The sequence below is a fragment of the Lontra canadensis genome, unplaced genomic scaffold (assembly GCF_010015895.1).
Source record: "Lontra canadensis isolate GAN:19392208 unplaced genomic scaffold, GSC_riverotter_1.0 scaffold2, whole genome shotgun sequence".
Taxonomy (NCBI): Eukaryota; Metazoa; Chordata; class Mammalia; order Carnivora; family Mustelidae; genus Lontra; species Lontra canadensis.
In genome coordinates, this window is record NW_022630996.1 from 9,725,468 (window position 1) to 9,797,556 (window position 72,089).

Below are 72,089 nucleotides of genomic sequence, written 5' to 3' on the forward strand. Positions count from 1 at the left end.
ATGAACTCAGTGGGTTTCTGAACTGGAATGACAACTCCCTCTGTTCCTTTGCTCCTTCCAACCTTGCTCTATCCCGGTTCCCATTCCAGGTCACTGTTCAGCGTACTAATGCTAAGCTTGCTTTTACCCAAAGTGCCTGTTTCGTATGCTGTCATATATATACTGCCGGTTGGATCTCAGCCAGTGGAATTAAATGAAATGGTTTTCTGTCAGACTGAATACTAATTATGTCTTCATGCCAAAGCTAGGTCTGCATAATGACATCATTTGCAAGTAGGCTGGAGGCCGAAGCTCAGATAAAGTTTGCTCTGATATTTATGGATACAAGCAAGGTGGTGTGAGGCTGTTTAGTCTACCAGTTTTGTGTTGGTTTCTTTGATAGATTTGGCTTTGAAAAATCCAAGGTCTTCTCTGGGCAACACTGCAGATTAAGTAAATGCTTCACTGCCTAAATCAGCTGTCCTCCCATTTCATGGCTTCAAACCCACAACTCAATTTCCCAGGGAAGCCTTTGGGATACTAATTTTTTTGCCTTGCCAAGGGTCTTACATCCCCTTCACGTCACTCATACATACATATCAGGATAAAATATCTGATTTTCTAAGGCCGTATGGTTTATAACAATCGGTAATTTTGAAATTTTCCCACTTTGTGCACTGTCTGAACCTTGACCTCATCAGCCTATCAGAAAAAATATCTTTCACCTTTCAAAAGAGGTACACATATCTTTTCAGCATTCATTGTGTCCAATTAGCTAAATTACTAATAATTCCATGCTCTAATAACAATGGGAAGAACCCTTCCAAAGACCTCATTTTTCTTTCAATTGACATTTTAATACTTTTTCTGTAAGAGTAACCATACTCAGGGAGTAGAAGGACAAGGAATAGCCTCATGTTAAGGGATGCCCACTGGGAAATTTAGGTTAGGGGAAAACATTTGTTATCTCTTCCATTCAGCACACCCATAACACCGTCTTTGAGTTGTATCTTGCTAGGTATATAAAGCACAGACTAACATATATGAATCCTGCTCCAACATCTCATAATTATATGGAATTGTGGAAAGAGAAACAGGCAGGTTATTTAAAGTTGTCACTTTTAGGTCAATCTATATGAACTAAAGAGGTGTAGAGCTTGGAAAACCATTTAATTCTTCTGGCCATAGAATGATGAGAATAAATGATCACAGATTTATATGGGATCTCAAATTATCTTCTCCTCTAAGGCTTTAATATCTTTATATTGAAATAATTCTTTTAAAGTCTAAAAAATTTACTGCTATACAAATATAATTGCATTCTATTGCTGTCAGAGAGCAGCCATTATCTCTGAACATTATGACAAGTTCCACTGATTTTTAGAGTGCCAGTAACAAGTTAGAAACTCAAGACACTGGTAATTTTTTAACCTAAATATTTGGCCTACAATTAGAAAATTCTTTTTTCCAAATGAGTGACTTGTACTACTTATCCTCCCACAAATGTCCCTTATATAGTTTATATCTATATTTAACTGAAAAGGCACTTATGTTCCTTTTTACTTTATCATGTAGAAGCAGGCAAGAAGCATGGTAAACAAGCAAATGTCAACAAGGTTCAAGGCAGTGAAATATAAAAAGTCTGAAAAGACTGAGGTCAAATCTACAGACCAGGGTCCAGGGCAACTCAGTGGCAATCCACCACTGACTCTTTTGTCAAAAATTTCTTTCTTTTATTTGCTTTCTTTTATTACCACTATAGCTACAAGGTGTGACTCCTGGTGACTGTCCTGGAGTTGAAAAGCCTCGAACCTTTAAAATTCATGTTCTGATCCATTTGGAGAAAAAGATCATCTTCATCTGTCCAAGACCTTTGCAGCTGTGTTGGATAATAATCCATCATGAAAGTAATCAGAAGATTTTTTTTATTATACCTCAGTATGTAACATACACTTGATTTGCTATAACTGATTTTTTTCTTATACTTCAGAGTTTTAACCCCTTAATTTACTAGGTTTTTTGAAAGAGGAGCCAAGATGCTAATCAGAGCTAAAAACTCCTTAAAGTTTCTGTGAAGATGGTATACAGACTTATGTTTGTTTTGGTGCCCATACCATAAAAGGAATTTTTTAAAAACTAAAATATCTTCAAGAAAGGGTTGGCCAACTAATAGTAAGTGAGACGAGATGAGCAATAGCTCATCATCAAAGACAACCTGAAAACATGACCACCATCTTCATACACTTAAAGATCCAACGAATAGAAATAAAAATATCAATATAAGAAAAATCCTCCTGATCCTTTGTGCTGTCTTCTGATGGCATGAACTTCTTGGGGAAACATGTTTCCCTGCCTCATTGCTCCAAAAAAGAATTTACGGTGGGAATCAAGGATAAATAAAATATTGGAAATTTTTATGAATTAACGGCAGACAAGAATACATAGAAGATAATAAGACTCCTACTGGCTTTATGATTACATGTCAGGGTGTTACAGAAGGGACTTCCATGTAGAAGGCTGAACAAAATAATTCAGAAGAGTCACTGAATCGGAGTTAAAACTGAGTTAACATCTGGGGGCGCCTGAATGGCGCAGCTGGTTAAGCATCCAGCTACTGATTTCAGCTCAGGTCATGTTCTCATGGGTCCTGGGAGCAGCCCTATGTGGGGCTCCGTGCTCACCTGGGGGCTCTGCCTGATATTCTCTCTCTCCCTCTGCCCCTACCTGCCTCTCTCTCTCTCTCAAATAAATAAATCCTTTAAAACAAAACTGTGTTAACCTCTTGACACAAATGAAGAAAATCTTTCTCCAATAATTTTGACCCAAGATAATCAAAATTTTATTGTTTGCTGACACCCTTTCCAGTCAGTACCTCCTGGGCCTGTCTATTCTCTTGAGGGATAACTAGTTTTGATAAAGTTCTTGAAACTGAGCCAAAATCTACCACTATTTAATTTCTCTTCACTATTCCAAGCTTTATAGCCTCTGGAATGGCCCAGGTGAAACCTACTCTTTTTGAACATCAGCCCTCTCAGGAACTGGAGACAGCTATTATGCCCTAGTTAATCTTCTCTTGCACAATGGTTAAGAGTTTAGGCTTTGAAGCCAAAGAGTTGGGTCTCAATCCCATACTCACAATAAAATAGCTTTTCCTTCCACGCAAGTTACTTAAACGCTCTGAGTTTCCTCAGTTTTAAATTGAGAAATAACATCTATCTAAACAGTTTATTGTAATGCTCTGAGTTTCCTCAGTTTTAAATGGAGAAATAATATCTACCTAAACAGTTTACTATAACCATTTTTTAAAAATGATGTAAAAAGGACAATAAATAAGCATAATACTTGCTTCATAGCATATGTTCAGTAAAGTTCCTCTCACATCCTCTTTATTCCTAGATATCTGACATTTTCCTTAAATGGCTATATTCTAAATACCTTATTAACGCATCACAACCCATCACTATAATTCTAAATTCTAGAGGACCTTTTTATAGGTGAGATGAAGACATTTATAGCAGTGGTTTTTGAACCTATATGATTCAACACCTCTTTTTATAACAAATATTTTGTAATGTTCTCTTTATAATCCTTGAAATTCATTAGCAGAAAACTAATCTACCTGCAAAAATGATTTCAAATAATTAATATTTGACTGTATCTGGATTCATCCCCCTGAAGCCTTGCCCCCACGACCTGCCCATCATAACTGCTATAGGCACAGCATGGCCTATAGTATGCTTGAGTGTGTGTAAGCCCCTGAGCAGCAGCAAGGTTTGAACTCAGTTGGCCTGGAGCCCCATGCAGCTCTGAGGATGGCCATGGCCACGCCAGAGGTGATGAGCTGCCTGTGCAGATCTGAGCCTGCAGACACTGTCACCTCTGACTCCTTTAGCCCAAAGCACCTCATTTCTGACCCCAGCTCAGGAAAGCAGCATGATCAGGAGGAGCAAAGCGTTTGCTGAAGCAAAAGTGCTGTGAACCTGCAGGCTGACCTCACACTCAACACTCTAATCAAATCTGGCGAGAACCAACCTGATGCCAGCATGATGTTAAATATCTCAGGGCACCATTGCACTCCTTGGCCCCAAAGCTACCATTTCAGCTCCTCTGCAACTATGACTGTGCTAATGTGAGGTAGAGCACTGACACTGCAGTTCCCAGGAGAGTATGGGGAGCCTGGAATAGTGGGGGACACCCACCCACCATCTTCTTTCCCCTGACAAGTCCACCAGCAGCACTGACCAGCTCAGGCACCTCTGCAACAAGCGAGACTTCCCTTTATAGCTCCTTCTCCCAGTTCTATCCAGCATCTTTAAGCATCCAACCCCATCCCCCCACTCCCCCCACCCCGCATCTCTGGCCAGGAGTGTTCAGGCTCCATGGGTATCACTTCTGTTCAAGGCTGCCTCCTAGAGGGGATGCAACACCAGACACTTGCTATGTCAAGAAAGCATGAACCCCTAGGGGGAGTCTCAGCAGACTATGAAGTGAACTCTTCATTCCTGCCTCTCCAAGGTGGGGAGGTCTGAGCATCAGCAAACGGTTGGGCTTAGGATAAATGGCATAATGTTCCTCTGGGCAAGGGAGAGCCACCCCTGTTGTGGAGGCAGCAGTTCCCCAGTTCCTTGGAGACTGCCACTGACGATTTACCTCCTAAAGGGGGCGCATCCCTGTCCCCAGCTCACAGTGTCAGCTTGCAGCCTTTGCAACTCTGAGCTTGACTGGCACCTACCTGGTACGTTCTCTGAAGCCACATTTTGCCCAGGTGCCCCAGCCTTCCATGGGTACTAAGAGCACGCTCTACTTTGCACTGGCCAAAGAAACTGGATATAAACTGGATATAGCCCCTCAGGGAGCTTAGGACAAGATGGCTACTCTTAAAGGGAATGGAAACCAAAATGGATCTAGCAGACCTGGGTTTGACTTCGATGAGCCCCTAGAACATGACTCAATGTCCTCAGTAGAGAAGCCTGAAACCTCAGCCAAATGTACCCCTTACAAGGCCATTTCTCTTCAGTACCTGAAAACTAACAGAATACCTCTCTAAAGAGACATCCCACCCCTCTCCAAGGCAACTCATATCCCAGCGAGAGAAAGAGCAAGGACAGCACAAACTCATATTCTAATTACCACAGCCTCCAACCCCCTCAGGTGGGTGGGTGAAGATGAGAGACCTTCCAGGCATCCAGAGCCTTGGGAGGGCGATTTCCCCAAAGACTGCAGAGGCTAGAGAAAGAAGGCCTAGGCCCAGAACCTGTGAAGCAACTTTGGCAGGACAGATCAAGTCATCCTTTTCCTCTTTCCAGAACATTCCTAGAAGTCGAAGAGGGCAAGGCAGCCCAGAGCCGGGAGGGGGAGCCCAGGAGGGCTACCTGGATGCACGCCCACCCATGCAGTCAACACCCACACAGAGAATTCTGGAAGGAAAGCTGTTCCTGATCACAGGAGCCATGTGGACAGGCCAGTTTCCCATCCAAGATTCGAGGGGAGCACCAGTGCCTTGGTCTCTTCCTACCACTCAGAACCCAGGTATGAGGAGCCACCCTGGCCCGCGGACGGCAGTCTGGGCAGGCGTGGGCTGTGCAAGGCTTTCAGAGCAGGAAGCCCACTGCTTGCGGCTGGAGGTTTCCAAGATGGAGCAGCGGGAGCAAGGGAGCCAGAGGCCTTCAAGTGCGGGCGGCTCCACTCAGGGCCACAACTACAGGCCCAAAAGGCTGGTGTCAACTTTCAACGCCTGGGGAAACGACTGCCAGGAGACAAAAAACCACATCCGGTTCTCTGAACCCACTGAAGCCCTAGACAATGGGGAGCAACACTTCAAAAACGGGAGCCAGGGCCGGAAGAAGTTTCCTGGCAACCATGTGCTCAACAGTGGAGGAGGGGTGCTGGCCATGGGCCTGGTCCCCCACCCCCGCCCCACCCCCATCCTGAGGCCAGACACTCACCGGCTCCACCGTGGGGGCCACCGTCAGCTCCTCAGTGAAGACAGGAGGAGGCCGTGTGACGAGACCACAGGCCCGCGTGCCAAGTCACCCGCACTGACGAGCACTCGGTGGCGCTGAGCAGGACAGCATTCAGGGCGCACAGGCCCAGGCACCCCGGGACCCCAGGACCCGGGGACCACCTTCTCTTCACGTTCTCTTGTCGCACCAGCTCCAGGTGCCCGCCGGCTTCTGCCTCGCAGCACGTCCTGCGTGAGCCGCACCACGTGACCCGGGTGAGGACGACCCCGCCCCCACCGCCCCGAGGGTGGGCGCCGGGTTTGTGCTCTACACCCTTCCCCCACGCCCTGGCCCCACCCAGCAGAAGGCGGCCTCCTGCTCCGAGCCACAGGAGATGTATGAGGTGGGGGTCTCAGCAGAGGCCAAGCCAGGGGGGCCCCCTGGGCTCATAGAGGGAGGGGCTGCGTTTCTAGAAAGTGCGGTGGCCACCTGGGTGAAAGGGAATATGTGAGGTTGGACATCCTGGTCAACTACCTTTAAGAGGACCAATTCCAGGATTACCCGCATTTTGTTAAAATGGAGTGAGCGCTCCTCACTGCGCAGCAAAAGCTGAGCAACAAGATCAAACCCGGAAAAACCAGGAGTAAGTCAGCTGTGTGCTGGAGGTTCTTGCCTCGGATTTCATTCCTAAGGCAGGGGCCCTGGCTCTGCCCCCAAAGCTGGCAAGTGAAATGACTCCTGGTGGGGGATGTACTTTCAGTGGTACTTTACCAACATGAACTTCCTCTGCACTTTAACCTCTTCTGAACTACCCAACCAAAAGATTGCCTTTATGTCAACCCGATTTAATCTAAAAATGTTTGATATAAACCAGCATTTAAACTACATAGGTTATTGGGGGCAGCTCACCCCTGGGTGGCTCAGTCAGTAGAGCGTGGGACTCTTGATTTCAGCTCAAGTCATGATCTCAAGGTGGTGCGATCAAGCTCCGTGCTCATCAGGGAGTCTATTTGGGATTCTCTCTCTCCCTCTCCTTCATCTGCCCCTCCCCGCTTTTGCTCTCTCTAAAATAAATATTTTACATATATATAAATATATATTAGTAATAATAATAAATAATTAAATACACACACACACACATATATATATATATATACACACACACACACTATATCAGTTAATGGGGTTATTCTGGATAAAAGGAAACAATTCTATCCTGGAAGAAACCAGGGTTTTCTTTCTTGCCCTTCATGATAGATCGGTGAGAGCTTGAATGCTACTGGGAACTTAACCCCTTTCTATTATTATTTTGTAGTAGAAAGATACTTAAAGCGTGAGAACTGTTGGAGGACATCTGGTTGTTTAGTTTTTAAAAAGCGGAGGCAACATAGATCAGTGTGTGTCACCCCCAGGAATGTATCCATATTCCTTGCCTGTGGGCAGTGTACCCTGAGGACAAGTAGTGTACTCATTAAAAGCTTTAAAGCCTTAAAAAGTAACATAGAGAAGAAAATTGTAAAGCCTTGAACATTGTTAGTATTTATATTTTTAAAAATGAAAAAGATCATTAAGTTTGTGTGCTAACCACATATTTTATTCTATTTTGGGGTAGACATAGACAATTATGTTTGAGTTACGTATTTTGTGAAAACCTTAATGAAATGAAGAATTCTAAAGATAGTTTAAAAAAAGTTAAAATCCTAAGTGTAATATAAATGAGACTTTTAAAAAAAAAGAGCGGCATATAATGTGTACTTCAATATGCAAAAGATTAAATGAGACATAACAAAGAAAAGAGATGATTGCACCTATACATAAAATCTCCATTAATACACCAACATCAAAAGCCAGCTGATAGAGGGGTGCCTGGGTGGCTCAGTGGGTTAAAGCCTCTGCCTTCAGCTCGGGTCATGATCCCAGGGTCCTGGGATCGAGCCCCGCATCGGGCTCTCTGCTCGGCGGGGAGCCTGCTTCCTCCTCTCTCTCTGCCTGCCTCTCTGCCTGCTTGTGATCTCTGTCTGTCAAATAAATAAATAAATAAAATCTTTAAAAAAAAAAAAGCCAGCTGATAGAGAAGTGAATAGTATGACTACCAGTGACATAATCTTCTGAACTTGTAGATAGCTACCAGTAAAGTTCTGTTCAAAAACCAAAATATATAAAGCCTCTGCCTTCGGCTCAGGTCATGATCCCAGGGTCCTGGGATAGAGCCCCGCATCAGGCTCCCTGCTCAGCAGGAAACCTGCTTTCCCCTCCTTCTCTGTCTGCCTCTCTGCCTACTTGTGATTTCTGTCTGTCAAATAAATAAATAAAATCTTTAAAAAAAAAAAAAAAAAAGGGGGGCGCCTGGGTGGCTCAGTGGGTTAAAAAAAAAACAAAATAAAGCTCCCTTTTTACACATAGTATATATCTGAAAAATTAATACCTTATAATAATACTTTAAGATTTCATATTAACTGTAGTTGGGTTTTAAGTCTAGGTGATTCTAAACAACGTTTGCCCATAATAATATCCTGTGGGACATTTCATGGTAATAAATGACAGAAGACAACTCTTTGAAGTCTTGACCTGGCTCATGTATTATTGGATACATAGCATGTATATATCAAAAGCATGGAATTATTTTAAAAAATTATATATATATTATATATATATATATATACACACACACATACATTATATATACCCACAAATTAAAAACAAAATAAAACTCTACTAAGAATCACTGTTTTAAGGTTCCAGATCTATCTGTACTCCTAATCTTTATCTGAGCGATTTTTTTAGGGGCAACTATAGTATCATTTCGGTGACTTATCGGCAAGTTGTGGATTTTGAATCACTCCTTTGAGGAATGTCCTCAGTTTTACCCTTTACAACAAGCCATATCTGCCATATTGAGGTAAATTACATTAAAACTCAATTCCATAACTTATATTTATTTTTGCTGAATTTCATTTTTTCTGTTTCAGTCCATCTTTTCAGTCTATCATTTTGAATCTTGATTCTGACATATCATTATCTCAGGTTGGTTTTCATCACATTCAAATTAGATAAGCATTTTTCATCTGTCTCTATTCAAGTCGCTACTAAAAATGAAGAAAAGAGAAACAATGACAAAGGTGTTGGAACTTGACTAGAAATTTCCACCAAGATGACATAGCTCCTACCCTTTTATTTGTAAATATACGGCTAAAAGGGATCCATGAGAAATGTGGTCAATCTTGGTAAAACTAAAGCAGACTACATCTATAGTATTTCTCTTATATGTGAAGTTAATGTTACCAGCTGTGTGTTAATTTTAGGGCACAATGCTCAATAAACTTATTTTGGCCTTTAGTGGCAATAATCCCCTTTTTAAATTATTTCACAGGCTTAATTTTAATAACTTTAAGAATTCTGACATAAATACATACAGCCTTAAAATATTACCATATTAATTTAGCTACTATAACAGCTAGGCTCTGAAAACTCAGTGGTATCATGCAATAGAAGTGTATTTCTTTCTCCAAATTCAATCTGCCATGGGGTTAGAGGGTTCTGCTTCACTAAATGATTCAGAAAATGAAAACAAGGTAGGTCATCTGTGAAGCATAGCTCCCAAGCCTATCCTGATTTTTGAGATATATATCCTATAAGTGTATGGGTTAGGTCAGGAAGTGGCATATCTCACTTCTTTACAAACAATTCACTAGCTAGAACTCACAGGGTCACACCTAACACTAAGGAAACCTGGAAAATACAATCTTGCTATCTGCCTAGAAGAAAAGGAAATGGATTTTTGTAAACTAATGGTCTGTGCCAATATCTTTCTTTGACCTGTGCTAGAGGGGCTCCTGCTCTGTGCCCCCATGCTTTGGGCATTCCCGTGTTTTGTAATGCCTTCCCAAAAATGTTCTAGTATACTTCCTATGCCTGGAACTCACCAGGGCCAGCAGTGTTCTCTGGGCAGTGCACCTAGAGCCTATACTTGGTCCCAGGTGAGTGTTATTGGAAGCATCAACCTCAAAACTTTCGAAGTCCCATTCCAGTAGCTCAAATCTGCCAGAGCCAGTACTACTCTCCAGTTGGGGTCCCCTGAGTCAATATCAGGGGCCATGTGGACCACAGTCTCTCCTTCCACCTCAGGTATTTGACCCTCTAATGAGATTATGGGGTTGACTAGATACTCCAGTGGGACTGGGCCACCAGAATAGTGCTGACACACTGGTTTGGGATGACTTTTATCCCATAAGAGAAGGCAGGAGATGCTCAGAGCTCTGGGCTAACAATGGTCCGCTGTCAGCCCTTGGGACCTACCCTGGATAGGTCCCTTTGTGGATTTTTAACTCCTCTGTGTTGGACCATGGTTATGCCTCAAGTCTGTAGCAGCCAAGGGCAGCAGAGATGGCAGGAACCAATATTTATTGTTAGGATCTCCACCATCAGTACCTAGGAGGTCATCCACCTTCTTCACAAGTTCTGCACCATGTTCCAGGCAGTCCCTAAGGAATGGCTGTACCTAATACCGCTGAAGGCAATAGGATGTTTACTCCACAATGCCAAAGGGATTTTCTGATTACTTGATGTGGTGAGGTTGTACCTTCATCAGTCAGGATTATACCATGCTCAATGAAGGATGGATATTCTATGCATGAAGGGATCCATTCTTGCTTTGAACACTGGGTCCTTGCCTCTCTTCTCCATTGGTGGCAGTGTGTGGAAGTCAGGGGTATGGACAACATAAAATGAGATCACATTCTAGGAGTGCAGCCTAAAGAGTTCAAGAGAAGATGCGGTTGGAGAGGTGTCGTTTTATGCTCTCAAATCATTAAGTTAATATGACCAGAAAAATAATTATTATTTATACTTTCCTTTGTACTCTGCATAATATTTACCTTTGTGGTTATCATCAATGAAGCACAGTAACAGCTTTTGAGTCATTGGGAAACAATATTCATGGGCTGCACAGTGAAGATGCTGTCCCATGGTCAATAATGCAACCGGCATTAAATAAATGGTATTAGGGAACTGCAGAAACAAGAAGATCCATTCTGTTTCCATACAAGCAGAATTCTAAGGGCCATGGTCTTGTATTACTACCTTTTTCTCTCTGGGGCATATAAAATACCCAGGAATGATGCTTTTGACAATGACCCATCAATGAATTTAAAGAGTGTTTCATTTGGACTGTTTTAATTCCTCAGGACTATAGGATGTTCTTTTTTTTTTTTTAAAGAGGCAGGGTTGGGTAGAGGGAGAGGAAGAGAATCCCAAGTAGGCTCCACAGCCAGTGCAGAGCTTGACACAGGGCTCAATCTCATAACATTAAGATCATGACCTGACTTAAAAATCAAGAGTCAGATGCTTAACTGACTGAACCACCCAGGTGCCTCTGTTTTTCTTTTTATGTAGATCTTCTATAATTTCTTCCAAAAATGTTTTGTAGTTTTCAGTGCATGCCTTGTGTTTAAGTGGTTTCTGAAGTATTTTGTTTTTTGATGCTCTTTAAAGTAATTCTTTTCCCAATTTCTTTTCCAGATTGTCCATTACTAGTATTCTGAAATACAACTAATACTGGTATATTGATTATGTGTTCTGCACCCTTGCTGAACCTGATTGCTATATGTTTAATATACATTGGGACTTGTTTTCATGCTCCAGGAGGGAGTTTATGACTCTGCATTAACCTTTACTTCTTGTTCCTACAGAGCCTCAAGGTCAACCAAAGATGAGAGCTTGGGGCCCTCTCAGGTCTTTCCTAGGCATGTGTATAGCTTTGCACATGTTCTCGGTTCTGTGTATGTATGTGACCTTCTAGAGTCCCAGGAATAAACTAGAGCTTCTCCAAGCTTCTTAGGGATGGCTTATTCCCCAGGTTTTATTTTCCTTTCAAGGTTTCCCATCAGGCTTTTCATAGCCCCAACTAGTAATGCTTCCTCAAGCAGCTTCAAGTTAAACATTGGCTAATGATTTTTTTGTTTGTTTTTGTAAAATGCCTTGTAGGTAGCTCACTTAGAGAGAGCTCCAAGTCAATAAAATAAAAACATGATCTGAGAATGAAGCTTTTCCAGAAGGGTCAAATGTGGCAAATCTGTGGGAATGAGCTTTGGGGTTGCTCCAGATTTATTCTTCTGTGCCCTGTGGGTGCTAGGCTCTTTGTTTTCACAGCTACTATAGTTGTTTTTTAAGGCTACTATGGAGCTGGGCAGAAGGGATGTAAATAGGACAAGTTAAAAAAGCCACAAGAAAAAAAAAAAAAGGAGAATATAAATTAAAAAAAAAAAAGCTACAAGACTCCCTGTTTACTAAGATTGCACTGTTTATCTTGAGTAAAAACATTACTCAAATTGCTTCACATTGTTCCAAAATTCTGAAACTGCTGATTTTAACAGTTTTTGCCAGTGTTCTTTTTCTTATATGGAGGAGGAGATTTTCAGAAAACCTTACTCCAATGTTCTGGAAATAAGATAAGCCACACATACAATGCTTAGAAAAAAGTGAGATACACACAAATATACATATGATGTGAATTGATGTATACAATATTCAAAATCAGGCATAATTATGATATAATTATGATATTAGATAATTATGATATTAGAAGTCAGAATAATGATAATCCTTTAGGGAGAAGCACAAGGATTAGAAGCCTCCTTGGGGAGGGCTTCTTATGTTCAGTTTGATGATTTAGATGCTGGTTATGTCCACTTATAATATTCAAACCTGCAGATGTATGATTTGGGCATCTTTCTTTATGTATTTTACACTTCAATAATACCATAAACATAACCAAGAAATTAGGGATAGGTTTCTGTATACTAGTTGAACAGGTGAAAGTCCAGTATATAGCTTCAGTGATATTTGAGAATGTTCTAGTACTTAAGTTATTAAGTGGTTCATGCATGTACTTTTAATAATGCATCAAATTATACATACATGTGACAAATATTCTTTCTTGTGCATCCAGTATTGCATAATAAAAGTTATTTAAAATACTATCAGTGTTGGGGTGCCTGGGTGGCTCAGTGGGTTAAGCTGCTGCCTTCGGCTCAGGTCATGATCTCAGGGTCCTGGGATCGAGTCCCGCATCAGGCTCTCTGCTCAGCAGGGAGTCTGCTTCCCTCTCTCTCTATGTCTGCCTCTCTGCCTACTTGTGATCTCTGTCTATCAAATAAATAAATAAAATCTTTGAAAAAAAAAAAAGTACTGTCAGTGTTGTCCAGTATCCGTTAATAGACTTTGAGGTTTGAAACTTAACAGCTGTCCACCTTTATTTGAATTTTTAGAGTATTTCCAATATTTTATTTCATAATGTTGTAATTAGAATGCATATAAATAAATCCTTGAGTATACATCTGATAGTTTCCTTAGGATATATTCCAAAAGTGGAATTCAGGGATCAAAGTATGTGAATATTTTAAATACACTTAGTATATAAAACCAGGTTGTCTATTGGGAACATTTTACAAATTAACTCATCATTCTCCTCAGAAACATGAGAGATTTCATTTTCTGCCCCCTTTCAAACACTAGGATGAATATGTACACAAAAATATATCAATATACTTGGGGCACATGGGTGGCTCAGTCAGTTAAGCATCTGCCTTCGGCTCAGGTCATGATCCCAGGGTGCTGAGATCGAGTCCGATATTGGGCTCTCTGATCAGTGGGGAGTCTGCTTTTCCCCTCTCCCTGCTCATGTTCTTTCTCTCTCTCTTAAGTAAATAAAATCTTCAAAAAAATACATCACTATATTTATATAAAATATTTATGTATTCTATGGAATTTTTTGAAGAGTTTATTAATTTATTGGAGAGCGTGCATACATACACACACATGCACACACACATTAGCCAGGGAGGGACAGAGGGACAAGCAGACTCCTTGCTGAGTATGGAGCCCAATGGGAGGCTCCATCCTAGGACTCTTGACATCAGGACCTGAGTCGAAGTCAGATGCTTAACCAACTGAGCCACCCAAGCGCCCCTATTATATAGATTTTAATTTCAAGTTTTCAATATGTTAAAGGAAGGATGTTATCTCATTTTATCTTGTATTTTTTTTATTAATAGCTGTGTTAAATATTTTTCCTATGCTTTTTTTTAATTGGCTCTTTTGACTTCTGACCCCTATTTATTATCTTACTCTTATTTGAGTGTTTTCTGTTTTTCTTGTTGATTTGTAAAATCATTGAGCATTTTTTTTATTAAGATTTTATTTATTTATTTGAGAGAGAGACAGTGAGAGAGAGCATGAGCGAGAAGGTCAGAGGGAGAAGCAGACTCCCCATGGAGCTGGGAGCCCGATGTAGGACTTGATCCCGGGACCCTGGGATCATGACCTGAGCCGAAGGCAGTCGTCCAACCAACTGAGCCACCCAGGTGTCCCTCATTGAGCATCTTAATTGTTTTCTAAAGTCTATTATCCATATTTGACTAAGCCTAATATTTAATTTTTGTTGATACTTTAATCTCAAACATTGCTTGAGCACATTTAATAAGGTTTCAACTACTTTCATTTCTAAGTATTTTTTCACTGATGTTCAGAATGCTGTATGGAATAGTTTTCTCATTTCCTTTCCCTTCTTAAAATTTTCAGCCTCGATACCATCAAAAGTAATGGAGCTCTCACAGAGCTCTGTATGTTGTCACCCCTTCTGTGTTCTTAAAACTACCTTTGAAGAAGATGCCAAGGAATGAAAACAGGACTTCATGTGCTCCTGCCACTCTCCTATATTCTCTAACAGTTGTATCAACATCTAAATCTGTCTTGGAGACCATCAGCAACAATCCCACCAAGCCCTTTGTCCTTGTTTGTATCAGTTACCACAGAAAATACAGGGCCCCCGGATACCCTCATCTAAAGATTGTTCTGCCTATATGGCTTACCCACTCTCACATCCCACCCGAAACCTCAAACTGAAACACTGGGCCTTTTAGACCAAATGATGAGTCAACAGAAAAATCCACTGTGTCCTCAGCCTCTTCTGTGAACATTCCCAAAACATGACTCCTGGGGCTGCTTCTTCCCATGCCATTCTTTCAAGAGTTGCACATGGATCACTGTTCTTCATTTTTCCCTAAAACCTATGGTTGTAGGGATTAGCTTCATTAATTCATATTTTATTAAAGGGATCCCCATGTGCCCTGTTGATGAGTTATGTTTTCTCCCAGTTTCTTCTCATATGTAGTCAGTGACCAAATGCTATAGACTCAGCCTCTCTTTAAGACTTTGACTTTTCTTTTCTTGATTATCCAGTTCAGTAACGTTCCACTTCTTTCCTGGGACATTGTAATGTATATCACCCTGCTTCCAATTATTTCTTCCCCTATTTTTTTCCACACTTGAAAAATACAATCTCCTCATCTGTTTTTTTTTTTTTGAAAACAGATTTTATCAAGCCACTGACATAAAACTCAAATGTGACAATTTCATCCCTAAGTACTTAATATGCACTCTATGCCATATACTCTAATATATACTCTATGCCAATATTAGATAAACACCTCGCATGCAATACCTAAACTACCCTTTAGTAATCTTTGAGGGACATAGTACTATCATCAAGAGAAAGATTAATGAATTTGCCCCCAATCATAGAGTTAGTGAGTGATGGAAGTGACAAGTGCAATTTAAACTCTGATCTGCATCCATAGACCAGCAAAGACTGCCGAACATACTGAAAAAAAAGAAAACCTTCATTGGCTCTCTATTCAAATCTAAATTCCTAAACTGGGTATTCAATTTCAGTCATCAGATGCATACCACTTATCCCTTTCAAATTAAAGTTTCTCTTTGCAACCTTATTCGTTCTGCGATAAGAGCTCATACAAATGCAATAGGTACATAATATTTCTTTAGGCTTTCATTTCTACATCAATGACAGCTATGCAGAGTAAATAATCTCTGTGAACACATCCAAATCTAACATTATATGATGCTATATTACTTTTCATGCTATAAAAGTCTCAAACTAATGCCTCTGCCTTACTAAAAATATGAAACAACAAACAAGCCTTGACATTCCTTTCTTTGGTTCATATTTTACCCTTTACCCAGAAATTGCATCTCTATAACCCTTCTGGTCCAAATCTTTTGCTAGTCTTCCAGAGTATGCTCACATGTTACTTTCCCCATAAAGCATTGTCTGACACCACAAAAATAATTACAATATACTTCTCTCTCTGTATCCGCTATTTAGCTGTTGCTTGCTCTATAGCTCCAGACGCACCACCTCACATTTTAATTAGCTTTGTACTTTCCTTTCTCAATCACTGGATAAAAAGTTCACCTACTTAAGCAACTATATTTTATCTAGCTTACTATTCAGCCTACTTTGCTATGATTATATCACAAATAATAGTCACTTGGTAAATTTTTGATAAATGAGTTGATTACCAACTCACTAGCTTGATTCACTTTCACATGTGCTTAGCTAAATGGGAAAAGAGTTTAGCATAGTGGTTAAGGGCTCAGAGGGTGTATATTTACATCCTGACTCTACTATCTATTTAAACTCTCTGAGTCTTATTTTCTTTCTCCATAAAATGGTGAAAAGAACTATACATAATTCTTAGGGGTTTTGTGAGAATTATTTGAGGCAATTCATAAGAAGAATTGGAAAGTATCTGTCATGATTTAAGCACTCAGTAAATGTTAACTGTATTACTGCACATTATGAAACAAAAATAAGGATTTCAAAAAGAGAGCTAAAATAATTTTCAACAAATGTACTTTCATAAGCTTTGTACGGGACTTCCTGGCAGGTGAAAAATAACAATAAACTTAATTAAGGGGTGACTTTTCTGGTCAGCATAAAAGACAGAGCAGTTTTAATCCTGGCAAGAAGAAAGGTCTGGAAGCTTTTCATATTCAATCATTTTCTTTAACATGAATAAGTCGAGTGCTCCATTAGTTCTGGAGAGGAGAGCATAATAGAATCAGTTCTATAATGGGGGCATTAAGCCCTCTTACATTATAGGAAATTATTGAAAAAGGCTGCCAGGCTCTGATTTCCTTGAAAAATACGGCTATGGATATTCAACAGTAGCATCAGGCCTAATAAAAACTTTTACTTTAAATAGCTAGAAACCCAAATGGCAGCATAGAATGTGAACGTCAGTCTTGAGCAAGAATAGGACTGAAAGGAAATAGACACAACTCTGTCTTAATGCAGGTGCCTATAAGTAATACCACTTACCACCTTCTTTAGATGCTTTCATTAAGAAGAAATGGTATTTCCATTGTTTGTCTTTTATTTACATAGCAACTATACATAAGAAATGCAATTTAGGGGCACCTGGGTGGCTCAGTGGGTTAAAGCCTCTGCCTTCAGTTCAGGTCATGGTCCCAGGGTCCTGGGATGGAGCCCCGCATGGGGCTCTCTCTCTGCTCAGCGGGGAGCCTGCTTCCTCCTCTCTCTCTGCCTGCCTCTCTGCCTACTTGTGGTCTCTGTCAAATAAATAAATAAAATCTTAAAAAAAAAAAGAAGTGAAATTAAAGTCAACAACATCAGCAGTCTATGTAAAATAGTGACATTTGTATCTTTTGAATGCTGACACGAGAGAGGATCAACTCCATCATAGGAAATTGAGGAAAATTTAGCTCACCATTCTTTTTATTACCTTTCTTGAGAATTAGCTTATTTTCCTCCTAGTACGCTCTTTATTACCACTCCATTTCTTAAAGGCACTAATTTGCCTGTCCATTATACACTGTTTTCCAATTTGAGAGGGATAATTTTGAGTCAATCTAACACCCACTAGGAAAATTTTCATAGTGGCATTACCTGTCTGCCTCAATCCTTTGTTATTAGTGATACTTTGTCCAGGGCTTACACCATAGAGTAAAGAAGAAGGCAGATCACTGTCCAGAGACAGAGAAGCTTCTCTGCAACGGTGTCAGAAATCCACAGGCATGGAGAGTATGTTGAGATGACTTCTTCTAGCTTCAAACCGAGGGACCAAAAACAAACAAACAAAACAACAACAACAAACAAACAAACAAAAAAAACCAAGACAAAACAAGAAACAAAAACAAACCATAAGTCATTGACAGGGTACATGGGCCTTCTTTAATAAAATACAAGTTAGTGAAGCTGATCCCTACAATCATCCTTTCTTTCTTGTCTGATTACTTCTACTGATTACCTGATGATCACAATTCTCACACACACTGTTCATATTCCCATCAACGGAAATGAAATAGAAACACCAGCGTATTTCCAGACAGAGTCATTCCCTAGCTGGATTTCCCAAATAAATTCATATCACCAAAGCCTCCAGATAACTAACATCAACCCTCTCTCCCACATCACCTATGCATGAGCAATTGCCTCTCCCTTCGGCCTCAGTGCAATTTTATCAGTCCAAACATCTCATTATTCACAGATACATTCTAATATTAAATTCAGAAGTAAAAGTAAAATTATGCAACACTACTACAAACGCGTATCTTCCCAAAAGCTTGAATCCAACAGTTTTCTTATTTAACCTTGCATTTCATTTAACAGTCTAAAAAGCTTTTGATAACAGTGTCCCGTGTTCCCTTTGTGTATCTCTTAAGTGAGAACCCTCACTGCCTTTTCAGATTTGTTCTTCACTAAGCATTATCAGATCTTAATAATTCAAAAAGCGGGAACAATAAAAAAAATCAATTAGAGAGGCGCTTAGAGATATGATTAAACTGAGATAAATGTAGAGAAGTTTTAATCCCTGCTTAGTATGAAACATATCTTCCCAAGAAGGAATGTAAGAGGTAATCCTTAACAATGTCAATTCATGCTAAATATGCCCCTTTCTCTGTTTTACAACTTCCTGCCCCTCACTTGTCCACCCCCAAATCACTGGCTCTAAAAAAATCTTTACTTATTAATAAAGGAAATCTGGGGTGCTTGAGTGGTGCAGTCCAATAAGCCTCTGACTCCTGGTTTTGGCTCAGATGGTGATCTGAGACCTGAGATCGAACCCTGTATCAGGCTTCGTGATCAGAGTGGAGTCTGCTTAAGACTTTCTCCTTCTCCCTCTGCTCCCTGGCACCCCCACCAACCCATGTGCTCACACGCGCTCTCTCTCTCTCAAATAAATAAAATCTTTAAATAAATAAATACATAAATAAATAAAACTTAACTTGATACAGTGATTGGGAAGTTAGAACAAGTAAGAAGTAACAATTCAAAGGAGACTGGAGCCCCATGCACACAGATAATATCATGTTTTATGATATACTAAGGTTATGTTTCTATTAAGTGGTGAAATGCAAAAACAGAATGTAGAATTAAAGTATTTTAATTTATTTTATATTTGTTCTTGCATCTGTGTTATTACTCTCTTAAAAGGCAGAGACTGGAGAATGGAGAAACAGTGCTATAGAATACTGTAGAATTAGAGTTAGGGGTTAAGAGTTGCCTTTGGGCAAAAGAAATCATATTTTTATGTAAAAGCTAGATCCACCAAACTTGGAAATACAGTTCCTATCCTTCATGTAGGAAAAGTGACCTAAACTAGTTCAAGCTAGGTCTACAAGACCCTTCCCATAATGACCTCTAGTCCCTGAGACAGGGATGAACAGAAACACAGCAAGAAGGAATCTAAGTCCACACACTGTCTACCTCCTCCTTCCTGCCTGCCCTTCTTCCCTCCTTCCCTTGGTCCTCCCTCCTTCTCTGTCTCTTCTTCCTTTCTTCCCTTTCTGTGTTTCTATTTAGCACCTTTATTCAGCTGGAGTTTTTTCTCTGCCAAAAGGGGTCTACGTAGATATCAGATATAAGAGCTTATATGTATGTATTTCTTGGTTTGCAAACTCGAGAGTTCCCCTGGTGAAATCTGAAACAGGCCCCTCTATACAGGTGACATGGAGAGACAAGAAAGAACAGACCTTCCCCAGATTAGTAGGTGGAAAGGAAACTTACTTACAAGGCTTGTCTTGGATGCTGCAAGAGGATTAGATCTCTGCACCTGTGCTCCAGAAGATTAAAAGTTTATATAGAGGCCTTAATGGGATTGGGTCACATATTCAGTCCAGATGGTCTCAACACCTTGCTCTCTCAATGCTAACTCCTTGAAAATGGCTCCCACTGTAGGACAGTGGGCAGAACATAAATTCTAAGGATAGACAAGGGAATGAGAAGTCTACAATTGCCTGGGTCCAGCTCTTGGGTCAACCAGTGGTCACATTCTCAGGATGACCTCCTCCGACATTACTGGGGGTAGAGGAAATTGACCACCAGATGATCAATACGGTCGGACCAAACACAAATTCACTAAGGCACCGGTCATCATTCCTGGTCCCTGAAGAGCTGACCACACCGGCTACTACAGAAATGCTACTCATTTCTGTTCACATGGCACCTTCGGGTTGATTGTACCATGTCTCTCCCATCTTAGGTATGAAGCAACCATTTTGCTACTTAGACAATGTGCTAGGGATTAGGAGATGTAAGCGTACATGAAACCACCTGCACCCAGACGCATCTGACAGCCATTTCTTCTCCAAGGTCCTGACATCTTCCCTTGGAGCTTTTAGCAGGAAATGACTTCAGTCTTGTTCTCAGATCCCAGAGACCTCATGGGGAATTCTTCCTCATATTAGGCTGTATCCAGAGGGATAGCCAGTCTGGAGAAATTGAGGATTTGCCTCCAATTGATTCTACTTCACTCTCCCAATTCTCTTACCTTTGTTGGATGTGCTTTTAGTTTTCCTCAGCAGCTAGGCTTTTAAAACACAGCTTGGAGAGAAAGTCTTTTGTTATTTGAATTATATTGTTTTGTCTATCCCTGGAGACAAGGAACACAGAGTGACTGAACTATTTTAATGGTGGAAAGGTAATGAGGTAATAAAAAAAGAAAATAAGTACTACAAAAATTATTTATTTATTTATTTATTTATTTACTTACTTACTTATGTTGGAGAGAGTATGCGAACTGGGGGAGGGGCAGAGAGCGAGAAAAAATCCTGAAGCATACTCTCCACTGAGTGCAGAGCCTGAGATCATGACCTCAGCTGAAGTCAAGAGTCAGCCACTCAACCGACTAGGCCACCCAGACACCCCAGAAAATAAGTACTTAAAAATGAGACCAGAGATGGTAAAATTCAGGTAGGTCTGTAAAGCAATTTGAAGTTACGCTATCTTTCCTACAACAAATAGTTTACTCTTGTTTTTCTTACATTTTTTTTTAAGTAGATGCCATACCCAGCACAGAGCCCAACACAGGACTTGAACCCAGAATCCTGAGATCAAGACTTGATCCAAGATCAAGAGTCAGATGCTTAACTGAATGAGCCACCCAGCCGCCTCATGGATGTTTTACTCTCTAGCTAGGGCTCCTGGCCAAGTTCCTTTTACGGCTCCCTATAACAGATGCTTTCTTCAGCACTTACCATCTAAAAGCAACTGCCCCAACTTCTGTGTGCTCTGAACACTAAATATGAGAGCAAGGAACCCAGGGATTAATGAAGGCTTGCCTTGTCAATGTCCCCTACTTGATCCTATGACCTATCTAGAGTGTGCGGAAATACTGAGACATAACTTCCATGAAGTCTGGAACCTTATCTTTTTTTGCTTATTACTGATTGCCTGCATTTAAAACAGAGCCTGGCTCATTGTAGCTGCTCAACAAATATTTATGGGATAAATATTATAAGATCCCTCTTTTGTATGTCTATCCCTAAATATATATTTTAGTAATTGCTGCTAAACATTATTATTTCGAGGCCCTCTGAGGTACCAGGTGAAAAAGATAATAAATGAACAACGTCAAAAAAAAAAAAAAGGTAGAAAATTACTTGAGGAGTATAAGTGGTCCATTGGGATGAGGACAGGGATAAAATTTTTCCTAACAGCCCAGGGAACTGGCTCCCTCCATGACAGCCTAGAGATCTATAGATTCCCCTCAAATATCCAGTGAACTCTGAAGATGCCCTAATCATATAACATGTGTGTTGGAGGGAAAAGCCTTTAATCTATCCAAATAAAAGCAATAGCAGCTACAGCCCCTCCTCTCCCTCCAATATATTCTGAACCATAAAGACAAAAACAGGCTTTCCATGGGGAGGGTTCACTGAAGTGACCATTCACAAATGTCTTCTAAACCTGCTCCATTAGTACCTCTCCATATTATATTCTGGAAAGAGAACACAGGAACAGAGTTGGGATCCAAGTGTGTCCTAGACAAATTCCTTTTCTGAATCTGAGGCCCATGAGTTTTCTTATTCAGCTGATAGATCTTGCATGTGATACTGAAGCTTACCTAGTAGCTGAGTACTTGATCACTAGTTCCTGGTACCAACCCTGGTTTCTCTTCTCCCCTAACTTTTCTCCAAACGTTTACCTGGCATGACTCAATAAAATATCCCTTTTAGTCACAAAATTAAATTCACTTCAGTAAACTTAAATTTTTAATGCCAGAGGAGTGAGTGTTTTTATTTTTCCACTAGAGACTGTAAATGGGATATTTTTATAGAATATATCTCTTGAGCTATTGCTCAATATTACAACTAGAATGCCTTTGCCAGTGGAGAATGAAACATACATCCATTATTAGTTCCGTAATAATGCTAATACCATGAGCCAAACTCAATAAACCTAACCAAATATGGATCTACAGAGTAATCTCCCGGATATGGAGTAAGTGTTACACACAATGATTCATTTTAACATGCAACAATGCAGAACGAGCTCATGCAATGAGGTAGTTATGTTCCAAGATATTGCAGCTTTCATTAAAACGCTTTGTTTAAATGAACACATGCAAAATACAGAGCTATATTTCTCATGACTGGAGAGGACCCAAAGCTATACAGTGCTAGAAAACAAAAGATTTAGCCCATTAGAGATCCCCAAATTAATCAGAGCACTTTGAGAAGCTCGGTTACAGAGTGCACTTCCTGAAAGCAGCCTGCTCTCTTGTCACCTCAAGGCTCTGCCGATTTTACTATTTTTTCCTTGGAACAGCCTTCTGGTCATTCTCCAAATGGATGGCTCCTTCCCTCTGTTAGAACTCAGCTGATATACCAACTCTCACATGATTTATCTAAGCTTCTGTCCCCTGGCCATGCCAGATGCCTCTCCTCTGAGTTCCGAATCACTACTGAGTATACCACTCTTCTAGGATTTACCAGAATATTGTACTGTGTGTTCATTTATTGTGATGCCTCACTATGTCATAAGCTATTTCAAGATAGCAACCATGTCCTTTATTTCTCTGGTCCCTGACCTTGTATGTGGCCTGGTATATAGCCATGGTATACAGCCATATGTTGATACCTCTTTCCTTGGTCACATCTTTCTCATAGCTGAGTTCTCATTTTAAATATGACTTTCACCAAAAGGTTTTCCTTGATTCAGAGTAAAAAGATAAAGAGATCACAACCACTAGGCAGAAAACAACACTCAGAAGAAAAGGCAATGGATCCAATTTATGGATTGTTAAAACACACAGGAAGAAAACATTTTTTTTCCAAGTATAAAGCATGAGAAAAATTTCCTGAAATAAAAGAAGACCTAAAGAGTCAGATTAAAAGTCAATTTGAAAACAATGTGAACTAAACCATATCTCAGTGAATTTACAGAAATCTTAAAACAAAGAATTTCCTAATCACCCAAGCAGCATGTGCATATAATTCAGAAAGAAAACTGAATAAAGCTGACCTCTGACTTTTTTCCAATGTTAGATGCCAGGATATTGATCTACAACGTTTTGGGAACAAAAATATGTAACTCAAAAATTCTACAAATATTTTAGTTTGTATTCCAACTGGAAGATATTTTTCATAAGCTGGAAAACATTTTCCTAACCAAACAAAAAAAAAAATCAGAAACTATAACAGTAATGTTTCCTTATTTCACTCCTATGTGAAGACAGAAAATCCTAGGAATTGAAAGCTGCCTTAGAATACAGAAATTCTAATTGGTTAAGTAGTTAAATTATGGAAAGAAAGGAGCCCCTGGGTGGCATAGTTGGTTGAGCATCCAACTCCTGGTTTCAGCTCAGGTCATGATCTCAGGGTCTTGAGATTAAGCCCCACATCAGGCTCGAAGCTTAGCAAGGAGTCTGCTAAAGTTTCTCTCTTCCTCTTTCCCTCCCCACATACTCTCTCTCTACAATGAATAAATAAATCTTTTTTTAAAATTATAGAAAGAAAGTTCTGGCAGAGAGCATTAAATCTGAATAAATGTGTAAGAAGATCAATAACAATATTCCTAATAAGGACAGATAGATATTTTATAAATCCCAAAAGAAAGCTGTGTATTTAACAGAAATAATGAATTGTTGGTAATGGACTAGCATTAAGATCATAGACATGCCTTTCAGAAGTGGAAAAAGAGACAAATGAGGTTATATCAATGAACTAACTTTATTATGGGTTATGAAAGGAGTCAATATATTTGCTTTTATGTTTGATATTACACATATATATGCATACACATATGTAAGCCCATTTATATTTGACATATAGCTTTAAATGTACCACTTTCTTAAGTTACATAAGCAACTATCACTAGAATTATATAGTTTCCAAGTAAGAAGAGAATATAAGGGGTGCCTGGGTGGCTCAGTGGGTTAAAGCCTCTGCCTTCGGCTCAGGTCATGATCCCAGGGTCCTGGGATTGAACCCCACGTCCAGCTCTCTGCTCAGCAGGGGGCCTGCTTCCTCCTCTCTCTCTGCCTGCCTCTCTGCCTACTTGTGATCTCTGTCAAATAAATAAAATAAAAATCTTTATAATAAAAAATAAAAAATAAAGATCAAGTAGCAAAACACAGAAAACTAAAAGAAGCAGCAAAGAGGAATAAAAATATTATTATTTCAAATTATTAATGCCTACTATTAATTATTATTTTAAATGTATTAATTCGAGCTACTGAATGCCTAGTATGTATCAGACATGGTATAAAAATCTGGGAGTGTGTAATACAGAATAAAAAAGACACTTTCCTCATCCCCAGGAAATGTAATAGTCCAAGAGCTTATACACGTACATATACAACACAGACACACACACACACACACACACACACACACGCAGACTTGAGATTACAATCTTCATTGCTTTGAAGGTTGCCTTTTTAAGTTCCAATGCAGCTTCAGGGAAATCTGCCTGTCAATATGGCATTTATAGGGAGCACATGGTCATCCCTCTCAGAAGACATGCCCATCACTTATACTAATCAATCAAATCCTTCATTCATAAATATGTACTAAAAGCAAATATTCATTGCATATTTAAGATAAATTGCCTACATAAAACAATATGCAATAAGCTAGGCAAAACTGATCCTGGGTGAAATAGGCAATTTAGACCCAAAACGGAAATTCTAAAAGTTATTTTTTAAAATATAAATATTATCCTCAGATAGATTTAAGACAATATTGCATCCATAAGCTAGACAGGATGCTATGACATAATATATGGCAAATAAATCTATAAAATAGAGAAACAGAAAGAGGAGACAAAGATGAAGGGACAAAGGGAGATAGATTAGCAAATACATGAAATAATAAGATGGATGGTACTAACGTTCAAGTTGGTAATTTGAAAATTAACATTTATAATTGTGCGGATGATAGAACCAAAAGAAATGGAACATATTTTGAAAAAGTGAGAGACAAGGAGAACTCCAAACAGGTCAATATCCACTTCTTAGAATGGAATGACACTAGCCAATAGAGTAGCCACACAGAGCTGCTGATTGCTTTAAATGAGAACACAGGCAGAAACCCCTTCAACCTCGGCCGCAACAACTCTTGATAGACACATCACCAAAGTCAAGGGAAACAAAAGTAAAAATGAACTATCGGGACTTCATCAAGATAAAAGCAAAAGCTGGATGTCCATTGATAGATGAATGGATAAAGAATATGTAATATATATATATACACACACACATATACATACATATATATATTTTTTTTTAGCTAATTGAATTTAAATTTAAAAAAGGAATAATGTGGTTAGTCTGAATGGAGATATGTCATAATTGTAAACTACACAGGATATTTCTTTTTAAAAAAATATTTTTTATTATGTTCAATGAGCCAACACATAGTACATCGTTATTTTTTGATGTAGTGTTCAACAATTCATTAGTTGTGTATAACACCCAGTGCTCATTACCACACCTGTCCTCCTGTTACCCCATCTCCCCAACCCCCTCCCTTCCATAACCCTCCCTCAGTTTGATTCCCAGAGTCCAGTCTCTCATGGTTTTTCTCCCTCTCTGATTTCTTCCCATTCAGTTTTCCCTCCCTTCCCCTGTGGTCCTCCATGCTATTCCTTATGTTCCACATACAAGTAAAATCATATGATATTTGTCTTTCTCTGCTTGACTTATTTCACGTACGTGAATCCCCTCCGGTCCCATCCATGTAGATGCAAATGGTGGGTAGTCATCCTTTCTGATGACTGAGTAATATTCCATTGTATATATGAACCACATCTTCTTTATTCATTCATCTGTTGAAGGGCATCTCAGCTTCTTCCACAGTTTGGCTATTTTGGACAATGCTGCTATGAGCATTGGGGTGCATGTGCCACTTCTTTTACTACATCTGTATCTTTGGGGTAAATACCTAGTAGTACAATTGCTGGGTCATAGTGTAGCTCTATTTTTAACATCTTGGGGAACCTCCATACTGTTTTCCAGAGTGGCTGTACCAGCTTGCATTCCCACCAACAGAGTAAGAGGGTTCCCCTTTCTCCACATCCTTGCCAACACTTGTTTCCTGTCTTGTTAATTTTTGCTATTCTAACTGGTGTAAAGTGGTAGCTCAATGTGATTTTGATTTGAATTTCTCTGATGGCTAATGATGATGAACATTTTTTCATGTGTCTGTTAGACATTTGTGTGTCTTTGGAGAAATGTCTGTTCATGTCTTTTGCCCATTTATTGACTGGGTTATTTGTTTTTTGAGTGTTGAGTTTTAGAAGTTCTTTATAAATCTTGGATACCAGTCCTTTATCCATAATGTCATTTGCAAATATCTTCTCCCATTCCATGAGTTGTCTCTTTGTTTTGTTGACTCTTTCCTTTGCTCTACACAGGATACTTCTAAAGCTTACTATAAATAAAAGAAGTTGGTTCATATTAAAATTCAAAAAGCAATGAAAAAAGGTGAGAGAACTAGAGAAAACTCTTGAAAATTTAATGTCTCATTAATAATGTCAACATTGTTTATATAGTAAAATTGCTTTATATATTAAAATGATAATTTTTGTTAGATGAGGCTAAATACAATATTTAAATTCTTTTCACTTGTTTTATTTTAGTTTTTTTTTTAATATAACTACTTGAAAACCTGAAATTACATGCATGGCTTGCATTATATTTCTATTGGACATTGCTAAAACAGTTTCAAAAACAGAGGATGAAGGGGGAGAAAGGGACCAGAGATTACCAAGAAAGTCAGAGGATATTTCCCAGAGCTCATGAATGACAATATTCACATTGAAAGAGGCTTCCTAGTGCTAAGAAAAATAGACTCACAGCAAGACATATACTTTTGAAATTTCAAAACCCCAAGAATGAAAACAAACTATTAAAAGCTTTTTTAAAACTAATGTAATATAACCTACATAAATAAAAAAAGCAGCCTGACATCAGACTTATCATCATCATTACTATATGTTAAATATAATTTGTTTGAACATGCTTTGGCTTTAGAAATATATATGGAGTTAAACAGTTGATCAAATATAATATTATAGTAAGACATTTTTAGTAAACAAGGACTCAAAAATTTACCCCAAAAATTATCAAAAATCTACTTTGAAGAAAATTCAGTGGAATTTTCTAAAAGAGGAACTATTTAAAATGAAACAACATGGGATAGAAGAAATAGTAGGAAATAAATAATGATATAGATCAAAAGAGTATGAGCTGCAAGATTTAAACCCCTGTACCTGTACTGCCCACCCCAAACTCTGGCCAAAAAAATGAAAAAAAAATTCAGAATGTCTGCAGATGAGACTTAGGTATCAGTATTTTTCAAAATTCCCAAGGTCACTGCCAAATGGAACTAAGTTTGAGAATCACTGATGATTCTAAGTAAATTCAAAAGGAAGTAAAGGTAATCCATTTGAAAAATGACTCTTCAAAATTCACTTTTGAGCAGTCAGCTGTACCTAATGATTTAATATTACAACCACATTACATTGGTTCTGCTGTGTGTAATATTTTATCATCATAAAAATGTAAATGTAGTTTTACTGCAGTTAAATCTTTAGGTGCAACCTTTAAAGAAAGCTCAGTAGACTTCATTACTTAAACAAAAAATGTCGTTGTCATAATCTTCAACAATATAAAGATAATTAACAAAACCAGGAGTCAGAGGAGAGGTAATGGCAGGGAACTTGCACCAAATTCTTTATCTTTTCTAATGGGCAATCAAAAGATGTCATATAGGGGCGCCTGGGTGGCTCAGTGGTTAAAGCCTCTGCCTTCGGCTCAGGTCATGATCTCAGGGTCCTGGGATCGAGCCCCACATCGGGCTCTCTGCTCAGCAGGGAGCCTGCTTCCCTCTCTCTCTCTCTGCCTGCCTCTCTGCCTACTTGTGATCTCTCTCTCTGTCAAAACAAAATAAAAAAAAAAAAGATGCCATATAAACTTGATAGATTAAAAAGAAAAGAAACCAAAGTAAACAAGTGGGAAAAATGTCCCAAAGAATAATTATGAACTGGGGGGAAATTGTAATTTTTAAAAGGCTCCAATTAGTTTTTCCAGCTGATTTTGAAAAGTTGGTTCATTTCAAAAATCAAGAAGCAATGAAAAAAGTCCAGAGATCCCAAGAAAACTCCTGAAAATTTAAAACATGAGTAGTAAAAAACAACAACAACAACAAACCCTGTGAGTGGTAAAGAAAAATAAATACATGTTTTAGAATATTGAGAAAATCAGGGGCACCTGGGTGGCTCAGTGGGTTAAAGCCTCTGCCTTCAGCTCAGGTCATGATCTCAGGATCCTGGGATCAAATCCCACATCGGGCTCTCTGCTTGGTGGGGAAACTGCTTCCTTCTCCTCCTCTCTCTCTCTCTCTCTCTCTCTCTCTGCCTGCCTCTCTGCCTACTTGTGATCTCTCTCTGTCAAATAAATAAATAAAATCTTAAAAAAACCCAAAACACAGAAATAGAAAAGACAAAAGGTAAAAGCCAGAAAATTAATCCAGGAGAACACCTGCCTAAAAGGGAAAAGAGAAAAATGCCACCAACATTATTAAAGGACAAATAACTGACATTTTCTCAGAGTTTCCAGATTGAAAAGGTCACCCGCACAAATAAAGGAAGACCTAGCTCTAGGAATATTATTGCAATATTTCATAACATCCCAGATAAAGAAAGATCCTAAAACCACAGGGAGAAAAATAGAAAGAAACAATAGTCCAAAAAGAAATAATCAAACTGATGGCATACTTGCCATCAGTCACCCTAAATCCTAGAAAACAATACAGTAATGCCTTTGAAGTTCTTTCAATAAATGAAAATAATTTTCACCAAGAATTCCATATTCTACCAAATTATCAGTCAATGGTCATCATGGGCTAAAAGCAATTTCAGATACATAAGAACTTGAAAAATTTCTCTCTCACACACTCTTTCTTATGAAGTTGGCTAACAAACCAAGGAGTAACTTAAGAAATAAGAAATGCAATAAATAGTATTTTCACAGGTCCCACAGGTCAGTGCTGTTCAATATAGTTTTTAGAAATTCTAGTATCAATCCAGAGACAAATCACATACTATAAAAGGACTTCATGATAGTTATATAACATAATATCAATAACATCAACCTTAGGAACATTAAAACAAAAGTAGAGATGGCCAAAATTATGAGGTAGGACTGCAGAACAAGTAAAAGAAAGGGTGGAGGCACTAATTTCCTTATCTTGTAAAGTGAAGTATCAAAAGTAGTGGTATTTATTTGCCAATAAAATGGTAACTGTGTCCCAGACACCTGTAGTAGTCTCTTTAGTTTTTCCCAAATAAGACACAAGGAAAGGATATCCTGTAACATGGAGAGGTGGGGCGAGATAAACAGATAACAAAACAAAACAAAACAAAACAACCGAGCAAGTGTTATTAATATGTGAAGCAAAACAGTAGTGTCAGCTGTACGGATCAAACATCTCATGCCTCCATGCCCAAATTTACCTTTGACAATGATGGTGCACCAGTATTTGGTTGTTCTTAAAAATGTTAATGCCACCAGTTTATTTTAGTCTGTGAAATTTCCCCCAACTTCTAAATTAAAATAAGTTCCCAAACTGAAGATATTATCCAACCAAAACTATTCATGCAATTCAATTAGAGACATAATTGTATTCTATGAGAAGAGATGTGTGTTTTTTGAGCTTCCTTTATCTCATCCAAATCAGTGTTATATCTTCTTGATCTGTACTAGACAATAGGAATGAAAGTCTTCTACAAAGAGATTCCTCCTCAAAACACATCATCCCAAAACATAACTAATAGGATTTGTATAATATGTTTTGAATGGTAACACAGTAGAAATTAAATCTGTTTTATAATACTTTTATTGACATAGAGTGACTCTCTTTGCCTCATTTTTTTTAACTTCTACATTGTCTGATTAATAATATGGACACCTCTTTTCTTGTTTATATTATTGACCTTTCCTGTCAGTTCTTTTTCTATATTTGTGTTATGTATCTTGAAAGTGTCCCATGTGTTGATATTAATACAATTCCCAAAAAAGTAGGTTCTACCATTTAATATTTTGTCATAATAGTTATACTTGCCCAAATTTTACACTTAAAATTTTATACTCCTTTAATTTTTCCTTTGTCATCTACCTTGTGTTATAGTCTAGGTTTTATATGCTTCAATTCCTCAGTGATTAGAAATTTTGATTTCATTTTAAAATAAAAAACTTAAAAATTGTCAACTACCAACTTAAGGACTGTCAAATGTGTGTTTAAGCTTCCCATAATTTTGTGGGATGACAAAGAAGATGCATTCTAATTTTGTTTCTTGCTTTGTGGAACTGTATTTCAAATAAGTGCAATTTTTCCCAAATACTCAAGTGGCTGTTCCTTGTTAGCTACAAAAATTCTTACTACCAACCCTACACCATTCATCTGTCTTTAAATTTCACGGTTATCCAACTATACAAAAATTTTTATTTTAAAGAAATTTAATTAATTGTAGTCCTTCTTGACCATATATGGTATATCCCTTGAGCAAGTCCTTTGTTGAGGTCTTTCTTATTCGCTGATAGCTCCTTCATCCACATAAGGTTGCTAAGGAGAGGCTACCCCATTGTGTATGGTTCCCAACTGCATATTTATGCTCACACATGCCCTATTTTGTTCCAGGAATTGCATTTTCTAACTAAGTGCAGGAATAGCATTTCCAATGAGGTATAAATAGTATACAAGGTACAAAGAAAAAACATGACATGAAAGCTCAGAAGACAATTCCTAAATTTCTACCAAGCAGCTGCTCAGGATTGGGTTTCCCTTAAGTCAAGTGTATACAGTATTTTGTTGACTAAACTGCTAATAAGATGAACTTAATCAACTAATTGTGATTTCTGCATAAAAGCTGATCCATGTATAACAGACAGTAGATATTTTTCCCAGTCAAATTGTTGGCCATCACCCATAATTTCCAAATATAATTGAATATCCTTTTCTTTTATTTATCATTGTTTGTTTAATGAGAAGTTAGAAGAGAATATGGTAGAGACTGTTAATCTAACTCCATCATATCCCAGATGGGCTGAGGCTCTTCTTTATCTAAGTATAGCCTGATGTACATATAATATTTAATTTGCTTGGGACATGGAGTGGGACACTAGCTTTGTGAAATGCATAGTAGCATTGGAGCAGAGGAAATACTCACCTAAAAATAAAACTGGAAAGAGGACAACAAAGCAGAGACTGAGGGAAAAAAATATGTAAATAAATCAGAGAAATGGCAAATTCCTAAAAACTGTCACTGAAGGGTAGAGGTTTGCTTTCCTCTCAACAGTCCTTGATGGACATTGAGAGTGTTCTAGACCTGAAATGCATCATCATTATTGTAAGTGTCAGTGGTTGGAAAAGTAAAGGATACTGGGTAACTCACTAAACTCATTAATCACTTAACAAGTGCCAACTATTAGCCAAAAAGTAGATAGAGTAAGCCTCTGGAGTCTTGGAGTTGCTGAAATTACAAACATTCAAATAAGATAATCTGATGTAAAAAATGTTGCTAAAGGTAGCCATAAAAATAACTAATTGTAATTAGGACACCTTAGCAGATTCCAAACCTCACAGTTTATGTACATTTGAAGATGAAAGCTATATCAAAGGGCTTTGTAGGCAGAGGCCATTAAGATCTAGATGCTTAGAGGTGGCATGTCAATATTTGATCTTTCAGTTAAGGTCAATACTCTCATTTATTTAATGGAAAATTCTTTGATCAGCAATTCCTTTTGAAAAGATTTTGAAAGCAGAGTTTTCCAAATCACCTATTTAGTGAGAATAACAGAATAATAAGAAGGACAGCTGACCCTACCTTGTCCAGCTTGGTAATGCTAAGCCATGGAGATTCTAGCAACTGGCCCATGATCTGGAATTCAGAATCATTTCTGGCAATTTTTCAGAAAGAGGTGACACTCCACTTGTTCAAAAAAAATCTTTGATGGTTATGGTAATGGCATCTGGTACTATGGGAAGGCAGAAGAGAAATACAAGCCATTTAGTGAAATTAGCTGCATCAACCATGGCTACTGAGATGGTGAAAGATGCTTTCAAATTGCTTTCAAATCCTAGCAGAAGCTGCTTCTAGATCCTCTACATTGTTGTGTTCCTTTTTGGAAAAAGGTGTCCAACAAATATTTTTTAAGAATTATATTCTGTAAAAGAAGTCATGTTGATGAAAATGAATTGGTTAGAACACGGTAATCACCTCTCTCACAGAACAGTAACAAATCTCAACATAACCGTAGTTGAGATAAACAGTGAGGCCTTGTTTTACACTCATGGGTACTGTGCTAAGCACCTGGAGTAGAAGGACAGTAACTTTGGCTCCTGCCTGCCTCTTTCTGGCTGGGTCAGGCATTCTCCTCCTCTACTCCCATGTTACACTTCACAGATCTTCACCACTGCACTTACTGTGTTGTGATGTGACTGTCTTTATGCATCTTTCCCCTTCCCCTAATGCCACTAAACTGGACCTCCTTGTGAGTGAGGGCTGAGTCACAATCATCCTCTCAACACTCAGCACACCATCTAAGGCTATGCCTCAAATATAGTCTGTCTCTCATTCCATAAGTATCTGTTGAACTAGGACAGGAAATCATAATCTTGTGGTAGAGAAAAAGAATGCAACTATAGTAACCATAATGGAAAAATAAGGCAGGGATTAGTGCCATAATAAAGGTGGAGCTAAGTACAAATGGCTCTTTAGAGTTTTTTCAAGCCTAGAAGTGTAGCTCTAGGCAAAGAGATTTCAGAAAGATGTTACTGCATTTTCCAGACATGTCACTGAAATAGTTGGAGATATTCAGTACTATGACTTCTTACTGAATTTGGGGAAAAAAAACAGAAAATTTTTTTAAGTGAGATAAATGAAACATAAGGGGAGAAAACATTCAAACTTGTAAAAGCAGTAAGTGAAGTCACCATGTTGACATCCATCATGGCGCAAAAATCCTTGTTGTATCCAACTGAGCTCATAAGTATGAATATTATAAAAATAATATATATTGAGAGAGAAATTTGCTACTATATTTTTATAACCCTAAAGAACTCCCTTTTTCCCCCATACAATACCAAAACTACTAGAATGAAGTCAGAAGACTTCTGTCTACTATTTCATGTATTTTGTCATCCTTTAAACCATAGAGAAGCAACATTCACTTAGATTTACCCGGAAATTATCTACTAGCATAATCCTTGAGTGAATTCTTCCCCTTAAACATCTGTCATAAAAACTGCAATCAAATGGAGATAATGTATGTTAAAGCACTGAAGGAAGTTCAAAATATTATACAAATGTGTGATATTTTTATCATAATTTGAATGTATACTAGTCTCTCTGATTACATAATTTGGGCATTATTATGGACATGGAACACAGGGTCAACAACACATTAAATGTCTAATCTCAAACTGTTAGTTTGGTTGGCTGGGATTTTACAGTATTGTTATTATTTCTTAGCAGTAGACTTATTCCACGATCCAAGAAAAGTCCACAAGAGCAACCCCAAGTTTCATCTTTGAGTATTAAACCATAGTTCTCTTTCTTGGTTAATTAAACCTTTTCTTTGCTTTAGAGAGCAAAATCTATATTCATTTGGCTCTGAAGGTGCCTCTTCTTGTTCCTTCAAGGAAGATACTCTGATCTCTTGACCCATTAGAAACAATGGTCTCTGTTTACAACTTCTTCAATATTCTGTATATAAACATGACCCTGGGAGATCAGAAAGTAATGACATCATCAGAGATGAGCAGTCTTTGAAAAAGAGTAAGAATCCAAACAAAATGGGTATGGGCCAAAGAAAGGACAATATAAGGACCAATAAACAGAATATGTGTCATAGACAGAATCACATTCAATACATTTAAGTCCATGAGGGCATAAATATACTAAACACAACACACACACTCCACTGGTCACTTTTGGGAGATAGTAGAGAACTGTTTCATTATTTTATGACTGACATATAAAGGGAAGTGACTATCTACCCTACTTTTCTTATGAAATCTGTACAACATGGCAACACAATAGTTGAAGGAGAATGTTTCTTTTTATGTAAGTTCCAGCTAGTAAATGGAAATGAATGATATAATTAACATATGAACATCATACAACCTCTAGTGGATTAATAGGTTTATGCAACGATTTTCAAGGGCTTCTAATGTCCCAGAAAGAGAGGCAACCAAACATCATATACCTCCTAAACACAGCCTAGAACCACCTATGAAGTAGTCTTGTGAAAGTAAACAAATAAATAGCAACATGAATCTAAACGAATCTATATATCTCACTAATGAATTGTAGGAAATCCCAGAGAAACACAAAACATATTAAGTGATACCATGTGGATGCAGTCAGAAAATTCATATTGTGGGAAAAACTACAAGACCAAAAAATATACATACGGTCCCTTTAAAAACAACATACCAGAAAACACACACACACGCACACACAAAATGACAGAGATGAAGAAAGACTTAAGAGACAAGAAACATACAAACCAGTTGCCATACATATACTGATTCAAAGAAACAAAATGGGGGTCGGGAGAGAAAGAAAGGAAGGGGGTGGAGGGAGAAAGTAAGGAATGAATGAATGAATGAATGAATGAAGAAAAATGCAAAGAAAAAATATGTAAAAGGATATGAAGCATGATTCTGGAAATATGAACACTGCTTGAATATCTGATGATACTAAAGAAGTATTGATAATGCCATAGTTATGACAATGACATGGAGAATTTGTTAGGATGAAGAGATCTTATCATTTAAAATATTTAATAAAATGTTTAGAAATAAAATATGATTTCTGAACTTGACTCAAAAGCAATGCAGGTAGAGTAGTAGAAGTAATGTAAGTAGAAGTACAGAGTAAACAAGATTGGTCAGGTATTAATAACAGTTGAATGCAAATGAATTGTCAAAGAAAGGTATATTGAATTTATTATACTGTTCTTTTTGCTTTTGCATATATCTAAAATTATTCACAGTAAAACATGTTTTTAAAAAGTGTAAGACTGTAGTCAAACATCTGAGAAATAGACTGGGAAATCCTAAAAGCTTCATAGATCATGGCCCTTAGTGAAATATCCTACTTTGGACACACTGGTGAAAAACCAGAAGAAATCAACATCCTCTCCCCAAATGGCCATAAGAAACTAGTCAAGAGCCAAGTATTCCCTCTTGTCCTCTGGGAGCATTTCATGTTCATTTTTTGATCCAAAGATATCTTTAATAAAATGGGATGGTTGATAAAATCTAAATGGAAATTAACAGAAATCTAGGTAAGACAATTCACTTCTGTATAATTCTAAGTCAACATAATAGATTTTGGAAATAACATATGCAATAGGAGATAGTATAGTAGGCAGTAAACCCAAAAGAAGTCTACCAGAGAAGTCTACCAAAAAGAAAGTGAATATTGCAGTGAATTCATAGCCAAGTATCAATCAGGACAAGGTAACATGTCAGTACCAGTCTAATCTCTGTCAGAACACACCTCTGTATCATCCCCACTGAAGGTAGTTTACCACACTGGAAAGGTTCTAGAAAGAACCTTTCCAAACATCATATAACATATAACCTTTCCAAACATCTAAACCAAAAAGGTTTAGAAAGCCTGAAAGACCTGCCATGTCAGAAAAGTTTGAAGTAAAAATATGCTTATTTTAGCAGAGAGAGGCTTGGGTGGGGGTGGGGGCCTGATAGGTCCAGGCAGAGGATGGAAGTGTTGTCATAGAAAATGAGTGTCTCCTCCTTGTTAGGTCCAATGGGAAAGGATTACAGGCAGCCCAAAGCCAGAAACCATGGAAAATTTCAACTACAGGTTTGGTTGCCAAAAATATCAGAGGTCATCTCTCCCTGGAGGCATGCTCACATGCACTAGACAACCTCCTTGCCTTGATGTCATAAAAGGAATGATATTCAAGTCCTTATGAAGAACTATATCATAACCATTCTGCTTATTTGGTTCCCCCCCTCCCCGTTCTAAATTGTCAGGTACTTCAGGGATTATTACTAACCTATTTGTATCCAAATCACAGCTTCCATTCTTTAAAATTAGCCACCTTTCCCTCCTCCTGACTGATGTGTTCGCTGTTGTCATGATGCATGGTTTGGAGTATAACGTTTGATCACAGATAGGTGGTTGTTACCTAGTTTGAGCTCAGCAAGAGGCAGATGGGTGATGAGAAAGGAAGAAGATTCTATATATACACACCTAAGCATAAATGATGGGGAAGGGAAGAATCAAGATAAAGAACATGGCAAGTAAATTGTAGCCATTACTTTTAAAGTTTTTGAGTGGAAATAAAAGGCTTACATTGCAGTGGGTGTAAGTGGAAACTCTACTCTGGAGATTTAGGTTTCTAATTTACAGAAAAACATCAGAAACTTTGAGCCCTTGAGTATACTTTGTCTATGTCTTTTCCAGGATCCTGCATTATTCCTTGTCACTCCTTGACCTAAAGATGATGGGTGACTACTGTCAGTATTCTAAAAACAAAGGAATACAATTAATGATACTGACTAACATTGATGTTCTTCTGAGAGGATGGATTTCCTGCCCTCAAAAGCCCTTTGAATGTTGTTTTGAAATGTGTAGCATCAAAATTGAAGATTCTTTTTCCCTTTCCCCCCAGTACGCTAAACTAAGCAATTTGCTGAAATGATAGATACCACGAACTTTCTTCCCAAGCAGGATTCATTCTGTTTTTATATTACTCTAGATATTTGGCCAGATTTTACGAATGCATGACATGACTAAATCTAATTAAACCTAATGCACACTGGAGACAAAATATTAGACTTCTATTTATGTAAAGTTATTTCTTTAATCATGTCATGCCATCACTAAAGCTAAACTAACCCAAAATGAATAATATAAATAATAATTGAGTTTTATAAATGTGTTTCAATTTCAGAGCAGAATTTAGTTTTATCTAGAGACATCAAAATCCAAGCTCTGGCTCTCCACTTTATTAGGTATGTAACGTTCATGTAGTTTCGGTTTCTCAGTAAGTAAAATGAGATATTCAGAATGGGATCACCTTCTTGGTTCCTCCTAGTTTCAACAGTCTTTGAAAGTGAGTTGAAAAATTAGAGCTAAAATGCACCCTATATATTTTTTAAAAATGAGTAAAATATGTCATAGAAACACAATATGTGGAAAGATATTAGATGAAAATGTACCCAAACGATAAGACCCTGCTTTGGGGGAGGGAGAGGGAGAATAACTCACACATAATTTCTTTTTCTTCTGTTTATTTTTATTTGTCTTTTCTAATGGGGAAAGCACACACCTTTTCCAACATTTAAAAAGCAATATTTACTTCAGGCTACTACTTTATCTAAGAGTGTGATAGATCAAATGTTGTCAGCACAGAAAATAAGGTTTGTTTCCCATGTGCTCCTTGTTTAAGATAAGGTTCCAAGCAGAGCACCACAGCTATACAGTGTCAAAGAATAAAGTTAACAATATTTGTTTTGTCATTGGGCTAGTTATGAATAGGAGAATCAGAGGCTCAAATGGATCAAACATGTCATTTAGGTATCACAATATTTTATGTTATAATTTAAGCATGTAACACTTAAGTTCCCATTCAAGATATTTAGCTAGATTAAAAATAATAAACCAGTAGGTTTGGCTTTTAATATACCTGTCTATATCCCACATACCACTGAGGTTTATCATGGGGGTTGGTTAAGCAGGATTTTGTTATTTCAAATATTTACTTGGAGTCTGAAAATTTATTGCTATGTCTATATCTGAGGTCCAGGCTCGGTTCCAAATTTGCCATTAAATAATGCACAATGCCCTCGAGATGAGTGAAGAGGCTGGTAATATGTCTTATATTCACATTGCTTTAGTAGAAAGGAAAAGATGGTCAATTCTTCTGGCAGAGAAGGCGATCATCAAAGAAATAATAGAGGATGTGATGCTTGTACTGAATCCTGCCAGAGAATGACTATTTCAAGGCAATGACAGATTCAGAGTCAAATTTCACAAAGATTACTAGGACAAGCAGTATAGAAAAAGAATTGAGGGGCTGGGGAAAGGAAGAAAGACGAAAGAAAGAAAGAAAGAAAGAAAGAAAGAAAGAAAGAAAGAAAGAAAGGAAGGAAGGAAGGAAGAAAGAAAATAAAACATAAAATATTAAAAAATGAACCCGAGGCTCAATTTTATATTCCTCTCATGGTACTCATCTCTCAACTGAGAGATCATATCAATTGGAAAATACATAATGAATATTTCCTTATATTTTGCCCTTATATTTCCTTATAATTTTCCTTATATTTCCTTATATTTCCTTCCAGGATCCATCCAGCAGACACGATCATTCCATGCTGGGATTGGTTCTCTTTCAGCATGAGCTTCCAAAGTGTAGTATTAACAAAACTCATTGAGCAAAGATTTCCCATTCCTCTCTTTCCTTAGAATTCAGGAATGACTATAACACACGGAAAAGTGGAATATTCTGTTGTAATGAAGGGGATTCTGAAGATGAATCTGGGCAAACTTTCTATTTTACTCTCTGTGGTTGAGATAGAACATCCAATGTAGGAATGTAGAGATAGGGAATGTTCTGGACTGTCTGAAGGAACATAGGTCATGAAAAGGGTAATCATGGAATCACTCAGAAGAAGAAAAGTAGTAAGGGAAAACACATCAAATTCATGAAACATATATGCTTTCAGAGAATACAAATGAATGCCAAGAATAGGGGGAAAATAAAAAGACAGGAAAGAACAATGACAGAAAGTAGACCCGATAAATTAATGTTACATTTTGAGGTGAGTCTGCTCATGCTGAAGACTGGCAGTAAAGATAGGATTCTGAGGGCTCCAATTTGTGGCATGAGGGCAAGAGGACACCTGTGCCCATTTGAATGCATCTAGGACCCCTGCAGAAACAGTTTAGTAATGAAAAGCCCTGGAATTAGTAGAAATAACAGAAGTGGGGCCACATCAGGAGAAAAGATCCAGAAAGCTGCGGGAGAAGTTGGTGCATACCAATAGGAAAGACATTAACAAGACTTGGAATGGGATGGGGGGGGTGGAGGAATTAGGGGACAAGCAGCCAGATCATTGTGATCACAAAAAAGGGCCAGTCTCATCTACATATTTGATAGAAAAAAAATAAGTAGCACCATATGCTAGGGTTTGGGGATAACTGAGGACTCCCTACATGAACTTGGACAAATTCATTTTACCTTGTTTGCTTCTGCACCAAACAAGGTACATAATTATATCTTCTACAGCAGGGCTGTTGCATTACCTCAGTTAGAACGAGGGAAGGCATTGAGACCATAGATGAAAAGCTCTCTCACAGCCCAACTTATAAAGTCAGGAAGAGGATGTGTGGTCCCCCAGCTGCAGCCATTAAACAAACCCTGTTCCCAGCACAGAGCTGAGGTCACGGGATGAACTGGGTACACAGAGAAGGACTTTGGCAGCAGCCAGAGCTGCATGAATCAAAGTTGTGAAACAAAACGACCATCAGCTGCATTCAAGCCCCATTGTGGAAGAGAATCAATATTTGACAAACATTTTGCAGAGGACACAAATTAGAGAAGAAAAACACTTAAAAATATTTCACAAGAGCCAAACAGCAAGCAATAATATATGCAAGGAAATGGTCTTAAGCATTTCTGGGCACAAAAGCTGGCAAACTCATGCTCCGTAAATGAGAACCTGAAGCTGGCTCTGAGAGGGCTCTGATATTTATGATAGATCCTGCATCATCTCTATCAAATACTCCATCACAGTGAGAGGCTAACTATATCCAACAAGCAGTCCAGGCAAAGCCCTGTGGTTGCCGATGCTTATTCAATAAACAGGTGTGATACGTGATTCTAATCAGTAGGAAGCAACTGCATGTAGGCATTCAATGACTGTCATGGGCTGAGTGTACAGCAGGAATAAATATGTCTTGGTAACTCACTGAAGAATAAAAATAACTTCCACTTTGGTATGTCATTCAGACGCTTAGTATATTCCACACCATGACACATTTTATTCTTTTTTGTTTTTTAAGATTTATTTATTTGAGAGAGAGAAAGAGAGTGCATGCATTTGTGAGCAGGGGAGGGGCAGAGAGAGAGAGAGAGAATCCACAAGCAACTGCCCACTGGGTACAGAGCCTAATTTGGGGCTCGACCTCTCATCCCTTAGATCATGACCAGGATACCTGTGTGGCTCAGTCAGTTGAGTGTCTGCCATTGGCTCAGTCATGATCCTGGGGTCCCTGGATTGAGTCCCACATTGGGCTCCTCCCTCAGTGGGGAGCCTGCTTCTCCCTTTCCCTCTCCCCTACCCCTCGTGCTCATACTCTCTCTCTGACAAATAAATAAATACATAAAATCTTTAAAAAAAAAGGAATTTATTAAAAAAAAAATCAAGAATCTGACGCTTAACCGAGGAACCACCCAGGCATCCCAGATACATTTTATTCTTAAATCAGGGGTCAGCCAACTTGTGTAAAGGACCAGAGAGTCAATATTTTAGCTTACAGACCATATAATCTCTTTCTTATCTGCTCAACCCTATAGTTTTTGTAAAAAAAACAACCACAGACAACATGTTAACAAATGCATTCGACTGTGGCCCAATTAAACTTTATGGCCACAAACAAAAGACAGGTTTAACTTGGCTCGCTGTAGTTTGCTGACACCAGTACTATTGTGTAAGACTAACTATCCCCAGGGCCGCAACATGTCAAGTGAATATCAACACTTAATAGCTTTAATAGCTCTGTCCTCTCTTTCATTGCCTGCCCCGCACTCTCCAGATTACTCATCCTGTCACTTGATAGATCCCCTGTTTTAACTCTGCATAGTTAATATGGATGTGAACTTGTTATTTTCCTGTTTCCTGTACCTTCTCTCCACTCTCCAAAAAGATACAAACATAACGATAGCAAAGACCTTGTCTGTGATCCTCAGTCCCTGAAACAGTATCTGGCACTCAGCAGAACTAGTAAATGATGTTAGTTTATATCATATACTAAGATATTCAGGGGTTTTTCCTCTTATCTCAGATTTTTAGCTAGCTAATAGACAACTGAAATGCCCACATTCTAAAGTCAAATGTATGTGTGTGGCCAGCAGCATACTTAGCCCAGGGAATGTGGAACAAAACTTGCCCTTCTGGTATATCCTCCTTCCACACAGTGTCAGTCAGGCACATGGCTTGCTCACCTGTGGGATTGCTACTCTCTCTCTCTTTCTTTTTTTAAAGATTTATTTTATTTATTTATTTTAAAGAGAGAGGTGGGGGGAGGGGCAGGCGGCGAGGCAGAGAGTGAATCCCCAAGCAGACTCCCCACTGAGTATGGAGCACAAGGCAGGGCTCAATCCCAGTACCCTGGAATCATCACCTGAACTGAAATCAAGATCCAGCCACTTAACAAACTGAGCCACCCAGGCACCCTGCTACCATCTCTTCAATAATGTTCAAAACCAAGCTTTTCTCCCTCCCAAATAAAATACCTTTCCCAATCCCTCTATTGTCCCTAAAGCACAAGCTTTAAGAATTTTGTCATTTTCTTGGTCTCTCTCTCCCTGGCTCCCTACACTCAGCCGGTTGTCTTTCCCTTAGCACTTCTTCCACATGTTTCTTGCTTTCAACCATCACAGTTCCCATCCCCATCCGGGTGGGCTGGACTATGGTGATGGACAGCACTGGTTTTGCTCACCAACTAATGCCCACCGCTACTGAGTCAGCTTCCTATATGACTGCAGACTATCAAACTTCCACCAACACTACTTCTGCTGCCAAAACCTCAGCCTCGCATCGACAGCTCTTTAGAGCCTGATAAACTGGAATATTTCCTCTCGGATTACCTCTCACGACTGTATGTTGTGGGGGCCAAGGGCAGGTTATTCCGAAATGTGCCACTTTGACATATTATTTTAAATTAGATTTACTTAAGAAACAGCAAGTGCCACACTGCTCTGACCTCATTTTTTTCCTCCAAAATGCAGAAAAATCATTTTCCCATAGGAAAGGTACCATCTCTGTGCCAAGAGGTAAAGAGACATCCTTATCACCAGAGATAGGGAATTCAGGGCCAAGAAAATTGTATAAATAAACCTTGTTGCTTTTATTAATTTATTACCCTGGCCCAAATTCTGTTTAGAATTCCTTACTAACTATAGCTCCCAAACATAAATTTTCTTTGTCCTGTCAATTCCTCACAGATTTATTGTTTCTTTGTCTAAAAAGTATGAAAGCTGCCTGCCTTGGTCATTTCCTTGATCTCAATTTTATTATTGGGTCTCTGCGAACATGTAATTAAAAAATTTTCCCCTTGTTAATCTGTCTCACATTGATTTAATTCTTAGAAAGCTAGAAGATCTTGAAGGATACAAAATATTTTTTCCTCCCCAACAATGTAAAACAACCTTTTACCTATTCACCTTTCCCTAAATGTGCCTTTCCTTCCCACATTTTAACTTTGCCCACTGCATCCCTCTCTGTCTCCGAAGAGCCTTTTGAGAAAAAGAAGTACAGCCATGAGACTGAGAGAAAATATTCCATACCTACCTAATTATCATCTGGACTGAGAGTCCCATAAAAAGGGGTAATATTAGAATGCATTACATGCATTCCACAGGATTCCTCTAAACTTTAGAATCACAGAAAAAGGAAGGTAAATCCTAAAAATAATTCCTCAGGAGCAGTAGTTCCCAAGCGTGCTATGATTCTGATTTAGTGGCTCCAGGGTAGAACCTATAAATCTCTAGTTTAAGAAAATTACAAATTAATTATGTTTATCAGACTGGTATGGGAATCTCGGTTATCTGCCCAGAGGTGATTAGCCCTGGGGCCTAAGAATCAGTGATGAAAGAACCCAATATAGCTCACCACCCTGGTATTGTCCCTAATTGTTTTCATACCATGAGGAAGATCATACTGTTTTTACCTAGCCATATACTACATCTTCTAAGAGACCTATAACATCCTTGTAGCTTACATTACAGGCTTTTTTTTTTTTTCCTTGTAGATCAGGCACAAGCGAATAATCCAAAGGAATTTAGTCCATTTGCATGGCTACAAAGTTCGGATCTGAATAAATTATTATTCCCCTTCTGAAGAGAAAAAGCAGACATTATTAAGAGCCCCCCTCCCCCCCAACACACACAGTAACTTCTGCACATAAAATGCAAATCTAAGAGAAGGACCAATGAGAAGAATTTTCAGCTCCATGACAAAGTGGAAGGGGAAGAGGATTAAAGGGCCTAATCAGGGGCTACTGGGTGGCTCAGTGGGTTAGAGCCTCTGCCTTTGGCTCAGGTCATGATCCCAGGGTCCTGGGATTGAGCCCCGCATTGGGCTCTCTGCTCAGCAGGGAGCTTGCTTCCCCCGCCTCCCACCCCCGTCAAATAAATAAAAAATATCTTTAAAACATTTTTTTTTTTTTTTTAAAAAGGGCCTAATCGGAGTCAAAATTCCACCTAACTGGGAGAATGATCCCTGGCTAGAGAGTATTCACCCTTCATCTTGTGAAGTCAGCCAAGAGACTGTCACAGAGTCATGGGCTGTTAGAGGAACAGCATCCATGAAGGGGCATCTCCAGAGCTAACAGGTGTCTCAGCACCACAGCAGTAGATTGATGGTATAGAACAGATAGCGTGCTGAGCCTTCCTCTTACCTCTCTACCTTCCCACCCCCATCTGTTAGGTGGGACAGGAAGCTAAGAACCAGCTCAACGAAAAGCTTCTCTACTTTTCTCTCCGGAGAGTGCTTTGTATTTCAGCTAGGCTATATTGTATTAGTGTTGTCATAATATTGTGGTAATTGTCATAGCACTTAGTGATTAAAAAAAAAAATCAGTTAGGCAATTTTGCTCATGGCTGTGAACCAGGTGAGACTAATTAGCGCTTAAGAAAACCAGACTGTTCTCGATATTCTTGATGAGTTTGCACCAAGAGCTGTTCCTCTGCTTCCCTATGGAAACAAAAGGCCAAGTTTTACTCCTTTGGGGAAGCAAAGGCCACACTCCAAAACAAATCAGGAAAATAAGTGTCCAGTGCTTTTATTATTAACAAAGACCAAATACACTTTCATAATTGATTCAAACTCAACTATTTAAAAAAAAAGAAAAAAACTAAGAGTGACTTAAGTAAAAGTTGTTTTCTTAAATAAATAGAAGTCCAAAGTTAGTTCCACAGATGATTCAGTGGCTTAGTAATATCAGGGCTTTGAGTAAGCATCTCTGAAATGACCTCACCTTTCCCTCATGGTCACAAGAGGGCTGCAATGTTACCAAGCAAAAGATCTTCATAGAGCAATATCCAAGGTAGGAATAAAAAAGGTAGAGAGAAAAGCAGTATTTGTACCCTCTCTCTGAGGGAAGAAATTATCCCCAGGAGACCCAAGATTCCCTTATGTCACTAGTGAGAATTAGCCACATGTCCTTCCCTACTCAAATTACTGGAAAATAAGAATTTGATTACCACAAATGGCTTAAATCAATCATATTCCATATCCTGTGGCTTATAATCTTGCTGCTAGAATAAGGACTAATTGGGTAATGGTCCCTTCCGTAGGAAAATGATGATATCTATACAATTAGCAAGGCAGTGTCCTTCACCTGATATGGGTTACAAGGGGATAAGCGATGCTATCTACTTACACCATTTAGTTTTCATCAATAGTTGTGAAGTGTTAGCCCAAGTTTTATGATGTTTGAAGTAAATAAAAGGTCTACCACTGGAATGTTGAGATAGAGTTGCCAGGAACAGTTTTTAGGATACAGCTAAACTAGGAATGTAAATAGTAGAATGCCTGAAATTGCACTTAGAAGGAGTCACTAATGAAACATCTTCCCCATTAACTTCAAGACACCTTAGAGAATGTAGGGTGTCAGAATTTCAAGGGAGAGAAGTTATTTTCTGGAAGACATCAACAAAAGGTTACAAGATAATAGAAACCTATGTGGGCATACTAGCTCCCTTCAACAGAAAAAGAGCCAAAGAGCCTCAGTATTGAGAAAAGCAGAAGGAATCAGGGTAGAGAGAATGGAAGCACAAGTCCGAAGCCTGTACATGAAAATAAGGAGATAGGAAACTACAACCATATCCCACTCTCCTACCAGTGGCTAGGAAAGCTCTGAGCTACCATGAAAGGGAAAAGAATTAAATGTTTCCTTAAAAGATGAATGGGAAGGTAGGTGATGTTGCAGTCATCTCCATACAGCAACAACCATAATTAGAGCATCTTAGCAAATTCATTCTTTACGAGGTGTGACCAATGAGCTTATTAAGACCAGGCCCTCATAACATTAAAAATAATAATAATAAATTAAGTATACTGAAATTAAAATAATAAAGATACCAGGCCCCCAAAATTGTAGTTCTCAAAGCCAGTGGTCTCCAAGTGTCCACTCAAAGTCCACAGAGCAGCCACGTGACTGTCACCTGGCAACTTGTTAGGAATGCAGATTCTCAGGCCTCATCTCAGCTGTCCTAAATGAAGCTCTGGTGATGGAGCCTGCCCATCTCAGTTTTAACAGCATTCTAAATGACTTTTCCAATGCTTGCTAATGTTTGAGAGTCATCCCCAATTAAAAGTTTTTTTTTTTAATTTTTTTTTTTATTTATTTGACAGAGATCACAAGTAGGCAGAGAGGCAGACAGAGAGAGAGGGGGAAGCAGGCTCCCCACTGAGCAGAAAGCCCCATGCGGGGCTCGATCCCAGGACCCTGGGATCATGACCTGAGCCGAAGGCAGAGGCTTTAACCCACTGAGCCACCCAGGTGCCCCACCAATTAAAAGTATTTTAATCAACTTTTAATACTAGGCCAGAATTGGAGAGTTGAACTTGCCAGTTTGGTTCTAATTGTTGATTTGGTTTCGGTTCTCATTCCATAACACATTCCCCAGCTGATATTTCCATGCACTAAGCTGGTTTTGCATGTGACCTACCACTATATTGGGAACTGAATCTGGAGATGAACTTGCCTAAAAAGTAGTGGTTTTACATTAAAATGAGCTCACTGTTGTACTGTGAGAAATCATCAAAACTAGAAATGGTCAAAGCAACTTAAGTAGTAAACAGTTCTCTAAAATTCATCTAAGAATGGCCTTTCTCTGTTCAGCAGAAACAAATGAACTTGTTTTTCCCTCATTTTCTTGATAAGATTATTTAAGAAACTTAGGTCCAGCTATCCTGTCTCTTTAAGAATTCCTATGTGAGTTCTTGGCTGTGCTATAGAAAGGGGGATACTGTGCTTATCTCCTTTCCCCAGGAGAGCATAACCAAGGCTATCATCAGTGCCAGATTTATGCTATTCTCCAAAAAAAGCCATAGTTAGGAAAACCTATTTTCTTCTCTCCCAATAATAACGCCTAAAGATAAGGATAGTTAGCTAAAGTAAGTACTTACGTGTTACAGAGCTTAATTTTCCCTCCTCAAAACTAGGATTTTATTTTTAAAGCAATGAAGATTACCCTACAACTAAAATATAAAATGCACCCCTAAATGTGAGAAAACTTCAGCATTGTTTCTCTTGCCCTTGGCCCAACTGCTCTATTTAATTGTTTTTTTTGGAGATAGCTTTGGGTGTTGGTGGCCGATAAAGATGGTATTCAGAAACAGCTCTTCAGATGATTCTGATGTTGTCTTCTATCACTTCTTATTTCCCTACTCCTACTTCCCCCACTCACTTGCCATCCTATTTCTAGTAGCTAACAATCTACTGGGCAAACATGTGGAATCCAGAGAAACACAGGTCCCAGTTGCAATACAAAGGACTCCAGGAAAACAGTCCAAAGGAGAAACAATGAATCCCATCCGAAAGCGAGATTTTAGAATCAAAGATCACATCTCTTCCAGTCTAAGGAATTCAAAGACAATGTCTTGTATACAAAACCTCTATCTTTAGGTACACGCACAACAATTTGTCTTCGCCTTACACATCATAAAGTTCTAGGAGGCAGCTAAAGGAACTAAGACTTGAAGACGGGTGGGGAGAGAACTAAGACTCAGGGGCTTCCACTGAAAACAAATTGACTGTAAGAGCTGACTGAGGGGCAAGGGGAGGGGATGGGACACCAGGAGACAAAAGTTATCATTCTAGCCAAAATATGAGTTGTTGAAGCTATGGTCCAATTTCAGATGGATTGCCTTGTAGCTCAGAACTGTTGTGATCTGCTATGGCTTCTCTTAGAGCTTTAAGAAGTCTTATTCAAACATTGAAACAAGGGGCACCTGGGTGGCCCAGTGGGTTAGGCCCCTGCCTTTGGCTCAGGTCATGATCTCAGAGTCCTGGGATCAAGCCCCACATCAGGCTCTCTGCTCAGCAGGGAACCTGCTTCCCCCACCCCCCCACCCCCACCTGCCTCTCTGCCTACTTGTGATCTCTCTCTCTCTCTGTCAAATAAATAAATATAACCTTAAAAAAATAAAACTTCAAACATTGAAACAGAATAGCTACTGACTATGTGCATCATTTTTTTTCAGGTAGTGAAAAAACGCTCACAGATTTCTGTGAAAGCAGATTTCTTCAGTCTTCTGTACCATAATGTTATAAAGAAAGCAGCAATAATTACAGTTCCAACTCCAAAAGCCAACTGCAACTACAGTGCTTCAGAATCAATTGTCCCAAGATGTGCATGCAGATTATTTCAAGCTGAAAATAATCAAGGTCTCAAGAAACCAGGAAGAAACTTTAACCTTCTGTCTAAATGCCTAAAACAATTTAGATAGAGGACCTGCCCCAGGAAAAGAGTTATCGCCATTGAGAGCTATAGCATAAAATGAACTAGGTATGGTAGACAGGGAGGAACCTAGTAAGGTCTGTTTGATCAAAGTTCAGTCTATGTTCCGTTTCTTCTGAATGGCCCAGAAAACATTTGTTTATCAAACATTTATTCTTTTTCATTTTCCTGTGAATTGTTTTCCTTCCATTTGAAGTCCCAGACCCCTACTCACCTCTCCTTAGTTCAGGATGACAGTTTGCCTGTTTTTGGACTCTGGTGTTTGTGTGGATTCTCCATACGTATGTACTTAAATTTGATTTTCTCCTGTTAATCTGTCTCGTGTTAATTTGATTCTTAAACCAGCCAGAAGAATCTTGAAAAATAAAGGGAAATTTTTCCTCCCCACCATCATACAATTTTTGGTTCACCTTTCTCCCAGCGGCTTCAGGCCAGTTTTAGTGAGGGATAGGACTTTCTACAAGTTCAAGTCTCACAGCAGTTACAAATTCCTAAAGCAAGCACTATTCCTAAATCAATGTGAAAAGCAGTTTCTTCTTTCTTCCTTTCCTAAGAGAAAAAAAAGGTCATTCTGATACTTCCATGAACACAGTGCTAAATTTATCCCCAAAGGAAAGAATATTCTACATGTTACTTCAAGCCTGAAGTTCCTCTGAGCTAAACTAAAACTCTAAAAGTATTCTATGGCCAACATAAGACAATTAGTTGATTATGGGGCTCAGTACTCAGAAAATGGAGTTCAAACTAGATATTTAGAGTCTTACCCTGAATAAGTTGTGGTAGGAAGAGAGCTTTACAATATAGGAAAGCTGATCTGAGATTCTACTCATATTCATTGCTTTGACCCTCTTATAGCTAATTGTAATCCTTTACTGGGTTAATCATCTTTTCTTATCTAGAAAACAGGTGCAAACTTTGCTGAAGTGATACTGAAGGCTAAACTTGGAACACTAAAGAAACAAAGCTTCTAATAACCTTTAACAAGCTTGTAGTAAGATTAAATTGGAGCAAAATAGCAGATGTCACCTCTATTATGACAGATTTATGTATTGCAAAGTTAAACTAACTAGCTTTGATTGTTATTCCAAAGCTTAGTATTAGTGAATGAGGTATGATTCAGTGGAAAAAAGTATCTATCAATTTAGCCTTTCCTGAAACTACTTGTTAATTGTATTTATTCTAGACCAGAATTTCTCAACCTTAGATGCATGTTGGGATCACCTGGGAAGTTTCAGAATTATTATTATTAACATCTGGGTTCTACACTCTAAAGTTCATGATTTAGTTTTTTGGGTTAGTGTCTGGGGTAATCACATTTTTAAGAGCTTCCTAGGTGATATGTCATGCAGCTAAGGTTGAGAACTCTCCTTGATTCTTTAATTAGGAAAGAATATGGTTTAAGAGACATGGACATTGATTGAAAACCACATTTTCCAGTTGTCCTAGTTATTATTAATAACTACTGATTACATAGTTAAAAAAAGACCTACATATTATATTAAAATTATCATGTAAAATGCTTAGTTCCTTGACATAGATATAGATGGTTAATTTTAATTGTGGTCACAAATTATAGCTTTATTCTTCCCCTGCCTGTTCTAATACCTGAGAAAAATCTAATTTGTTCTATATAGCCTCAAAGGTCTACTGCTGTCTTAACAACTTTCTACATTTTTACTAAATTTGCCTCTATTTTGACATAGTAGTTTATACCTGAAGTTGTTGAGTGCCATTGGCATTCAAATGCTCCAATAGCTGTACTCATACATTGCTTGATCTATTGAAAGAGCAAGTCTTGTTTAAAGATTATTTATTCATTTATTTATTTTAGAGAGAGAGAATGAGAATAGGCCAAGGCAAGAGCAGAGGGAATGGTTAAGCAGACTCCCCACACAGCAGAGAGCCTGACACAGGGCTCGAACCCAGGACCCCAGGATCATGACCTGAGCTGAAGGCTGACTGAGCCAACCAGGTACCCTGCGAGCAAGTTTTGTTTAAAGAATCTGATACTCAGCTGATCCTTTAATAGCCTTCAAATGACATATAATATATCTAGAGAATAATTTATAGCTGAAACTTAGATTGGACTCAGACATTTAGGATATTAATGCTAGATAACCACAGAGAAGCAAGAAAAATAACTCACCACATTGTTAATGACACCAGAAGATCTAAAAGCATCAACTCTGAACTGAAGAGTATCTACTTTGAGCCTGGGTGACATGAAGGCTGAAGTAGCATCTGACTGGCTATCCACCCAGAAACTAGATTTTTTAAAGAGCACTGGTTCACAGATTACTTTGTATCTGGAACTGACAAGGGAGCTTCATGCAATTTACCTATTGAAATGAATAAATAAGGGCATGTCAAAGAATAGATTCTGTGTTTAAAGTTAGTATGGTTACACATAAATCAATAAAGAGCCTTAGAGAAGTGTGACTCTCAAGGTGGACATTCACTTGAACACAAATAATATCTCTGAGTCTGAAGCTAGTATAATTCCTCTCAGCAGTCCAAAACTCTGTATTGAGATATCTGTCACCCATATAGCTACTGGCAGTGACAGGTAGCCCCTAATTTACTCATGCCTCCATCTACCACTCTTCAGTCGTATGGTGAACTTCAGTCTCTGCTGAGAGGACACAGTGGAACTAAATGGAATCCAGTTGGGTTGGATGGTTTTGCTGTTATAATATATTAATAGTAAAGTTATATTAATAGTAAGCCAGTTGAGTGAGGTAAAGTGAGGAATCAGGGCAGGGCAGGAGCAGCTATGAGACACCTTACCTGAGATAAGAACATTTCATCAGCACAACAGATTAGTTCTCATGATATTAGAGTTGTTGGCAGACAATGGATTGTAGTGTAGAATTATGGCATACATCAGTGTATCAGGACTCATCTAGAAACAATTAGACAAATATTTGTCACTTCAGTAGGATCATTTCTTGGAAGGAGAGCTAGTTATGTTGTAGCATGTGCTCTCTCTCCTATACACACACACACACACACACACACACACACACACATAAAATATTCCACTTTTTTTTTTAAATTTTATTTTTTACAAACATATAATATATTTTTATCCCCAGGGGTACAGGTCTGTGAATCGCCAGGTTTACACACTTTACAGCGCTCACCATAGCACATACCCTCCCTAGTGTCCATAACCCCACCCCCCCTCCCAACCCCCCTCCTCCCCTCAACCCTCAGTTTGTTTTGTGAGATGAAGAGTCACTTATGGTTTGTCTCCCTCCCAACCCCATCTTGTTTCATTTACTCTTCTCCTACCCCCCTAACCCCCCATGTTGCATCTCCACTCCCTCATATCAAGGAGATCATATGATAGTTGTCTTTCTCCAATTGACTTATTTCGCTAAGCATGATACCCTCTAGTTCCATCCACATCGTCGCAAATGGCAAGATTTCATTTCTTTTGATGGCTGCATAGTATTCCATTGTGTATATATACCACATCTTCTTTATCCATTCCTCTGTTGATGGTCATCTAGGTTCTTTCCATAGTTTGGCTATTGTAGACATTGCTGCTATAAACATTTGGGTGCATGTGCCCCTTCGGATCACTACGTTTGTATCTTTAGGGTAAATACCCAGTAGTGCAATTGCTGGGTCATAGGGTAGCTCTATTTTCAACATTTTGAGGAACCTCCATGCTGTTTTCCAGAGTGGTTGCACCAGCTTGCATTCCCACCAACAGTGTAGGAGGGTTCCCCTTTCTCTGCATCCTCTCCAGCATCTATCATTTCCTGACTTGTTAATTTTAGCCATTCTGACTGGTGTGAGGTGATATCTCATTGTGATTTTGATTTGTATTTCCCTGATGCCGAGTGATATGGAGCACTTTTTCATGTGTCTGTTGGCCATCTGGATGTCTTCTTTGCAGAAATCTCTGTTCATGTCCTCTGCCCATTTCTTGATTGGATTATTTGTTCTTTGGGTGTTGAGTTTGCTAAGTTCTTTATAGATTTTGGACACTAGCCCTTTATCTGATATGTCATTTGCAAATATCTTCTCCCATTCTGTCAGTTGTGTTTTTGTTTTGTTAACTGTTTCCTTTGCTGTGCAAAAGCTTTTGATCTTGATAAAATCCCAATAGTTCATTTTTGCCCTTGCTTCCCTTGCCTTTGGTGATGTTCCTAGGAAGATGTTGCTGTGGCTGAGGTCGAAGAGGTTGCTGCCTGTGTTCTCCTCAAGGATTTGGATGGGTTCCTTTCTCACATTGAGGTCCTTCATCCATTTTGAGTCTATTTTCGTGTGTGGTGTAAGGAAATGATCCAATTTCATTTTTCTGCATGTGGCTATCCAATTTTCCCAACACCATTTATTGAAGAGGCTGTCTTTTTTCCATTGGACATTCTTTCCTGCTTTGTCGAAGATTAGTTGGCCATAGAGTTGAGGGTCTATTTCTGGGCTCTCTATTCTGTTCCATTGATCTATGTGTCTGTTTTTGTGCCAGTACCACGCTGTCTTGACGATGACAGCTTTGTAATAGAGCTTGAAGTCTGGAATTGTGATGCCACCAACTTTGGCTTTTTTTTTTTCAATATTCCTTTGGCTATTGGCAGTCTTTTCTGGTCCCATATAAATTTTAGGATTATTTGTTCTAGTTCTTTGAAAAAACTGGATGGTACTTTGATAGGGATTGCATTAAATGCGTAGATTGCTTTAGGTAGCATAGACATTTTCACAATATTTATTCTTCCAATCCAGGAGCATGGAACATTTTTCCATTTCTTTGTGTCTTCCTCAATTTCTTTCATGAGTACTTTATAGTTTTCTGAGTATAGATTCTTAGTCTCTTTGGTTAGGTTTATTCCTAGGTATCTTATAGGATTGGGTGCAATTGTAAATGAGATTGACTCCTTAATTTCTCTTTCTTCGGTCTTGTTGTTGGTGTAGAGAAATGCAACTGATTTCTGTGCATTGATTTTATATCCTGACACTTTACTGAATTCCTGTACAAGTTCTAGCAGTTTTGGAGTGGAGTCTTTTGGGTTTTCCACATATAGTATCATATCATCTGCCAGGATTGATAGTTTGACTTCCTCTTTGCTGATTTGGATGCCTTTAATTTCCTTTTGTTGTCTGATTGCTGAGGCTAGGACTTCTAGTACTATGTTGAATAGGAGTGGTGATAACGGACATCCCTGCCGTGTTCCTGACCTTAGCGGAAAAGCTTTCAGTTTTTCTCCATTGAGAATGATATTGGCGGTGGGTTTTTCATAGATGGCTTTGATAATATGGAGGTATGTGCCCTCTATTCCTACACTTTGAAGAGTTTTGATCGGGAAGGGATGCTGTACTTTGTCAAATGCTTTTTCAGAATCTATTGAGAGTATCATATGGTTCTTGTTCTTTCTTTTATTAATGTGTTGTATCACATTGATTGATTTGTGGATGTTGAACCAATCTTGAAGCCCTGGAATAAATCCCACTTGGTCGTGGTGAATAATCCTTGTAATGTACTATTGAATCCTATTGGCTAGTACTTTGGTGAGAATTTTCGCATCTGTGTTCATCAAGGATATTGGTCTGTAGTTCTCTTTTTTGATGGGATCCTTGTCTGGTTTTGGGATCAAGGTGATGCTGGCCTCATAAAATGAGTTTGGAAGTTTTCCTTCTGTTTCTATTTTTTGGAAGAGTTTCAGGAGAATAGAAATTAGTTCTTCTTTAAATGTTTGATAGAATTCCCCCGGGAAGCCATCTGGCCCTGGGCTTTTGTTTGTTTGGAGATTTTTGATGACTATTTCAATCTCCTTACTGGTTATGGATCTGTTCAGGCTTTCTATTTCTTCCTGGTTCAGTTGTGGTAGTTTACATGTCTCTAGGAATGCATCCATTTCTTTCAGATTGTCAAATTTGTTGGCATAGAGTTGCTCATAGTATGTTCCTACAATTGTCTGTATTTCTTTGGTGTTAGTTGTGATCCCTCCTCTTTCATTAATGATTTTATTTATTTGGGTCCTTTCTCTTTTCTTTTTTTTTTTTTAAAAGATTTTATTTATTTATTTCACAGACAGAGATCACAAGTAGACAGAGGCAGGCAGAGAGAGAGGAGGAAGCAGGCTCCCTGCTGAGCAGAGAGGCTGATGTGGGGTTCGATCCCAGGACCCTGGGATCATGACCTGAGCCGAAGGCAGAGGCTTTAACCCACTGAGCCACCCAGGCGCCCCTCCTTTCTATTTTCTTTTTGATAAGTCTGGCTAGGGGTTTATCAATCTTATTAATTCTTTCAAATAACCAGCTCCTAGTTTCGTTGATTTGTTCTATTGTTTTTTTTGGTTTCTATTTCATTGATTTCTGCTCTGATCTTTATGAGTTCTCTTCTCCTGCTGGGTTTAGGGTTTCTTTCTTGTTCTTTCTCCAGCTCCTTTAGGTGTAGGGTTAGGTTGTGTACTTGAGACCTTTCTTGTTTCTTGAGAAAGGCTTATACCGCTACATATTTACCTCTCAGGACTGCCTTTGTTGTGTCCCACAGATTTTGAACCGTTGTGTTTTCATTATCATTTGTTTCCATGAATTTTTTCAATTCTTCTTTAATTTCCTGGTTGACCCATTCATTCTTTAGAAGGATGCTGTTTAGTCTCCATGTATTTGAGTTCTTTCCAATATTCCTCTTGTGATTGAGTTCTAGCTTCAGAGCATTGTGGTCTGAAAATATGCAGGGAATGATCCCAATCTTTTGATACCGGTAGAGACCTGATTTAGGACCCAGGATGTGGTCTATTCTGGAGAATGTTCCATGTGCACTAGAGAAGAATGTGTATTCTGTTGCTTTCGGATGAAATGTCCTGAATATATCTGTGATGTCCTTCTGGTCCAGTGTGTCATTTAAGGCCTTTATTTCCTTGTTGATCTTTTGCTTGGATGATCTGTCCATTTCAGTGAGGGGAGTGTAAAAGTCCCCTACTATTATTGTATTATTGTTGATGTGTTTCTTTGATTTTGTTATTAATTGGTTTATATAGTGGGCTGCTCCCACGTTAGGGGCATAGATATTTAAAATTGTTAGATCTTCTTGTTGGACAGATCCTTTGAGTATGATATAGTGTCCTTCCTCATCTCTTATTATAGTCTTTGGCTTAAAATCTAATTGATCTGATATAAGGATTGCCACTCCTGCTTTCTTCTGATGTCCATTAGCATGGTAAATTGTTTTCCACCCCCTCACTTTAAGTCTGGAGATGTCTTCAGGTCTAAAATGAGTTTCTTGTAGGCAACATATAGATGGGTTTTGTTTTTTTATCCATTCTGATACCCTGTGTCTTTTGATTGGGGCATTTAGCCCATTAACATTCAGGGTAACTATTGAGAGATATGAATTTAGTGTCATTGTATTGCCTGTAAGGTGACTGTTATTGAATATTGTCTCTGTTCCTTTCTGATCTACTACTTTTAGGGTCTCTCTTTGCTTCGAGGACCCCTTTCAATATTTCCTGTAGAGCTGGTTTGGTGTTTGCAAATTCTTTCAGTTTTTGTTTGTCCTGGAAGCTTTTTATCTCTCCTTCTATTTTCAATGATAGCCTAGCTGGATATAGTATTTTTGGCTGCATGTTTTTCTCGTTTAGTACTCTGAATATATCATGCCAGCTCTTTCTGGCCTGCCAGGTCTCTGTGGATAAGTCTGCTGCCAATCTAATATTTTTACCATTGTATGTTACAGACTTCTTTTCCCGGGCTGCTTTCAGGATTTTCTCTTTGTCACTAAGACTTGTAAATTTTACTATTAGGTGACGGGGTGTGAACCTATTCTTGTTGATTTTGAGGGGGGTTCTCTGCACCTCCTGGATTTTGATGCTTGTTCCCTTTGCCATATTGGGGAAATTCTCTCCAATAACTCTCTCCAATATACCTTCTGCTCCCCTCTCTCTTTCTTCTTCTTCTGGATTCCCAATTATTCTAATGTTGTTTCGTCTTGTGGTGTCACTTATCTCTCAAATTCTCCCCTTGTGCTCCAGTAACTGTTTGTCCCTCTTTTGCTCATCTTCTTTATTCTCTGTCATTTGGTCTTCTATATCGCTAATTCTTTCTTCTGCCTCATTTATCCTAGCAGTGAGAGCCTCCATTTTTGATTGCACCTCATTAATAGCTTTTTTTTATTTCAACTTGGTTAGATTTTAGTTCTTTTATTTCTCCAGAAAGGGCTTTTATATCTCCCAAGAGGTTTTCTCTAATATCTTCCATGCCTTTTTCGAGCCCAGCTAGAACCTTGAGAATCATCATTCTGAACTCTAGATCTGACATATTACCAATGTCTGTATTGATTAGGTCCCTAGCCTTTGGTACTGCCTCTTGTTCTTTTTTTTGTGGTGAATTTTTCGGCCTTGTCATTTTGTCCAGATAAGAGTATATGAAGGAGAAAGTAAAATACTAAAAGGGTGGTAACAACCCCAGGAAAATATGCTTTAACCAAATCAGAAGAGATCCTAAATCATGGGGGGTGGGGGGAGAAAGGGGATAAAAAGAGGTTCAGAAAGAAAAAAAAAAGAAACAATTAAAAAAAGAAAACGAATAAACGAAAAAATATAAAAAGGAAAAAATGTATATATATATTAGATAAACTAGTTAAAAAACGTTAAAAAAGAAAAAGGTAAAAGTTAAAAAAATTTAGCAGAAGAAGGGAAAAAAATTGAAGGGGAAAAAAAATTAAATTAACTGCAAGGCTAAAGAATCATGGGGAGAAAGCCATGAATTCCGTGCTTTGCTTTCTCCTCCTCTGGAATTCCGCTGCACTCCTTGGTAGGTGAACTTGGTCCCGGCTGGGTTTCTTGTTGATCTTCTGGGGGAGAGGCCTGTTGTAGTGATTCTCAAGTGCCTTTGCCGCAGGAGGAGTTGCACCGCCCTTACCAGGGGCTGGGTTGACTACTCAGCTCGGGTTTGCTTTCGGGAGCTTTTGTTCCCTGAGCGCTTTCCATAGAGTTGCGGAGGACAGGAATGAAGATGGCGGCCTCCCAGTCTCTGGCCCGGAGGATCCGAGAGCCCGGGCCCCACTCCTCTGTGCGCCCTCAGAGAACAGCGCCCAGTTATTCCCGTCACCCTGGCTTCCGGCCACGCTCCAAGCTGACCGAGCCTGCGACCGGTTCAAGGTAACCCCGAGCTGAGAGCTCACTCCTCGGCTCTGTCTCTGTAGCCGGCTTCCCCGTTCTAATACCTGTAAGTTCTGTAACCCTCATACACCCTCGATCCTTCTGTGACCCTGCGGGACCTGAGGCCACGCTGACCCCGCGTGAGCTTCAGCCCGGTTAAGCCTCTGGAGCGATGTCCCTCAGCAGAACAGACTTTTAAAGTCCTGATTTTGTGCTCCATTGCTCCGCCGCTTGCTGGGAGCCGGCCCCTCCCCCCGCGGTCTATTTTCCCGTTGCTTTGGATTCACTTCTCCGCCAGTCCTACCTTTCAGAAAGTGGTTGATTTTCTGTTTCTAGAATTGCTGTTCTTCTTCTCTTCGATCTCCCATTGGATTTGTAGGTGTTTGCAATCTTTAGATAAGCTATCTAGCTGATCTCCCGCTACCTGAAGTAGTCTCAGCTGCTACTTCTCCGCCATCTTGACTCTTCTCTTCCCACTATCTTTTAAAATGAAGAAGCTTTACATATAGCCTTTGGTATCTATATGTTAATGCCATATGAAACTTACATTCTACACTACTTTCTCCAGAGACTCTTAAAAAGGAACTGTGCATAAATCAAAGATTAAGGATATAAATTAGACAAATCTACGTTTTAGTCTTAACGTTGCTAGGTCATTAGCCGTACGGTCTCAAATTACTCAAACTTCCTAAACCTCAGTTTCTCCCCCCATAACATGATGAAAAATAGGATTTGCCTCAAGGGGCTGAGGAAAAGTAATTGTAAGCACATTGCATCCCACACTCTATTCTATGGGTAATTTGTCCTCATAATTATATTATGAAGCTTATAGAAACTATTACTTCTAGCTTGATCTATTTTAATGCAATAATTAACTCTTTTTCAAGAGAAGAAAACACAAAACTAAGCACCTTAAATGTTATTCTCAACATGCTCCACCATTTCGTTAGAATAGCGGGAGCTGGACGTTCTTCAGACCACCTAAAATGATGCCAACAGAGGCAGCACGAGAGTTCGGGTCTTCAGCTTCGGTTAAATCACTTCCATTATAGATCAAAACAACATGACAACTTGCATTTTCACACAAATATGACTTGTCATGCTTGGCAAATACAGTCTCAATTCTCAAGTAAAGTCTGTGGGCTCCCCCATAGCAAAAGAGTGCCCCTAGACTTCATGAGGTCAGGTGTTACACTAGCATAAGGCCCCTCACTTCAAAACACACCAAGAATGCGAGTGTTGATTCAGCCATGCATCTCACATTATCTTTTGTACAAAGAAGTTGATTTGGTAGGTGATGAGAGTAAGGTAGTTAAGTAGTTGGACCAAACTCTCAAAATGACTCTCAGAAGCAACTAGTAAAAGCTGCCACATCTTTCAAACAAAAGTACTCTAGGCTTTGCTTTATCCCTCCTGTTAGCTTAGTCAAACGAACAGCATACTGACAAACATGCAATGAGGAGTCCTACCTGAATTGTACATCTGCATTTATGAAACCCAGCTTCAAAGACAGCGGTATTATTTACTGAGTCTAAAGAGTTGTACAGGAACCAGCTGGGTCAAGACTCAAATGGGATGGGTTAACCAACTGCCCTTTCCTAAACAACTGTCTGGTTACCACAATCTTCTCTTCCTTACACCACTCTCTATTAGGCAACTGTAAGGAGGAAGCCCTGAGAAGAGAAGTCTTGTGAGGGGGCCAAGAAAGAGAAGAGATAGGAGAAGACTCATAAGTGGTCTTCCTATCTCTAATTGGGGACTGGGTAGAAACAGGACCCAAAATAGGAAAACCCCAAAAAGCAATGTACCCCAAAGTGTCCATTGCCAATCAGACTAACAGAAGCCCCTACAGGTGCTGCTTGCCCAACTCACCTGCTTGCTACAACTCACTTCTTAACAATCTAGATGATGTGACCTTTAGATCCATGCCAAATCACTTGGCGGGCCCTGAAGTCAGGTTGGAAATAATGGAAGCAAGAATAATAGTCTACATCTGGAATTCAGCCAGCCTCTCTGATTTAACAGAGTTGTAAAGAGGAAGGCATCAAATGTTGAAAGATTTTCATTTTTCCTTAAGAAGGCGTATGTTGTATTTCTTTTGAAAAGTTTGATGAAGATTTAAAGGGGGTTACTACTTACAAAGATTCAAGGTATACTTTCTGTAATCAACAACTGTCTTTAGATAGTAAATTATTTCATTAAATGGAGTTTTAAACCAAAGACATAAGAGTTTAATTAGGGACTCTTCTTGTCCTACTGAAGTTACCAGGCAGCTGTGCTGACTTTTTTCCTTTGGCAGGATTTTCACAAACTCACAGGGCAAGAGACTTTGAAAGGAATATTGAACTTACTGTGAAGGGAGACGCAGCTACCACTCTAATTGGCCACTGGTTGTTTTCCAAGCCAGCCAGGGGCACGCTGAGTAGAGGGAAAGGTCCAAGAGAAGAAAGCAGGGGCCCTGGTTAGTGCTAAAAATTGCCCCAAACACCTAGAACCTGGGGATACCCCGGTCCACATTTTGCTTACATCATTTTTAGCACTCCATTTATTTAACCCCTTAGGTAACTTTTTCCGGTCTCCCAGTATTTCAATTCTCTGACTCCTGAATTTCAGAGTCTGACAACTCTCAAATATCACTGTGAACAGATTTATTTTGCAAAGTTTTTTAAAATGCATATTGTTCCCATTCCTGCCCCGAACTTGGCTCAAAAGTTCTGGGTATCTTTGGGATATCCAGTTTAGTAAGTTCCCCCCAGGTGACTGGATGCAATTGAGATGTTTCCTTGTCCCAGTGTTTCTATTCTTTCTGCTGTGTCATCATGATTTCCTATGTCCTGGACATACACTTTGATTCATCTATTACCCGCTTTTCTAATTCCCCTGTTTCAGGGATCACCTGATAAACTAGGAATCTTTGATCGAGAAGACTTTAGGGCATATTAACATACAGAAAGGAAAGCAAAACCCATGTAGCAGTCACAGTCCCTAAACGGATGCTTGTATTTTTACCAAGGAAGGTCAGACCCATGTCCCTCCAGATGCTGGGAAGCCACCCAATTCTGCAGACTCTTGAAATTTTCTCTAGGGAGTCTTTACAGTACCAGAAATTTAAGACAGAGATGGCTCTATCAGCTAGACTAAACCTTTGATCACAAAACTGGGAAGGGCCTTTGAGATACTTTAGAGCTTATGGGTCAGAAAAGCAGCACCCAGAGAGATGAATAGAATTAATAGAATCATGACAAATTCATTAGTTGGTGGTTAGTGACATTCCTGAAGATAAAATCAAGGTGACTGCTGCCTTTCTATGAGTACTGTGTGTTGGGGGATGGGGAGGAGGACTGGATGCTGGAAACTCTGAAGAACATTATTGATGCTTGAACAAATCTGGTTTTCCTGGGGTTGAAGCCAATTTTTTTTGTGTCTCCTCCACTCCCCACCACCATATATAGGCCTGCAGAGATACACACAGGCCTTCAAAGACTGGAAAAAGGCAAAGGGGTCTGAAGAACATCGTGCCTATAAAATCAATTTGCTATGATTGCCTGAAAAAATGTGGTTTTCTACCTAACAACATAACATACAAAAAACTGAGGTCCAAGGATTGGATGAGGGAACTCAAAATCACCCCATGTGTTCAGGATCAGAATTATGTAGAAACCCCCATCCAGTTTCAAATGCTTTGCTAATTGACTGTTGTTGCCTTTCTTGTCCAACATAGCTATGGTCATGCTTGGGTATTCCCCAGAGACATAATTCTACTATTTCAGATACTTTCAGGAGGCTTCTCTCTAATAGAAAAAAAATTTCATAAGAATGAAGAAAATTTAAAAATAATAATAAAACTAGTGCTATTTAAAGCTGTGTGCCTCAGCTATGAAGTCTCACTTTGACTTTGCTCTCCTGGCTCTTCAAGTTAGCGCCTTTGAAAGCAGCCCACTAGCTCCAATCTCCTCCCCTAGAGGCCAGTTTTCTTATAAAAAGTGTGTGTACTATTGTATGCACCAGGCCAAACGTAAGCAGTAAATCCCATCTGACTTTGTCTGGTATGTCTGTGGTGTGTGTATCTGCATGTGTGTGTGTATGAAAGAGAGACAGAGAGAGAGAGATTGAGTCAGCTTTGATTTGAGTGTCTTTTAATAATTGAGACTCTTGAAGAGAAAACCCCCCATATTATTATTATAATTAATAAAATACATGAAAATCATCTCAGAACCAAGGATGTCTTGGGTGAAACACTTGCCCTGCTTTCCGTTTCCACGGGTGGTCATTTCTATCCCAGCCCCACTCTTGGTCTCTTGACTCACTCCTTGGGGAGGTAGGGAGACTTTTCAGATTTCTCAACCGGAGCATAAAAGCAGAGCCAGGCTGGTGCACCGCAGCCTGTGTCACTTGGGAGAGTCTGTCCTGAGAGGTCTCCCTGCTTCTCTACGGTAGAAATCTTCCTGTGTATTGGCAGGCCATTCTGTTCAATTTTAGAGTCTAGTATTAGTAAGCTAAATTGGGAACAGATCTCAAGACATGTTATTTTTCATTTGTTCCATTTCTTTTTTTTTAGTGTTTCCAGCTACACTGGGTTTTTCTGAGATGTATTTCATATGGAGTACAGAAAACCTCCAGAAAGCCTGTGGGAGACAGGGCAGATCGACACACAACTCCTGCTCATCCAAGTGGAAGAGAAAGTCTGGTCCTTGATTTCGTGGCAGCTGCTCCAAGCTTGTTCCCCGGGCCACCTGGCTTAGTAACTCCTGTGCACTTCTTTTAACTCCCATTCTGGAGCCTCACCTAGGATCTACTGAGTCAATATTGGTGGTGGGGCCTAGGGATTCACATTTTTTTTAATTGAAATACAGTTGTGATGAGCACTGGATGTCATATTATTAGTACTGAATCACTAAATTGTACCCCTGAAACTAATATTACACTGTGTGCTAACTGGAATTTAAATAGAAACTAAAAAAAAGAAAGAAATGTAGCTCATATACATATTATTTTAATTTGGGGGGTACAACATAGTGACTCAACCTTTATATACATTTCGAAATGATCACCGCATCTAGTTACCATCTGCCACTATCTAAAGTTATCACAGTATTATTGACTGTATTCCCTATGCTGTACTTTGGAGCATATACATTTAACAAGCTTTGCAGGTTATTCTCTTCTATTCAAAAGCTGGAGAACTACTACAACAGAAATAACTTCTTTACTCCACAACACTGTCCTCACATAAGAACACTTGAGGTCTCCCCTGGGGCACCTGGGTGGCTCAGTCAATTAAACATCTGCCTTTGACTCCATCATGACCTCTGTCTCAGAATCCTGGGATAGAGCCCCGAGTTGGGCTCCCTGCTCAGCGGGGAGCCTGCTTCTCCCTCTGCTTCTTCCCCTCCCCCCAACACCTGCTCTCTCTTTTTCTTTCTCTCAAATAAATAAATAAAATAAAAAAAAAAAAACACTTGAAATCTCTCAAGGAAATGTCAAAAGCCCTCCTAAAACATGTATTTCTTCCAGCAAATCTGTCCTGATTAATACATTTAAATAAATAAACAAATAAACAATTATAAATAATATATAAACATAAAAAATATATATATTATATAATTATATGTTAGATATATAATATATAAATTAGTAACTTAAATAAATATGTTTTAAAATAAATAAATAAATTTTCATTTTCTATCCCAGCAGTGTTTCTTAGCTGTATGTTAAGTATAAACTAATACGGGTCTGTGGAATCTCCAAAATACATTAAATTTTGCAAGTATGTGAATATGTGCATTCTCCCAGAAAGAGAGTAGATTTCAATATTCCCAATGTTCTACAATCCAAATTATTCTTGGAGTTGCAACACTAGAAAATAACGTCCATCCAGACAGACTGATTTGTTCTCAACCACTCCTTTGCATGCCAAAGCACAACAAAGGACAAGCCTTAGCAGTTAAACTTTTGTTAAAGAGATTATTTGTCTGCATGTTAGTTCTCTGTAATTAAGCATACTTTGATTAATTTGAATTAAATATGCCTACATCTTAACTCCCCATGTTATTTGCCTTATACAAAAAGAGAACAAAAGAACAGGAAGGTCTGAGCTCCTTTTTCAGTGTTAGCTACCTCTGTGGAGCATAGGTGTCTTTGCTTTTCTGAGGAATAAATTAACTCTAACATTTTCTCTAATGAGAGTCACAGATTCATCTGATACCAGGTGCAAAAAGAAATCTTTGAAACTCTCGACAGATTACGAATAAAGGAGGACCCCAGGGCACAAAGCAGATGCTGTAAGTAATCATGGGGACAGAAATTTTAATCAGTTCTTCTGTTTTTCAGAGACAATTCTGTTTCTTGGATCAATAGAAAGTTGTTGCAATGTTGAATTGCCCAGGTGTGGCAATATACTGTCTTACCCTCCTAACCTTGGGGAGCTTAGAGCACCGCATCTACATCTTTTCTATAAAGTCATCTAGAAAAAACTACTTGTTTATTTTTTTAAATAATAATTTTATTAACATACAATCTGGTAGGCTTTGGATTTAAACAAAGGGATTTTGGGGGAGTTTTTAGGGGATGGGGAAGGTTATATTACTTCTTCCAAATTCTCAATATGGCAAAAATATTTAATACATGAAGCTGATGAGTATCATATACATATACATGTAAAACAATTTCTATTTTGTACATATTTGGTGTTACTTCCTTTCCCTTAACCATGTTGAATGGAAGACTAAACATCCTTTTTTAAGAATCTGAATTTCATTTTAATGGTACAGTAGGCAGTTTCTAAGATGGCCCCCAATGATCCCCACCTCCTACTATCTATGACCTTTTGTAATCCCTGCTCTTGTGTGTTGGCTGAACACAGGGACCTCCTTTTAAATGATAGAATATGGTAAAAGTGATACGATGTCACTTAAAAGATTAGGTAACAGGGGACAGTAACATCCATCTCTTTCTCTCTCTGTCCCTGCATTAGAGGAAGCAAACGGTCATGTTGTGAGTAATGCTATAGAGATGCCCACATGTCCAGGAATGGATTTCTGCTCAACTACCAGTAATGATCTGAGTGAGGCCTGCCAATAGCCATGTTAGGCTTAGATAGAGGATCCACCCTAATTGAGTATGGAAAGGACTGCTGTCATTTGATTATGGTTAAAGCCTTATGAGAGACTCAAAGCCACAGGACTCAACTAAGCTGCACCATTATCAACAGAAACTGTAAGGTACAAATTACTTGTTGCTTTAGGACACTTAGGCCTGGGGTATTTTGTTACATAGCAGTAGCTAACTAAAATAAATGGAAAGAAAGCATAATTCACCATCATGAGAAAAAAAAAGTTCTGTTTCTCTGGACAGGGGTAACCCACTCAAACTTATTCTATAAATCTGTGGGTTTTATAACAAAAACTATTACAGAGGCATTGAAGTTGAAAGAATGAGATGGACATACAAAATCAGCAAGGTAGCTTTTCCAAGCAGCACTTGTATTACTACCCCACCTGCTAGGAAGTAAATGATGATAGTTTAATATTTAGTAAACTGTTACGATGTACCTGACTCCATATAGAGTGTTTTCTATGGATCATCCCACTGAATCTTCACACTCACTTCAAGCGTTATGACTATGGACATTTGACAGCTGAGGAAACAGAGATAAAGACAGGTTAAATATCTTTCCCAATCTATATAGCTGGCATTTGAATCCAGAGCCTCTTAAAACGAAGCTCGTACTTTGAGGCACAGCACTCTAAAGTGACCTAATGAGAACTAGCATCAAGTGAACACACAGCTTTCTTTGCTAAGACCATTCAATGATAATAGGAAAAATCATTTTCCAAAGTGCAGAAAATCCTAATTAACTCTAGTAAATGAACGTGTGATTGCTTCAGTTCATTCATAAAAATACATACGATAGCAAAAAGAAATATATTCCATTCCCATGTAACATCTTTGTGGACTACAGTTGTAACTACATGCATCCAAGAGATTTCAGAATTATATTGACTGGTGTATAGGACATTTATGTAATGACATTTAAACTTTTTTTCCTTTCATTTTTTTTTCCTTCTCTGGCTAAGAAGAACATTTTTGACCAGAATCATGGAATCATAATTGAAAGAGAAGAGGTCTTTTCCACCAGTCCAACAATTTTGACAAGTAAGAAAATGGAGGCCTTTATTTGTGGATAGCCACATAACTAGTTAACAGTAACAAGAACCAGAACCAGATCAACTGAATCACAGTTCAGTTTATAGCCCAGTACTGGGTTACTCCAGTAAAATTTATGTAGTACTGAAAATTCATCAGTTTCATTTTTTTTTCCAATCAAAAAGTGGAATCACATTAACTAAGAATGAATTATTAAGCTCTCTTTGGAGGCCAAAATAAAATTTAAAATTTATATTGAAAGACCAACAATAAGGCTAACAACTAATTATTCAAGAGAAATAATGGAATTTTGACAGTAATGGAAAGTTATCTTTAAAGTGCTTAAAGAAAATACTTCCCAACATAGAATTCTACACTCAGTAAAAAAATCCTTCAAAATGAAGATGAAAATTAAATTCTTAAATTCAGGAAGCTAATAACTTATCATTAGCAGGAATACTGAAGAGAGATTTTCAGGCAGGAAAGAAATAGTTCTAAGCAGAAGCACAATCATGTAAGAAAGAATAAAGACAGAAAAGACTAAATAAACTGGTTTTAAAAAATGAGTCTTGACTACATAAACAATTCTAATAATGACTTCAAAGTTCTAAAGTATATTTAGTATAAAAATGCATAACAGGAATAGTACAAAGAGCAGAGATGATAATTAGAGTGTAAGTGCCCTAAAGTTTGCATTTTTCTGGTACTTGGTAACAAATATATTTGAGGTGGATCTAATAAGTCAAAAATACATGTGTAATCTCTAGACTAACTACTAAAAGAATGATAACACAATGTATAACCATATGCTAAAGAGAAGGGAAAATTGAGAATTTTTAAATATTTGATTATTCCAATATTTATTAAGAAGTTAATTTGTTTTTTTAAAGCCTTATCATAATTAAATAAGCCCAGATGCCTTCACTGATGAATCCTTCAAAAACATTTAAGGAATTAATAATTTCAAGGAGGTGTTTGTTTTAACATTTAGGACTCAATCAACATAATTAACTATATTAATAGAAATAAGAAAAATAATATATTCATCTCGAAGGTGCAGAAAAGAGTATTCATTAAAATTCAATGAGCACTTATGATACTTTTGGCAGACTATGAATAGGAAGTTATCTTTAAAAGCAACTTGCAGGACACATAATACTTAACGTTGAAATTTTGAAAGCTTAATCTTTTAGATCCAAGGTGAAATAAGGATCCCTCATTATCATAACTTCCATTTAACCTTGTGCTGGCTGTCCTACATAGTGCAATAAGGCAAGAAAAAGGAATAAAAGTAAATGGACTGGAAAGAAAGAAATAAAAATGTGATTATTTGCAAACAACATAATTTTTATACATAGAAAATCCCCAATAACCTGTAAGTTATTAGAATTAATAAATGAATTCAGCAGAATTACTAGATCATGCAAACACAAGGCCACTATTAAAAAGTAATTGTTTCTATAAACTAATAACAAATAGAAGATGAAAAAGTTTAAAATCTGGAATAAGTCTATCAAATAACATCATATACTTATGAACAACTCTAATAAAAGATGTACCAACACATCTTCAGAAAACTACAAAATATCAAGGAAGTTTAAAAAGATCTAAATGAATAAAAGATTATATTATGCCATGGATTAGAAGGCCCAATTTTACAGAAATGCCAAATACCCTCATATATATTTATTTAATGCAAAACCAACCACAAACCCAATAATACTTTTTTGTTGTTGTTGTTCAAACTGACAAGGCAATTATAACATTTACATTGAAATCTAGAGTCAAGAATATTGAGGACAATTTGGAAAAAGAACTGCAAAAGGGGGACTTATTAACAGATATCAAGACTTCCGTTAACGTGTATTGAGACTTATGTTAAAGTTATTATAATGAAGACACTGTACTACTGACACAATGTAAGCAAAAAGATCTATGCAGAGTCCTAAAACACATCTCCACAAATGCAACAAAGCTGTTGACTACAGTTCAGTGGGGGAAAACTTACCTTTCCAATAAACAGGGCTGGAAGAATTAGTTATTCTTATGGAGAAACATAAACATCATACACAAAAATTACATATAATGCACTCAAATGTGAAAGGTAAAGCAATACATTTTCTTGAATATCAGAAGATATCCAAATAGGGCATTAAAAACACTAACGAGAAGAAATATTGATTAATTACACTCTAATCAGTACTCATAATTAGACGATTACTAAACTAAAATCATGGCATCTGTTCTATTTGAAAATGAAAGGGTAAGTCAGAGTAGGAGAACATCTTTATAATATATACGAAAAAAGACTCAAATCTAGACTGTATAAATAATGCATCAATTAGAAATTGATTGGCAAAAGACCTGAGCAAGTACTTCTCAAAAGAAGATATACAATTAACCAATAAACATATGAAAAGATGCTTAACAAAAGTAAGTCCACACTCCCTTGAACAGCTAAAATTAAAAGTGATCCTGAGAGGGTGCCTGGGTGGCTCAGTGGGTTAAAGCCTCTGCCTTCGGCTCAAGTCATGATTCCCAGGTCCTGGGATCAAGCCCTGCATCCAGCTCTCTGCTCAGCAGGGAGCCTGCTTCCCCCCCACCCCGCCTGCCTCTCTGCCTACTTGTGATCTCTGTCTGTCAAATAAATAAATAAAATCTTTAAAAAAATGATCCTGAGAGTATCGAATATTGGCAAATATGTGAAACAACTTAAATTCATTAACTACTAGTGTATATTGATAAAACGTCTTTCAAAATAATTTGACATTACCTACTAATGTTGAGCATGTGCATACTCTATGCATACTAGCTGTTTTATTGCCGCAACGTAGCAGCTTAAAACTACACACATTTATTATTTTATACTTTTAAGATCAGGAATTTGAGAATAACTTTGTTGGGTCTTTGGTTCAGGGTCTCAAAAGGTTGCAGTCAAAAGTATCATCTGGACTGTGTTCTTATCTGGTAGTTCAACTGGGGAAGAATCCACTTCCAAGCTCATTCAGGTTGTTGGAGGAATTTGTTTCTTCTTTTTAAAATTTTTTTATTTATTTTTATTTTTATTATTTTTATTTTTTATAAAAATATATTTTTATCCCCAGGGGTACAGGTCTGTGAATCACCAGGTTTACACACTTCACAGCACTGACCTTAGCACATACCCTCCCCAGTGTCCAAAACCCCACCACCCGTCCCAACCACCCTCTCCCCAGCAATCCTCAATTTGTTTTGTGAGATTATGAGTCACTTATGGCTTGTCTCCCTCCCAATCCCATCTTGTTTCATTTATTCTTCTCCTACCCCCCTAACCCCCCATGTTGCATCTCCACTTCCTCATATCAGGGAGATCATATGATCATTGTCTTTCTCTGATTGACTTATTTCGCTAAGCATAATACCCTCTAGTTCCATCCATTTCATCGCAAATGGCAAGATTTCATTTCTTTTGATGGCTGCATAGTATTCCTATGCATATATACCTCATCATCTTTATCCATTCATCTGTTGATGGACATCTAGATTCTTTCCATAGATTGGCTATTGTGGACATTGCTGCTATAAACATTCGGGTGCACGTGCCCCTTCGGATCACTACGTTTGTATCTTTAGGGTAAATACCCAGTAGTGCAATTGCTGGGTCATAGGGTAGCTCTATTTTCAACATTTTGAGGAACCTCCATGCTGTTTTCCAGAGTGGTTGCACCAGCTTGCATTCCCACCAACAGTGTAGGAGGGTTCCCCTTTCTCCGCATCCTCGCCAGCATCTGTCATTTCCTGACTTATTAATTTTAGCCATTCGGACTGGTGTGAGGTGGTATCTCATTGTGGTTTTGATTTGTATTTCCCTGATGCCGAGTGATATGGAGCACTTTTTCATGTGTCTGTTGGCCATCTGGATGTCTTCTTTGCAGAAATGTCTGTTCATGTCTTCTGCCCATTTCTTGATTGGATTATTTGTTCTTTGGGTGTTGAGTTTGCAAAGTTCTTTATAGATTTTGGACACTAGCCTTTTATCTGATATGTTGTTTGCAAATATCTTCTCCCATTCTGTCAGTTGTCTTTTGGTTTTGTTAACTGTTTCCTTTGCTGTGCAAGAGCTTTTGATCTTGATGAAATCCCAATAGTTCATTTTTGCCCTTGCTTCCCTTGCCTTTGTCGAAGTTCCTAGGAAGATGTTGCTGCAGCTGAGGTCGAAGAGGTTGCTGCCTTTGTTCTCCTCAAGGATTTTGATGGATTCCTTTCTCAAATTGAGGTCCTTCATCCATTTTGAGTCTATTTTCATGTGTGTTGTAAGGAAATGATCCAATTTCATTTTTCTGCATGTGGCCATCCGATTTTCCCAACACCATTTATTGAAGAGGCTGTCTTTTTCCATTTGGCATTCTTTCCTGCTTTGTTGAAGATTATTTGACCATAGAGTTGAGGGTCTATTTCTGGGCTCTCTATTCTGTTCCATTGATCTATGTGTCTGTTTTTGTGCCAGTACCATGCTGTCTTGACGATGACAGCTTTGTAATAGAGCTTGAAGTCTGGAATTGTGATGCCACCAACTTTGGTTTTCTTTTTCAATATTTGTTTGGCTATTCGAGGTCTTTTCTGGTTCCACATAAATTTTAGGATTATTTGTTCCTTTCTTTGAAAAGAATGGATGGGGTTTTGATAGGGATTGCATTAAATGCGTAGATTGCTTTAGGTAGCATAGACATTTTCACAATATTTATTCTTCCAATCCAGGAGCATGGAACATTTTTCCATTTCTTTGTGTCTTCCTCAATTTCTTTCATGAGTACTTTATAGTTTTCTGAGTATAGATTCTTAGCCTCTTTGATTAGGTTTATTCCTAGGTATCTTATAGTATTGGGTGCAATTGTAAATGGGATTGACTCCTTAATTTCTCTTTCTTTGGTCTTGTTCTTGGTATAGAGAAATGCAACTGATTTCTGTGTATTGATTTAATATCCTGACACTTTACTGAATTCCTGTACAAGTTCTAGCAGTTTTGGAGTGGAGTCTTTTGGGTTTTCCACATACAGTATCATATCATCTGCCAGGATTGATAGTTTGACTTCTTCTTTGCCGATTTGGATGCCTTTAATTTCCTTTTGTTGTCTGATTGCTGAGGCTAGGACTTCTAGTACTATGTTGAATAGGAGTGGTGATAACGGACATCCCTGCCGTGTTCCTGACCTTAGCGGAAAAGCTTTCAGTTTTTCTCCATTGAGAATGATATTGGCGGTGGGTTTTTCATAGATGGCTTTGATAATATGGAGGTATGTGCCCTCTATCCCTACACTTTGAAGAGTTTTGATCGGGAAGGGATGCTGTACTTTGTCAAATGCTTTTTCAGAATCTATTGAGAGTATCATATGGTTCTTGTTCTTTCTTTTATTAATGTGTTGTATCACAATGATTGATTTGCAGATGTTGAACCAACCTTGCAGCCCTGGAATAAATCCCACGTGGTCGAGGTGAATAATCCTTGTAATGTACTGTTGAATCCTATTGGCTAGTACTTTGGTGAGAATTTTCGCATCTGTGTTCATCAAGGATATTGGTCTGTAGTTCTCTTTTTTGATGGGATCCTTGTCTGGTTTTGGGATCAAGGTGATGCTGGCCTCATAAAATGAGTTTGGAAGTTTTCCTTCCATTTCTATTTTTTGGAACAGTTTCAGGAGAATAGGAATTCTTCTTTAAATGCTTGGTAGAATTCCCCCAGGAAGCCATCTGGCCCTGGGCTTTTGTTTGTTTGGAGATTTTTGATGACTATTTCAATCTCCTTACTGGTTATGGATCTGTTCAGGCTTTCTATTTCTTCCTGGTTCAGTTGTGGTAGTTTACATGTCTCTAGGAATGCATCCATTTCTTCCAGATTGTCAAATTTGTTGGCGTAGAGTTGCTCATAGTATGTTCTTAAAATTGTCTGTATTTCTTTGGTGTTAGTTGTGATATCTCCTCTTTCATTAGTGATTTTATTTATTTGGGTCCTTTCTCTTTTCTTTTTGATAAGTCTGGCCAGGGGTTTATCAATCTTATTAATTCTTTCAAATAACCAGCTCCTAGTTTCGTTGATTTGTTCTATTGTTTTTTTTGGTTTCTATTTCATTGATTTCTGCTCTGATCTTTATGAGTTCTCTTCTCCTGCTGGGTTTAGGGTTTCTTTCTTGTTCTTTCTCCAGCTCCTTTAGGTGTAGGGTTAGGTTGTGTACTTGAGACCTTTCTTGTTTCTTGAGAAAGGCTTATACCGCTACATATTTACCTCTCAGGACTGCCTTTGTTGTGTCCCACAGATTTTGAACCGTTGTGTTTTCATTATCATTTGTTTCCATGAATTTTTTCAATTCTTCTTTAATTTCCTGGTTGACCCATTCATTCTTTAGAAGGATGCTGTTTAGTCTCCATGTATTTGAGTTCTTTCCAATATTCCTCTTGTGATTGAGTTCTAGCTTCAGAGCATTGTGGTCTGAAAATATGCAGGGAATGATCCCAATCTTTTGATACCAGTAGAGACCTGA

General features: G+C 38.5%; 1 pseudogene; it reads left to right on the top strand.

The window, feature by feature from the left end:
- Positions 1-3,791: 3,791 nt before the first annotated feature.
- LOC116872958 lies at positions 3,792-42,411 on the top strand (annotated as a pseudogene).
- Positions 42,412-72,089: the final 29,678 nt, after the last annotated feature.